Source organism: Podarcis muralis, chromosome 14, assembly GCF_964188315.1.
Source record: "Podarcis muralis chromosome 14, rPodMur119.hap1.1, whole genome shotgun sequence".
In the NCBI taxonomy this organism is placed as follows: Eukaryota; Metazoa; Chordata; class Lepidosauria; order Squamata; family Lacertidae; genus Podarcis; species Podarcis muralis.
In genome coordinates, this window is record NC_135668.1 from 54,022,936 (window position 1) to 54,083,883 (window position 60,948).

General features: G+C 47.7%; 2 long non-coding RNA genes across 2 annotated transcripts; both read right to left on the reverse strand.

Annotated features, from left to right (window-relative positions):
- Positions 1–35,194: 35,194 nt before the first annotated feature.
- LOC114584496 (uncharacterized) lies at positions 35,195–40,510 on the reverse strand. Its single transcript, XR_013390613.1, has 2 exons — positions 39,942–40,510; positions 35,195–35,992 (listed from the first exon to the last, which is right to left on the reverse strand). It is a non-coding gene; the product is annotated as an uncharacterized LOC114584496 (long non-coding RNA).
- Positions 40,511–48,306: 7,796 nt separating this feature from the next.
- LOC114584469 (uncharacterized) lies at positions 48,307–53,466 on the reverse strand. The gene is made up of 2 exons (XR_013390614.1): positions 51,217–53,466; positions 48,307–50,853 (listed from the first exon to the last, which is right to left on the reverse strand). It is a non-coding gene; the product is annotated as an uncharacterized LOC114584469 (long non-coding RNA).
- Positions 53,467–60,948: the final 7,482 nt, after the last annotated feature.

A 60,948-nucleotide genomic window follows, 5' to 3' on the forward strand; every position in this document is an offset into this window, starting at 1 on the left:
TTGTTTACCTTTACCTGGCCAAAAATAGGACACCTTTCTGGCTGGGGTGCTTGAGAGGAGAGGCCCAGCCCAGCCCAGGTACAGAGAGGGAAAACTAAGGAAGCAGAATGCTGGAAGATTCGGGATGGATAAAAGAAGGTACATCTTTGTGTGGTGCTTAGTTAAACCATGGAACTCACTGCCACAGGAAATAGGGATGGCCTACAACTCAGATGGCTTTCAAAGAGGATGGGGTAAATTCATGGAGAAGGATTTCAGTGGCTATGAGCCAGGATGGATGTGTTCTGCCTCCACATTTTTCATCTCCACCAAGCTAAGCAGTTGGCTTCTTACCTCTCTCGCCCTGACCTAGCCACTGTGATCCACACAACGGTCACCTCCAGACTTGATTATTTTAACTCACTCCACGTGGGGCTGCCCTTGAGACTGTCCCAGAAACTCCAGCGAGTGCAGAATGCCCTTACGCGGTCCTCGCTGTGGGATCACATTCATACAGTGCTTTACCAGCTCCACTGGCTCCCGGTGGAGTACAGGGTGAGGTTTAAGGTGCTGGTTTTAACCTTTAAAGCCCTATGTGGCCTAGGATCCTCGTACCTACGGGACCGCCTCTCCTGGTATGCCCCATGGAGGACCTTAAGGTCCACAAATGACAACACTTTGGAGGTCCCAAGTCGCAAGGTAGTTAGATTGGTCTCAACTAGGGCCAGGGCCTTTTCAGTACTAGCCCCGACTTGGTGGAACGCTCTGTCCCAAGAGACCAGGGCCCTGCGGGACTTGACATCTTTCCGCAAGGCCTGCAAGACAGAGCTGTTCCGCCCGGCCTTTGGCCAAGGCACAGTCTGACCCCCTCCTTTGGTAATCCTCACAGAACTCTAGCCCAATGGTTGCCTTTAATTTGATTCTGAATTGATTTTAGAATGTATTTCAATTAATTGATTGTGATTTTATGTACCGTAAACTGTGCTACTTTTATTGTTAGCCGCTCTGAGCCTGGCTTCGGCTGGGGAGGGCGGGATATAAATAAATTATTATTATTATTATTATTATTATTATTATTATTATTATTATTATTATTCAGAAGCAGCCTTGCTTCTGAATACCACTTGCTGGAAGCCACAGGCGGGGAGAGGGCTCTTGTGCTTGAATCCTGATCCCATGAGCGTCTGGTTGGCCACTGTGAGAACAGGATGCTGGACAAGAAGGGCCATTGGCCTGATCCAGCATGCTCATCTTAAGGTTCTTAAGGGACGCAGGTGGCACTGTGGTCTAAACCACTGAGCCTCTTGGGCTTGCCAATCAGAAGGTTGGTGGTTCGAATCCCCGCAGCGGGGTGAGCTCCCGTTGCTCGGTCCCAGCTCCTGCCAACCTAGCAGTTTGAAAGCAGGTCAAAGTGCAAGTAGATGAATAGGTACCGCTCCGGCGGGAAGGTAAATGGCGTTTCCATGCACTCTGGCTTCCGTCAGAGTATCCAGTTGCACCAGAAGCGGTTTAGTCATGCTGGACACATGACTCGGAAAGCTGTCTGTGGACAAACGCCAGCTCCTTTGGCCTGAAAGCGGAGATGAGCACTGCAACCCCATAGTCGCCTAAACCATCCAGGGGTCCTTTACCTTTTTGTTTTATCCATTATGTCAGAACTTCACCATGGAGTGAAAATGTCCATGTGCTATCGGTGCTCATGATCCTGCAGAGAGAACATAATAATAATAATAATAATAATAATAATAATAATAATAATAATGATGATAATTTATTATTTATACCCCGCCCATCTGGCTGGGTTTCCCCAGCTACTCTGGGCTGATTCCAGCAAAATATTAAAATACAATAATTAATCAGATATTAAAAGCTTCCCTAAACAGGGCTGCCTTCAGATGTCATCATCTCTCATCTAAGCAAACACAATCCTTTCTAGGGGGACATGGATCCTGCAGTGGTGAGACTTTGAATCTGGTCCTTCTTCCAAGGAGCTCAGGGTGACGCACAGCAATGGGGGTTCCTACAAGCTTCTGTTTGGCCACTGGCAGAAGAGGGTGCTGGACTGGATGCGGCCCCCTTTGGCCTTATCCAGCAGGCCCTTCTTCTTCTTCCGAGCACAATTCAAAGTGTTGGTGCTGACCTTTAAAGCCCTAAAGGGCCTCGACCCAGTAGACCTGAAGGAGCATCTCCACCCCCTTCGTTCTGCCCAGACACTGAGGTCCTCCTCTGAAGGTCGTCTGGTGGCTCCCTCATTGTGAGAAGTGAGGTTACAGGGAACCAGACAGAGGGCCTTCTCGGTGGTGGCACCCGCCTTGTGGAACGCCGTCCCATCTAATGTCAAGGAAATAAACAACTATCTGACTTTGAGAAGGCATCTGAAGGCAGCCCTATTTAGGGAAGTTTTTAATATTTAATGCTGTATTTTTAACACTCGATTGGGAAACTCAGCCAGATGGGCGGGGTATAAATAATAATTTCTTCTTCTTCTTCTTCTTCTTCTTCTTCTTCTTCTTCTTCTTCATAGCTAGCAGGAGCGAAGAGTTGCTTTCCCCTCTTTGGGTTTCTCCATCCATCCTGTCCCCTCACCCCACCCCAGGAGGATAGGGACCCCCCCCCCCCTTGGCCACAATTGGTGGCTGCCAGGTTTCCATCAGGAAGTGGGACTCGAGGACCTCAAGGACAAGCCGATGTCCCTTTAAGGTAATCTCCCTGCGCACGTGCGCGCTATATTGTTTGGCAGATTGATGCTAATGGAAATGCGCGGTTATGTTATGTAACAGAAAGCCCGCTGGAAGACAGTGATGGATGAGTTATGTGTAAGCAGAGCATTAACATAACTTACATTATTGCTTTCCCATAATCTTGGGTAGTACAGGGAGGACCACACAGCGAGCAGGATTATCGGGGAGGAACCAGCAGGGCGGGGAAAGGGAGGGTTATCTGAAGGGGTGCATTACCGCTGGCTCTGAAACAAGAGATGCGCTGGACCGTCCGGTCGCTTTGCAGGGAAGGAATGTGGGTTCCCAGGTGGGATTTGGGGACGGCCTGGGTCTCTATAAAATTTCATTGGCCCAGTCTTCAAATGTGCACACCGCACTCAGAGATAATAAGTGCTGAAGTGCATCCACAACAGGGTTTCAAATCTACTGGGGATCTGACTCTGCACACCTACGTCTCACATCGGGAGGCGATGGGATGTCCAGATGCTCTGGCACGCAATTGCACTAAAAAGTCACAGAAGATGTGGTGCGGTGTGCCAGATCCTGCTGCCTGGAAATCTCAGGTTTCATTTCCATTTTTAAAAAAACCCCACCAAGTTTCTAGTCCTTTTGGAGAGGTTTGAAAGCGCATGGGAAATACCTGGATGAAATCTCAAATGCCACAGAAGTTGGGGTTAAGGTCAGAGCTTCAGTTCCCTGCACTTCTCCTTGTTTAGCAAAGTCAGATTAATGAGAGCACCCTTACTCAGGAGTACCGTTAAATGGGGCTCGCTCCCAGGTGAACGGGTGCAGGTGTAAGATTCCGCTGCTAATGAACCAAAAATGTGCTTACTCAATTTGTATGTTTTGGGAGGAAAACTAGACAGCAGAGACATCACCTTGCCAACAAAGGTCCGTGTAGTTAAAGCTATGGTTTTCCTAGTAGTGATGTATGGAAGTGAGAGCTGGACCATAAAGAAGGCTGGTCGCCGAAGAATGGATGCTTTTGAATTCTGGTCTGGAGGAGACTCTTGAGAGTCCCATGGACTGCAAGAAGATCAAACTTCTCCATTCTTAAGGAAATCAGCCCTGAGTGCTCACTGGAAGGACAGATCCTGAAGCTGAGGCTCCAAGACTTTGGCCACCTCATGAGAAGAGAAGACTCCCTGGAAAAGACCCTGATGTTGGGAAAGATGGAGGGCACAAGGAGAAGGGGACAACAGAGGACAAGATGGTTGGACAGTGTCATAGAAGCTACGAACATGAGTCTGACCCAACTGCAGGAGGCAGTGGAAGACAGGAGTGCCTGGCGTGCTCTAGTCCATGGGGTCACGAAGAGTCGGACACAACTAAACGACTGAACAACAACAACAACAACAATTCGTATGTGTGTGTTAAGAGTTTAGGAGTGCGAACAGGCCTCTCTTGACAGATCAAGATGCTGTTCTCCTCTCTTGATCAAGGCACTGTGTATTTTGGGGGGGGGGGGGAGAGTTAACTGAGGAAAGAACAGTCCCTCAATGTGTTATGATGCTGCGCATTAGTGTTAAGGTTAACTAGAAAACACTGCCCAGTTGGTGACACCGTGGCATTTATTTTTAAGCTGTTAATTAGGGGAATAAGTTTTAAAGAAAGACAGTTAATCAATTCTTTTTTAAAAAAAAAATGTGGTTGGCAGTCCTAATTATCTGAAAGAAATATAAACAGTGCTCAGATTGCAGGAGTCCTGGGGACATGGTGTTGCGTCCCTCAGCAAAAGTTACAGGTCCCCTCATTTTTGCATTTATCCAAAAACAGTAGAGGGGGGAAATGCATGTATTTTGAAAAAGTGGCATTGGTTATCTGGATTGCTGCCCTTGAATGAATTATATTTATTCAGAATAAAGGAAGGTAAAGGGACCCCTGACCATTAGGTCCTGTCATGGCCGACTCTGGGGTTGCGGCGCTCATCTCGCTTTATTGGCCGAGGGAGCCGGCGTACAACTTCCGGGTCATGTGGCCAGCATGACTAAGTCGCTTCTGGTGAACCAGAGCAGCGCATGGAAACGCCATTTACCTTCCCGCCGGAGCGGTACCTATTTATCTACTTGCACTTTGACATGCTTTCAAACTGCTAGGTTGGCAGGAGCAGGGACCGAGCAACGGGAGCTCACCCCGTTGTGGGGATTCGAACTGCCGACCTTCTGATCGGCAAGTCCTAGGCTCAGTGGTTTAACCCACAGCCCACCCGCATCCCTTTATTCAGAATAAGCCAGGCTTTAACTTGCAATCCTACACACATTGACCTGGGAGTAAATCCAACCGAGTATGGTGTGACTTACTTCTGAGTAAACATGCATAGGATCACACTCCTTCTACTCCCAGTCTAGGAGGGAGAAATCTAATTCAGCCCTCCACATTTGGATGGATTTTACCAGCCCCAGCCAGGGATTCTGGGAATTGGAGTCCTACAACATCTCCAGGTCCTTCAAGACATTTTGCTGCCCAAGGCAGAGAAGCAGATGTTGTCCCTTCCCAAGTAGAGGTGCATCAGAGACCCCAAAGCAAGCCAAGTTATGTTGGGACCCGAGGCAGAAAACCCAGCAAGCTCCTCTTCCCTTCTGAGGCAGTGGGGAAACAATCCCATCAAATTAATTAACTAACAATTTGCTGCCTTTTCGTGACACCCAAATCTGCTGTCTGAGGAAGAGCCTTCACTCTGCCAAATGGCAGGACCGTGTCTGCCGGAATTGACCATGCATATGGACCAAACAAAGCAGGCTTTCCTTCTCCCAGCCTCTCCTCAAGGAACCCAGAGAAGAGGCAGGGGTCTTTGGGGAGATAGTTCAGGCTTCCTGATGGAGAGCAGTTGTATTCCCAGGGTTCCTTTAGGAAGGCAAAGCAATTAAAATTATTTAAGTTTATGGCTATAGCCATACATTGGTCCCTTGTTTCTCCAACGCCTTGATTCTCAAACAACTTGGAACCCAAACACTGCAAACCCGGAAGTAAGTGTTCCGGTTTGCGAACTTTTTTCAGAAGTCGAACGTGCTCCGTTTTGAGTGTTACGGTTCTGATTTGAGAATTATGCTGAGGTCTGTCTGTTTTTGCTAATTATTTTGCTTTTTTCTTACTCTCTTTTTTGGTGTGTGACTGTGTGGAACCCAGTTCACCTACTGATTGTGTGACTGCAGGACATTGTTTATTGATTTCATTTTATGGATCAATGGTCTCATTAGATAGGAAAATCCATGTTAAATTTCTGTTTCAGGGGTTGTTGTTTTTAAGTCTGGAACGGATTAATCCACTTTGCATTGCTTTCTATGGGAAAGCGCACCTTGGTTTTGGAACGCTTTGGTTTTGGAACGGACTTCCGGAACAGATTAAGTTTGAGAACTAGGGGACCACTATATTGCTAGAGGTATACCACACATCTTGATTTACATTGTAAGTTAGCCCGAGAGTAACGTGGGGGCTGCCCTCCAGATGTTCTTGGACTGCCGCCCCATCACCGCTGGCAAGAACATCTGGCAGCCACAAGGTTGGCTTTCCCTGCCTAAGATCATAACATAAGAAGAGGCTGTTGGATCAGGTCAATGGTCCATCTTGTCCAGCATCCTGTTCTCACCAGTGGCCAACAAGATGCCCGTCATGGGAAGAAGCCCACAAGTAGGATCCGAGCACAAGAAACCTTTCCCTCCTGAGCTTTCTAGCAACAGCTGGAGGCAGAGCAGAGCTGGAGGCAGAGCAGAGCTATCCTGGCTCACAGCCATCACCAGCCCTCTCCTACATGAATTTGTAACAAGTGCGCAGTGCAGTCACTTCCAGGTTTTGAGCATAGCTGTCAACTTTCCCCTTTCTTAAAGGGCAATTCCCTTATTCCAAATAGGATTCCTCGCAAGGAAAGGGAAAAGTTGGCAGCTATGGCTTTGAGTTTATTGAGTCCAGCCAAATAGAAGTGAAAATACAGAGGAAATTTGTCTTCTGCCCAAAATGGTAGAATTGACCAGCCAACAAACCTCTCTCTCAAAAGAGAGGGGCAGAGAGAGAGAGAGAGGTGAAAAAAATTGTCCTGTGAAATTTTGGTTTTGGAGGACCAACATTTTAAGAAGGAATGGAGAAAAGTTGTAATTTATCTTAAAAACCATTGTAAACAGTTAAAATCGTTAGTGGGATTGCAAGAACACTTGTACAGTGGTACCTCGGGTTAAGTACTTAATTCGTTCTGGAGGTCCGTTCTTAACCTGAAACTGTTCTTAACCTGAAGCACCACTTTAGCTAATGGGGCCTCCCGCTGCCACCGCGCAATTTCTGTTCTCACCCTGAAGCAAAGTTCTTAACCCACGGTACTATTTCTGGGTTAGCGGAGTCTGCAACCTGAAGTGTCTGTAACCTGAAGCGTATGTAACCTGAGGTACCACTGTAATGTAATGCAGAACTAGGGACATAATGGAGATATAATTGGATTATTATAAAAGATGCAGAAGTAAAAGGACTAACACGAAGACCCACAAAGGGGAACAGGGAAGTCTTGTTTTTATGTACTATGTTGTGGTGTGAATGTAAATTTTAATATAGAAAATCAAATAAATAAATGGGGGGGGGGGGGAGAGAGAGGTTGTCCTGTGAATTCTGCCTGAAATGGTGGAATTGATTGGCCAACTAGCCTTCCAGAGTCCCAATTTGTTTAAGTAAGAGAAAGCAAATGTTGACTTTGGCTCTCAAAGTCCTTGCTATGTCCGGAAAGAACTGGGCACTGAAACCACTGCTCATTTGGAGGGTGACATCACCAGGTGTATATTATCACCAGGTGACATCATTGTGGACCTTGCTCAAAGCCTTGCCCATCAGAAAGATCAAAGTAGGTTTTGAGGGCTGCCAGGTCCCGCCCTGAAGACTCCACCTGGAACTTGGACCACCCAGCAACTGTTCCAAAGTGCCTCCACCCACCACCTCCCCAGTGGCAAAACTAGAGCCCCACAGATGACCACCTCAAATGCCAGGGCTTTGGAGAAGCTGTGAACTTGGCTTCTGCACTAGCCACCCCTCTGCCAGCTCCATTTATAAGGCACCGCTTCTTTGAAGAGCTGCAGCTTTGGCCACCAGAAGCAGGGCCTCTGCAGTGGTGGCCCCAACACCGTTAGGAATTTCCCCCCACTAACACTTGGCTAAAAACTACTTCCTGGCAATCGCCACCCGTCGGTTCTCATCCTGTCCCCTGGAGCCACGGAGTGCAAGATTGTTCCGTTTTCTTGAAGGCCATTGTCACATCCACTCTCATCTTCTCCAGACTAAGATGCCAGCTTCCCAAAGTGGCTCTCTGGGTGGCGGAGGGAGCTGCTATGCCAATTTTAGAACATAAAGAGAGCCTGTGGGATCAGGCCAATGGGCCATAAATCCTGTTCTCGCAGTGGCAAACTGGATGCCTGTGGGAAACCTATGTTACGGAATGACATGGGGGCCCCCCACATCTTTAAAGTTGTTGCAGTGTTACAAATATTATGCCTGAATGTATTCTTTCGACTTGACAGCTCAGGGAAGATACCTAGCTTTATAAATTGGTAGAAAATCCATTATTTAACCGACTCTCCTCATTCCAACGCCATTTAACCCTTAAATAATAATAAATTTTATTTATACCCCACCCTCCCTGGCCAGAGCTGGGCTCAGGGTGGCTAACACCAATAAAATCACAGTAAAAAACATAATAGGGGGGAAAGAAAAAAGGGGGGAGAAAGAAAAACCAATTTAAAATACAGGTTAAAATGCAATTTAAAATGCAGCCTCATTTTAAAAGTAGCCGATAAACCAAGACCATAAGGGGAGGGAAACAGAAGGGTCAGACTGAGTCCAAACAAAAGTCCTGGTGGAACAGCTCTGTCTTGCAGGCCCTGCGGAAAGATGTCAAGTCCCTCAGGGCCCTGGTCTCTTGTGATAGAGTGTTCCACCAAGTCGGGGCCAGTACTGAAAAGGCCCTGGCCCTAGTTGAGACCAATCTAACCACCTTGCGACCTGGGACCTCCAAAGTGGTGTCATTTGTGGACCTTAAGGTCCTTCGCGGGGCATACCAGGAGAGGCGGTCCTGTAGGTACGAGGATCCTTGGCCGCATAGGGCTTTATAGGTCAAAACCAGAAAGGTGAATTTGGGCTCCACCTCCCTCTATGAACCAAGAAGCAGGAAGTCCCGTAGGCAGCAGGAACAGGGCATCCTGCCATAATTCCCCCAGCGTGAGAGCACATTCATGGCCCCCCACCCAGGGAGTGACCAAGGGGGCAACACTAGACATCTGCAGAGGCAGTTGAGCAAGTCAGGTGTTCTGGAAGCCCATCTCCAGGCAAGTCCTGAGGGCAAGGAGGTGTCAAGAGTTTTATTGTTCTTCTGGTGATGGGGACTTAAGAGGTGTTGGGAAAGGGGTCTGATCAAGTGACCTCATGTTGGACTTGTGTAAGCCTTGTATGCCCCTCCCCATTTGTGACATGCTAGTGATGATGTATCAGTGATGCCTCTCAAAGTGTATTCTGGGGGAAAGAGGGAAGTTTTAAAAGAGGACGTCATCCCCTGTTCAGGGTTCTTACTCCTGTGGGGACCTGTTGTTGTTGTTGTTTAGTCGTTTAGTCGTGTCCGACTCTTCGTGACCCCATGGACCAGAGCGCGCCAGGCACTCCTGTCTTCCACTGCCTCCCGCAGTTGGGTCAGACTCATGCTGGTAACCTCGAAAACACTATCCAACCATCTCGTCCTCTGTCGCCCCCTTCTCCTTGTGCCCTCCATCTTTCCCAACATCAGGGTCTTTTCCAGGGAGTCTTCTCTTCTCATGAGGTGGCCAAAGTATTGGAGCCTCAGCTTCAGGATCTGTCCTTCCAGTGAGCACTCAGGGCTGATTTCCTTCAGAATGGAGAGGTTGGATCTTCTTGCAGTCCATGGGACTCTCAAGAGTCTCCTCCAGCACCAGAATTCAAAAGCATCAATTCTTCAGCGATCAGCCTTCTTTATGGTCCAGCTCTCACTTCCATGCATCACTACTGGGAAAACCATGGCTTTAACTATACGGACCTTTGTTGGCAAGGTGATGTCTCTACTGGGCACAACAATAAAGCTCATGGTCTACTGACTGCTATTTGCTCCAAATGACTCGGCTGGAACTTCCTTCTTTTACTGACTGCATGGACCCACAGGGGACTTGCACCCTGAAAGCTGGCCTGTTGAGTAGTCTCTCATCCCAGAATTTTTCCTTATCACCTACAAGCAGGATCCTTTGCACAAGAGCAACTCTCTCCTCCTGGTATTCAGAAGCATCGTTCCCTCCAACCAGAGACAGAGCGTAGCCACAGTGGCTAGGAGCCCATCCACAGCGCTCTCCCCCTCCAGGAATTTGCCTAATTCTCTTTTAAAGCCAAGCCAAGTGGCGGCCATCGCTGCCCCCTGCAGCAGCAAGTTCCGCAGTTTAACTCTTTTGCTGAGCAAAGAAGGGCTTTCTCTTATCTGTCCCGAATCTCTCAAATAATCTCTCCAAGGACCTGTTGATGGCATTTTACCATTGTACTGTTGGGAGTGCATTAACTTATGGTCTGTGTGTGTGGTTTAGGAGCTGCACAGTCAGGGGAAAAACAATGCTGTCCAGGGTTGTAAAGACTGCGGAGAGAATAATTGGGTGCACTCTTCCCACCTTGGATCAAATCTACACTTCCAGGTGCCATAAGAAAGCTGCAGAGATAGTGCAGAATAGTGCGCACCCCGGGAAATGATCTCTTCCAGCTTCTGCCTTCTGGAAGAAGGTATAGGAGTATAAAGAGTACGACTAGCCGCCTGAGAAACAGTTTCTATCCAAATGCGATTTTGGTTTTAAACGCAGTGTAAGGTAGTCTCTATGGGAGTATATTGTATTTAATTATGGGGTATCAGAGTTTTTAGGGGGTCAATCAGGCTGGGATAGCTGGGATAGCAGGCTTGTGGGTTTTTGAATGTCTGATGTAGATTTTTTCAATTTCATTGTTCTGTATGGGACAATGACAATAAAGATTATTGTAATGTATCATATCGTAATCTCCCGACACCCGGCTTCAATGTAGGGGGAGGACCAGGCTGGTGCAAGCATGAAACAGGATCCGGCCTCTAAGCCTCGCCTTGGAGACAGCACAGCCGCCTTGACCCTGCCAGCTTCGAAGGCCGGAGGTGCCTCCCAGCAGGGGCTCAGTGGGTGTCCATATTTACACGTTTGACATTTGGGGTTGTATCAGGTTATGCCTCCGTCCTTCCCTATAAATCACACCCCCGACCTGCCGCCACCTCCAAACGGGTGCTTCTGCTAAGCTGAGTCCAGGTTCAAGCCCCCACCCGGCTCTCGAAGGCTGCAATATGCTGCCACGGTTCCTCAAGGGGACCCACAAAGCAGGCAGTGTGGCCTAGTGTTTAGAGCAACCTGTCTTGGGGCCTGCCAGATGTTTCGGACTACAACTCCCATAAACCCTATCCATGCTGGCAGGGAGTGTGGGGAGAGAAAGAGAGAGAGAGACCTGAATTCGAATCCCTGCTCAGCTCCAAAATTCGCTAGGATGCCTTGGGCTGAGTCGCATTCTCTCTCCCAGTGTAACCTACTTCAAAAGGTTGTTGTTTGCAGTGGGCCAGTGTAATGTAGTAGTCAGGGTGTCAATCTAGGACCCCGGGGACCTGGGTTCGAATCCCCACTCAGCCATGAAGCTCTCACTGGGTGACCTTCAGATCCAGTCTCTGCCTCTCAGCCTAGCCTACCTCACAGGGTCGTCGTGAGGATTCAGTGAGGAGACAGAGAACAATGCAGGCCACCTGGAGCTTCTTAGAGGAAAGGTGGAATAGAAATGCAATAAAGGAATAAAAAATTTAAAAAGTTAAAAGTGGGGTGGTGGGGAGGAAACTTTATTTTTTATTTTATTAAGATGATTAAAGTAAAAAAGGGAGGGAAAGAATATATTAAAGCCTTTAAAAGGCACAGGAAAACAACAATAACAATATGGCAATAAAATGTGATTACAGAACTATATAGCATCTATGTAAATGGATTAATTTTACGAGCAAAGGTCTGAATGCAGTTCAAAGGAGCACATTTATTTATTTTCCACATTTTTAAGCCCCCTTCCTTCACCCAAGGTGGCTGAGATGGAGGCAACTCTTTCTCCCCCGCCCATTTTTAGCCCCACAACAGTCCTGTGAGGTAGGCTAGGCAGAGAGAGAGAGAGAGAGAGAGAGAGAGAGAGAGAGTGTCTGGCCCAAGGTCACCCAGGGAGCTTCATAAAAAATGAGCTGCCTTTTGCGCCCCCCTCTCTGGTTCCTGCCCAGCTTCTTTAAATATTACACCACACTGTCTCTAATAATAATAATAAAACCTTTGAATACGTAATCCACATCTAATAATATCTTTCAAACAGCAACCTTTGCATTGTTTTTCAAAGGGGACGAGGGGCTTTTTGTCCCGTGTTGACAGCATTGCTGTGGCAGCGATGAGATGTCTAAATAAAGGAGCGGTAACAAATCACTTTGAAGAGAACACCTTTTCCTGCAATTGAGCCGTTTGACCTACTCATGGCTTTCTACTCGTGGGTAACACTCACGGCTTTCTGGGAGAGACCAGGTTTGAATGCCTGCTCGGCCTTGCTGAGCTTCTCCCGCCAAAGAATGCTTGCCCCAAACCTGGATCTTGACAACAGGGTTTTATACGTTTCTTTCCTTGCCACCTGTAGGGGACGCGGGTGGTGCTGTGGGTTAAACCACAGAGCCTAGGACTTGCCGATCAGAAGGTCGGCAGTTCGAATCCCCGCAACGCGGTGAGCTCCCGTTGCTCGGTCCCTGTTCCTGCCAACCTAGCAGTTCGAAAGCACCTCAAAGCGCAAGTAGATAAATAGGCACCGCTCCGGCGGGAAGGTAAACGGGATTTCAGTGCGCTGCTCTGGTTTGCCATAAGTGGCTTAGTCATGCTGGCCACATGACCCAGAAAACTGTCTGCGGACAAACGCCGGCTCCCTTGGCCAGTTAAGCGAGATGAGCGCCGCAACCCCAGAGTCGTTCACGACTGGACTTAACTGTCAGGGGTCCTTTACCTTTTTTCCTTGCCACCAGCAGTTCCAAGAGTTGGGGGAGAAGTAGGGTGGGCTCCCCACACCTGTTCCCCCCCACACCTTCTTCATGATAGTGGGGTTCTCACTGGTTCCTCCCAGCCAAACAGGCACCTAAAAACATAAGCAGAACTCACTGGATCAGGCCAGTGCCCCATCTAGTCCAGCGTCATATTCTGACAGTGGTTGAGCAGTTGCCTGTTATGGGAAACTTGCAAGCAGGATTCGAATCCAACTCTCTCCTCCTGTCAGGGCTGTCTTTAGCATATGTGCCAGTGGGGCGCAAAGTTCCACCCAGCACCCCCAAATTAACTTTTATTGAGCTTTTTTGGGGAGGGGGGAAAGCCAAAGTTGTTGACTTCTTTTTAGGGGGGAAATCGCTCACCTGTAACAACGACGCTGCGGGGAAAAACTGCTTTTGTTTCCTGACTCGTTGGGAATATTTGACCCTATGGAGTAACACAGCGATGGAGGTGAGGGGCGGGGACTTTTGCTCCATTGCTTTTCACTGCCGCCGATCGAGAGGGACTGGTATACAGTAGGTATACATTTGGCGCCCCCCAGAATTTGGCGCCCGGGTGCCCTGCACCCATTGCATCCCCAGGTAAAGACGGTCCTGGCTCCTGTGGTTATCAGCAACTGGGATTCAGAATTATTATTATTATTATTATTATTATTATTATTATTATTATTATTATTTATTATTATTTATACCCTGCCCATCTGGCTGGGCTTCCCCAGCCACTCTGGGCGGCTTCCAAGAAAATATTAAAATACTGTAATACATCAAACATTAAAAGCTTCCCTAAACAGGGCTGCCTTCAGATGTCTTCTAAAAGTCTGGTAGTTGTTCTCTTTGATATCTGGTGGGAGGGTGTTCCACATGGCGGGTGCCACTACTGAGAAGGCCCTCTGCCTGGTTCCCTGTAGCTTCACTTCTCGCAGGGAGGGAACCGCCAGAAGGCCCTCGGCGCTGGACCTCAGCGTCCGGGTAGAATGATGGGGGTGGAGACGCTCCTTCAGATCTACTGGGCTGAGGCCGTTTAGGGCTTTAAAGGTCAGCACCAACACTTTGAATTGTGCTCAGAAATGTACTGGAAACCAATGTAGGTCTTTCAGTGTAGGCAGCCGCTCCCAGTCACCAGTCTGGCTGCCGCATTCTGGATTAGTTGTAGTTTCCAGGTCACCTTCAAAGGTAGCCCCACGTAGAGCGCATTGCAGTAGTCCAAGCGGGCGATATCCAGAGCATGCACCACTCTGGCGAGGCAGAAGCATCACTGCCTTCATCTGTGGAGGGCAAAGCATAGCTGCCCTGGCGAGGAGCCATCGATAGTCCTCTCCTCCATGGATCTGTGCAGCTCTCTTAAAGACCCCTTCTTCTTCTTCTTCTTCCTCTTCTTCTTCTCCTCCTCCTCCTCCTCCTCCTCCTCCTCCTCCTCCTCCTCCTCCTCCTTCTCTTTGCACAGTGGCAGGTTCAAAATAGCATTTGATGCAGTGCAGGGGGGTGGGGGGTGGAGCGCATGGTTGGAATGCCAAAAGAGGGAGCCAGCGCCACAAGGCGAAAAATGCATGAATTCGCCATTGAGGGAGGGGAGGGGAGGCAGATGAATCTTCTCAGCTAACAGAGTTTTCTTCTTCTGTGTTAAACCCGGCAGGCCTGGGCATGTTGTGTTTCCAAGGCTAAACACAGCAGCCTTTGAGAGGCAGGTCTGTGGCTTCACGGCTGGGGTGGGGACCGGCTGGGGGATAAATGGAAGGGATTCTTCTTGCAAAAGTCAACTTGGCACAGCCCGCAAGTCGCTTGGCTTTTGCTAAATGTGTGTCCAAGGAACGATATCACAGGGCTGCCTGTGCCGGAGGAGTTCCGCGTCAATTCCGCCTATCAATATCACAATATTACAACATCACAGAATATGAAGTGTCAACATAGGAAGGGGCGTCACATGGAAGATGGAGCAAGCTTGTTTTCTGCTGGTCTGGAAGAGAAGACTGGATTCAAATGACAAGGAAGGAGATTCCAGCTCAACATTAGGAGGGGGGCTGTTAATGGGTTGTTGTTTTTATTATGAATTTTGTGGTTTTACATCTTTGACTTTATTCTGTGAACTGCCCTGTGAACTGTTTTGTGAAGTTGCCTATCTTGGGTTTATGAAGATACACACAGGAAGATGATGGATGGAAGAGGAAGGGCCTTGCCCATAGCAGCCATTCCCTAGGGTCCTGTAGCCAATGAGGCTTAGAATCTAACAGAGGAGCCTATTGCTGAACAATAGTATACCAGTATACCTGAAGGAGCGTCTCCACCCCCATCGTTCTGCCCGGATGCTGAGGTCCAGCGCCGAGGGCCTTCTGGCGGTTCCCTCATTGCAAGAAGCAAAGCTACAGGGAACCAGGCAGAGGGCCTTCTCGGTAGTGGTGCCCGCCCTGTGGAACACCCTCCCATCAGATGTCAAAGCAATAAATAACTACCTGACATTCAGAAGACATCTTAAGGCAGCCCTGTTCAGGGAAGTTTTTAATCTGTGATATTTTACTGCATCTTTGGTTTCTATGGAAGCCGCCCAGAGTGGCTGGGGAAACCCAGCCAGATGGGCGGGATACAAATAATAAATTATTATTATTATTATTATAAGTCGAACAATATGTGAGTGTCCTCACCAGCAACCCCAAAGAATGACCCAGGTTGCAAGAGCTGCAATTGAGCGATGGGACCCTCAAAGCTAAGGGGTGGGCCTTTCCTTCCCCCTCTCACCTAGCTACTAGGTAAGGGAATAATAGCTGGTGTGAAAGCAGCCTGGAAGCTGGAGACACAGAGAGCTGCTTGCTCTGTGCTGGATCCAAAACTGAGACAAATGGAGAAGCAAGATCTGTCAGAGTGTCAATCCTGCAAGCCCCTCCATCGTATGCTCAGGTTGTAAGGTAAAGGTAATGGGACCCCTGACCAATAGGTCCAGTTGTGACCGATTCTGGGGTTGCGGCGCTCATCTCGCTTTATTGGCCGAGGGAATCAGCGTACAGCTTCCGGGTCATGTGGCCAGCATGACTAAGCCGCTTCTGGCAAACCAGAGCAGTGCACGGAAACGCTGTTTACCTTCCCGCCAGAGCGGTACCTATTTATCTACTTGCACTTTGATGTGCTTTCGAACTGCTAGGTTGGCAGGAGCAGGGACTGAGCAACGGGAGCTCACCCCGTCGCGGGGATTTGAACCGCCGACCTTCTGATCAGCAAGTCTTAGGCTCTGTGGTTTAACCCACAGCGCCACCCGCGTCCCTAGGCTCAGATTGTATCTATCTGTAAATAAACCATATATCCTAAAGACACCACAGTCTCCACAGACCTTCCTTCCAAGGAAGGTAAAAAAGGTAAAGGACCCTGGATGGTTATGTCCACTCAAAGGCGACTATGAGGTTGCAGCACTCATCTCGCTTTCAGGCCGAGGGAGCTGGCGTTTGTCCACAGACAGCTTTCTGGGTCATGTGGCCAGCAGGACTAAACCGCTTCTGGCGCAACGGAACACCGTGACAGAAGCCAGAATGCATGGAAACGCTGTTTACCTTCCAGCCACAGTGGTACCTATTTATCTGATTGTACTGGTGTGCTTTCAAACTGCTAGGTAGGCAGGAGCTGGGACAGAGCAAAGGGAGCTCACTCTTTTGCGTGGATTCGAACCGCCAACCTTCTGATCAGCAAGCCCAAGAGGCTCAGCGGTTTAGACCACAGTGCCACCCACGTCCCTTCCAAGGAAACTAAACCCTGAATACATTCCAGAACCCCTGGATTCTCTTGCCGCTCAGTGATTGGGGTGGCGAGGAATGAAATCAACAGTACAAAGAGCATGTTTTCATTTTTCACATAATGTTTGTTCATTTTCAGGAAGAATGTTCTACGCAGTGTTATCAAACAGGATCTGGTGGCGATATACGCAGTCCACATACAATTATAGATCGCTGCCGAACAAAAGCGGGCATGAAATAAAACCAAAGTAAATAAACCTCAGATATGTGAATGGCTGGTAGGTGGAGGCTGGAACTATTCATAGCATAGGCATAACGGTTAAACAAGACGTGGCAACAAAACACAAGCGCTATTGTGCCAAGGGAAAGTAAATAAAGCATTCAAACGCCCCAAGTCCTTGCATCAGCCATTTTCGTTTGTAGGCTGAGGGAAGTTGTTTCTCCTTGCCTGCAAATGAAATAAATTCAGACCAAACAGGTCGCAAATCATCCTTTCTTCTTTGGCCCCTCGTAAGAATGGGGACGCGGGTGGCGCCTAGGACTTGCCGATCGCATGGTCGGCAGTTCAAATCCCCGCGGCGGGGTGCGCTCCTGTCGTTCGGTCCCAGCGCCTGCCGACCTAGCAGTTTGAAAGCACCCTTAGGTGCAAGTAGATAAATAGGGACCGCTTACCAGCGGGAAGGTAAACGGCGTTCCGTGTGCTGCGCTGGCTCGCCAGATGCAGCTTTGTCACGCTGGCCACGTGACCCGGAAGTGTCTCCGGACAGTGCTGGCCCCTGGCCTATAGAGTGAGATGAGCGCACAACCCTAGAGTCTGTCAAGACTGGCCCATACGGGCAGGGGTACCTTTACCTTTACCTTTAAGAACTCTTAGCTTATTAGTTTGTTGTTGTTTAGTTGTTTAGTCGTGTCCGACTCTTCATGACCCCATGGACTACAGCACGCCAGGCCCTCCTGTCTTCCACTGCCTCCTGCAGTTTGGTCAGACTCATGTTGGTAGCTTCAAGAACGCTGTCCAACCATCTCGTCCTCTGTCGTCCCTTTCTCCTTGTGCCTTTCCCAACATCAGGGTCTTTTCCAGGGAGTCTTCTCTTCTCATGAGGTGGCCAAAGTCTTGGAGCCTCAGCTTCAGGATCTGTCCTTCCAGCTTCAGGATCTGTCCAGTGAGCACTCAGGGCTGATTTCCTTAAGAATGGATACGTTTGATCTTCTTGCAGTCCATGGGACTCTCAAGAGTCTCCTCCAGCACCATAATTCAAAATTATTAGTTAGGTAGGTTCTTTCCCCCCAGCAAGGCAACATCCCACACTTTAGTGTACCCAGAATATGATGTTTGACCCCATCAAAACTCTGCTAAAACCGGACCCTGAAACTGAACCCTCCTGCTGAAATCTGAGTGTGTGGAATGGGAGGGGGGCTGCCCAGCGCTTAATCTTGGCTGGATCCTGCACACTCAGTCTGCGTTCCAGCAAACACCCTCCCACGCTGAGCTAAATATTTCACAAATTAGCAAGTGCCACCATTAACTCGTTTTATCCTTCGCATTATTATTTTCCCCCTGCCCTTAAAGCTATTGAATAATCCCGAAGAACAGACCCTATCTTACGACTCCCAATTTTTAATATGGACTTTGTCTAAGGGGTGTCAGCCTGATACCCCAGTATCAAGCTGGCAAAACCCCAAGGAAAATAATTTCCTGTCGACACTTTCTTGCTCATTAAAAAGGACATCTGAGCCGTCGAAAGGAAAACAGCACCCAGGATTTGGAGAGGGGGAGAAGATAGCAACTTTGGGCGGAGGGAATAATAAAACCTTAAAATAAAAACTTGGCTGCTGTTTACTGGTAGAGCAAGCGATGGTCACTGCAGGCTGGCTGGGGAGCCACAGAGACACATCGCAAGAAAGAGAAAGTGCAGCAGGAGGAGAGATTTGCATAACATTTGCAGGTTTATGCAACTTGCTAATTCGTAAGTACAGTCATACCTCGGGTTACAGACGCTTTGGGTTGCGCGATTTCAGGTTGCTCACCACGCCGAACCCGGAAGTACTGGAATGGGTTATTTCTGAGTTTTGCTGCTTGCGCATGTGCAGAAGTGCTAAATCAAGCTTTGTGCATGCATAGAAGCGCTGAATCACAACCCACAAGTGCGCAGATGTGGCACTGTGGGTTGAGGACGCTGTGGGTTGCAAACGTGCTTCCCGCACAGATCACGTTCGCAACCTGAGCGTCCACTGTATTGGTGCAACTTAGGAACAATTGGAAACACAGTACACTGTGCCTGCTCAGGTGCTGTCCAGGTGCTGAGCTGAGGATGGATGAGAAGGTCTCTGCTCACCCTTTCTCTGCTTCTTTTTCTTAGAATAATAATAACAATAATTTATTGAATTGTGCTCGGAAATGTCCTGGGACCCTATATAGGTCTTTCAAGACCGGTGTTATGTGGTCTTGGCGGCCGCTCCTAGTCCCCAGTCTAGCTGCCGCATTCTGGATTAGTTGCAGTTTCCAGGTCGCCTTCAAAGGTAGCCCCACGTAGGGCGCATTGCAGTAGTCCAAGCGAGAGATAACCAGAGCATGCACCACTCTGGCAAGTCAGTCTGTGGGCAGGGAGGGTCTCATCCTGCCTACCAGATGGAGCTTGTAGACAGCAGCCCTGGACACAGAATTGACCTCCATGGACAGCTGTGAGTCCAAAATGACTCCCAGGCTGCGCCCCTGGTCCTACAGGGGCACAGTTACCACTAGATAGCTCTTCAAACCAAAGGTCCTTCCAAACAGATAAGGACAGGGCACTCTGGGGTGCAGGTATTTGATCAGACGGTTTTTGATCCGCAGGACTGGCACTTCTATAGGTGCCACATAATCCCCCTTCCGCATTTGTAAGAACCCGATCAGTTATATTGTGGCACTTTGGAACTCCCCGCCTTTTGATATCCAGCAGGCACCTTCGCTGCACCCTTTCCCCAGCCTGCTGAAAACATCCTTGCTTAGATAAACCTGTCCAGATGTGTAGAAAGTGGAGGTATCTTTCATCCAGCCTTTCTCAAACCTGGTTTCCCAGATGTGGTTGGACTACAATTCCCATCATCCCTAGCTAGCAGGAGCAGCGGCCAGGGATGATGGCAATTGTAGTCCAACCACATCTGGGGACCCCAGCTGGAGAAAGGCTGCTTTAATCATCTGTTTTAGTATTTTAACTTTTAAAGTATTGTGGTCTTTTTTCCCTTTATTGTTCCTTCTTTTTGTAAACCGCTCTGATGGGTTGTTGTTGTTGTTGTTGTTGTTGTTGTTGTTGTTGTTGTTGTTTACAGCCAAGAGGTGTGCAAATGTTATGAAATAAGTGCAACCCTCTATGTCATGGGTAGGCAAACTAAAGGCCGGGGGCCAGATCCGGGCCAATCACCTTCTAAATCCGGCCCGTGGACAGTTCGGGAAATAGCGTGTTTTTACATGACTAGAATGTGTCTTTTTATTTAAAATGCATCTCTGGGTTATTTGTGGGGCCTGCCTGGTGTTTTTACATGAGCAGAATGTGTGCTTTTATTTAAAATGCATCTCTGGGTTATTTGAGGGGCATAGGGTTCATTCCCCCCCTCCAAAAAAAAATATAGTCCAGCCCCCCACAAGGTCTGAGGGACAGTGGACTGGCCCCCTGCTGAAAAAGTTTGCTGACCCCTGCCCTAGGCACTCCCTGCAAGCAGAAACTTCACCTGCTGCAAAATTTAGCTGCCAGAATTCTGGGCGGCTTTAAAAGAAGATAAGGCAAATTCATGGAGCAGAGGGTTGTCACTGGCCACAATTGGAGGCAGCAATTCTTCTGAATGCCCGTTGCTAGAAACCACAGGAAAGAGGGCTCTCGCACCCAGAACCTGCTTGCGGGTTTCCCATGGGGGGCACCTGGTTGACCACTGTGAGAACAGGATGCTGGACAAGATAGTCCACTGGCCTGGTCCATAGCTGTCAACGTTTCCCTTTTTTTAAGGGGAAATTCCCTTATTCCAAATAGGATTCCTCGCAAGAAAAAGGGAAAGTTGACAGCTATGGCCTGGTCCAAAAGGCTCTTCTTATGTTGAGAGAGAGAGAGAGAGAGAGAGAGAGAGAGAGAGAGAGAGAGAGAGAGAGAGAGAGAAGAGAGAATCTTGGCATCCTCCATCTCTCAGCATCATAGAGTTCAGATCAATAACTGATCTTTCCCTCACAGCCTGACATCTTTCATCTTGTCTAGCAGTGGAGTTAATCTCCTGCTATCAGATCGATGTCAAAAAAAAGCAGCATTAAGGCTTCGGGGCCCAATCAAAACTCATCTTCATCATCTTCGCCATCTCTTGTCCTTCGGAGGCAGGAGCGGCCCCATCGCTCCTCGCAGGCAGGTGAGCGTTATCTGCGCCCTGCAGGTGGCCGGGAGGAAGGTGGAAACAGGTGAAAGGATGGCGGCTGCCAACTAACCCAAGGAAGAGATGGGTGATGAACTGTCTTGCCTCTTAACCAAATGAATTAATCGGCAGAATGCCCACGTTTTGCACATTGCCAAAAAAAACCTCGGGGCAGGTCTTCCTTTCTGGCCTCAAGAAAAGGGTGGTGCAATTTGCAGTTTAGTAAAAGTCAAGTCGCTAGTCCTTCGCACAAGGGCAGGGAAGCTTTCTTGGCCTGAGGTTGGCAAGCCCTTTTGGACTACCTTGCAGGGGTGGTGTGTCGGTGGTGGGCGGGGCTAGAGGTAAAAGGTCCCCAGAGGAAAAGGTTACCTGGAAAGAGCAGGTGATGTTCAATGCTGCAAAAGTCAACGGTTGCTAAACACACTCGTTTCATATCCTCCATCTGGGCATCATTACAGATCAAAGGACATTTCGCAGCTAGGTAAAAGCACCTGAGATGAGGCCCGGGGAGTGCTGAGGCGAGATGATTATTATCAGTAATAATAATAATAATTCATAAACATTGTATACCGCTCTATGTCTCAGGGCGAATCCCAACATAAAAGCACAATATAAAAGCACAATAAAAAAGAACTGCACAATAATTCCCCGCTCCACCATCCCCAAGACATTTTAAAAGGGCGTTGGGTGTCAATCAGCCCCACAAAGGCTCTGGGCCCAACTTGGCCTGCCAGGGATTTGAATTTTTCCTGCAAGGTTAGGATCTGGCCCATGGATCAGAAAGTTCCCCTACCCCAATATATAGGGGTTTATCTGCAGATATTTGTGGTGCACACTGCAGAATTCATTTTTCCTTGGTGCAGGATTTTGGTGGGCTTATTGGTGAGCTGGTTTTGTTTTGATTTTACATGTTCGATATTTTATGTGAACCGCCCAGAGACCTTTAGGTATAGGAAAGTATAGAAATTAAATTAAATTAATTAATTGACCATTGGTTGAAGAGGAGAGTTTATGCCTGGTGCCTAAAGGTGTGCAATGAAGGCGCCAGACGAACCTCCCTGGAGAGGGGGAGCACCCCACAAACGGGGTCCGTTCTCATGTTCCAGGGGCCAGAGATAATTTTTTATTAATATTATTATTTGTACCTCGCCCATCTGGCCGGCTTTCCCCAGCCACTCTGGGCGGCTTCCAACAAAGATTAAAAATACATGTCAAACATTAAAAACTTCCCTGAACAGATGTCTTCTAAATGTCAGGTAGTTGTTTATTTCTTTGACATCTGGTGGGATGGCGTTCCACAGGGCGGGTGCCACCACCAACAAGGCCCTCTGCCAGGTTCCCTATAACATCACTTCTCGCAGTCAGAGAACCGCCAGAAGGCCCTCAGAGCTGGACCTCAGTGTCCGGGCAGAATGATGGGGGTGGAGACGCTCCTTCAGGTATACTGAGCCGAGGCCATTGAGGGCTTCCAAGGTCAGCACCAAGACTTTGAATTGTGCTCATAATTGTGCTCGTAAATGTACTGGGAGCCAATGTAGGTCTTTCAGGTCATATGGTCTCGGCGGCCGCTCCCAGTCACCAGTCTAGCTGCCGTGTTCTGGATTAGTTGTAGCTTCCGACTCACCTTCAAAGTAGAGCGCATTGCAGTAGTCCAAGCGGGAGATAACTAGAGCATGTAGCACTCTGGTGAGACAGTCCACGGGCAGGTAGGGTCTCATCCTGCATACCAGATGGAGCTGGGAGACAGCTGCCCTGGATACAAAATTGACCTGTGCCTCCATGGACAGCTGTGAGTCCAAAATGACTCCCAGGCTGCGCACCTGGTCCTTCAGAGGCACAGTTACCCCATTCAGGACCAGGGAGTCCCCCACACCCACCTGCCCCCTGTCCCCTAAAAAGAGTACTTCTGACTTGTCAGGATTCAACCTCAATGCATTAGCCGCCATCCATCCTCCAACCGCCTCCAATGGATTTGAGGGTCACATGCTCCAGCCCAGCCTTAGCAGAAGAAAAGGCCAAGTTATTAATTGATGGCGTTTTTATCTCACCTTTTCTCCAAGGAGATCAAGCAGGGGCTCCTGGTTCCCCCCTCCTCATTCCACCCCCCACCCCACAACAACCCTGCGAGGTCGGTTACGCTGAGAGGCAGCGACTGGTTTCCGAGGTCATAGAATCATAGAGTTGGAGAGGACATCCATTGCAGGAATCTCAGCTCAAGCATCCATGACAGATGGCCATCCATGCTCTGCTTAAAAAGTGAAAGAGAGTCCTCCACCTTCCATTCATTCATTGATTCCATCCCTGCCCTTCCCTCCCTCCAAGAGACCCACACACAGCAAACAACGAGGTCAGTTGAAACAATACGTAGCTGTTTCAAAAGCAATGCCAGGAGCATTAGGTAGGGCTATAGCAAACATAAAACACTAAAACAGCAGAGGGTTGTTGTTGTTTAAATAATGCAGGAGCCATCAAAAATAATTTACGGGCCGCGGCAATTAAAACCACTTCAAAGGGGGAGCCACTCTTTACGATCCCAAAGTTGCCCTAAAGCCCTGAGCAGGTGAGATGGGCCTCTTCGCCTTGGATTATTGCAGAGCCTCCGAAAAGGGAGAGATGTCCCTTGTTGGGCCAGGCAGGCAGGGTCAGCCAAGGATATTTATTTGGCCAATGAGCCAGGGCAGCAAATGGTGCCCCCAAGGCAAGGGGCACCATCAAAGCCCCCCAAGAGGACTCGGGGGCACCAGGTTGGGAAAGGCTGCCCTCAACCACACTGATTCGATTGCAAAAGCTGTTGATTCGCCATCCCGTGAACCATCTTTGTCCACTAGAAGAGCACAAATGAAAAGCAAAGCAGATGTACCTGTATCTCGGGGGGGGGGGGCAGATATTACACACACACACACACACACACACACACACACGGCCGGATTTAGGTTTGATGAGGCCGTAAGCTACTGAAGGTAATGGGGCCCTCTCTATGTCCAGCTGTCCTTTGTCAACAACAAATTGTTGCTGGTTTTTGTGTTGAATATATGCTATACCTGAAGGAGCGTCTCCACCCCCATCGTTCAGCCCGGACCCTGAGGTCCAGCTCCGAGGGCCTTCTGGCGGTTCCCTCATTGCAAGAAGTGGTTACAGGGAACCAGGCAGAGAGCCTTCTTGGTGGTGGCGCCCTCCCTGTGGAACGCCCTCCCACCAGATGTCAAAGAAAAAAATAACTACCAAACTTTTAGAAGACATCTGAAGGCTTTTAATGTTTAATAGGTTATTGTATTTTAGTCTTTTGTTGGAAGCCACCCAGAGTGACTGGGGAAACCCAGCCAGATGGGCAGGGTATAAATAAATTATTATTATTATTATTATTATTATTATTATTATTAGTCATTTATGGACCTCATAGGGACGCGGGTGGCGCTGTGGGTAAAAGCCTCAGCGCCTAGGGCTTGCCGATCGAAAGGTCAGCGGTTCGAATCCCCGCAGCGGGGTGCGCTCCCGTTGTTTGGTCCCAGCGCCTGCCAACCTAGCAGTTAGAAAGCACTCCCGGGTGCAAGTAGATAAATAGGGACCGCTTACTAGCGGGAAGGTAAACGGCGTTTCCGTGTGCAGCTCTGGCTCGCCAGAGCAGCGATGTCACGCTGGCCACGTGACCCGGAAGTGTCTCCGGACAGCGCTGGCACCTGGCCTCTTGAGTGAGATGGGCGCACAACCCTAGAGTCTGTCAAGACTGGCCCGTACGGGCAGGGGTACCTTTACCTTTACCTTTATGGACCTCATAGGTATCTAAAGCCATTTGTGCATGTTGCCATGCAACCAGTCCATGCAGAATGTAGGCACCCTATATATAGAAAGGAGCAAACCAGGGATATTTTAGGGAGCAGGCTAGCAGGCGGGCCCATTACTCACATCATAGGAGCCTACACAACATAAAACACTGTTGCAGTATGTAGGTTTTATTTTATTTGGTTTTTATTTTATATTTTGGAAATGTACATCCAGTTGTTTTTTTTCCTTTAAAAAATTTTGGGGCCCACAAGAGAGTGGGGCCCTAAGCTATAGCTTGTTTAGCTTATACGTAAATCTGGCACTGGCCACACACATATATGTGAGATCTGCAGAGGATATATGTATAGGAGTCGAAAAATAGAAACAGAGCCTGCAAAGCGGGTGGTGTGGTAGAACTCTGGACCACCTCCCCAATATCTCCCTGTACAACCATCCCTCTCCAGAGATCAGGGGAGGGAGGCAAATGCTATTCCGGGAGGGTGAATGAGAAAGAGACCCTCTTGCCCCATGGGTCAGAAAGAGGGTCAGAGGAAGCCACCTTATGCAGATTGTAGGAAGCTGGGCCTCCCCAGCCTGGTGCCTCTCTTTTTCCCTTTTTTAAAAAAAATAAAAATATTCGGTTTTACAAATTCATTCACACACAAAATCACAAATAATAAACATTACCCAATTTTTTTTCAAATCTTTAGACTTCCCTCCTCCCCTCTGTGGGTTCTTTCATTAACCTTTTCAACTGCGTCTTATAAATCCTCCTAATTTTTCCAGTCCCCCACCATATCCATGGTCTCTGTAACATTACAGGAGTTACTGAAAACCTGCCCAAGAGTTCAAGTGTTTACAGGGGTCAGTCAAAGATATAATACAGATTTCTCCCATTCTTTGTTGAAGTTTTGATCCTCCTGGTATCTGATTTCCCTAGTCATTCTTGCCATCTCTGCAACCAGCCTGGTGTCTCCAGATGTTGCCAGACTCCAAATCCCATCAGCCCCGGCCAGCCCGGCCAATGGTCCAGGGTGATGGGAGTTGTAGTCAAAAGCATCTTCACCAACAATAAGGCTGATGTTACATGCTCGGCTAACCATTGCCCAGGGATGGAGGACTAACACAGCTTTTTCCCTTGATACTTGGTTTAAGAAGGTCTTATTTACTGCAATTTCTTTTTAGAAAACTCACCCGTTCTTCACAAATTTCCAGGGGTAAAGCGAAACCTAGGGACGAGCAGCTACCTGGTGGTCACTCGTGGCTTAGGTCAAAAGACACGACTCGTGGCTGGCAGGTTCCTGCAAAGTATGATTTTATCTGGAGTCAATTGTATTCCAGGAATTATTATTGACCTCTCCGCCGTGCTTCCATGGGATCGAAATCTTTTTATTTGCAAGATTGCTTTTAGATCTCTGCAATAACCCTTCCTCTGCTCTGCGTCAGTTTCTTTCTTAAGCTGCGGGCCATTCGATGGCAAGCCGGCAAGCTGTGGTTCGTCTCTGTATCCCTCAAACATCTGTATGGTTCTGTGTAATAAAATAGTTTTTAAAAATTAAAAGGGGGGGATCTGAAGGGGACCAGGTTAAAGGAACCTCACTTACCTTGACAGGCAGCAATGGGACTGCAGGGTTTCAAGCAAGGCTCTCTCCTAGCCATGGGTAGGCAAACTAAGGCACGGGGCAGGATCCGGCCCAATCACCTTCTAAATCCGGCCAGTGAACGGTCCGGGAATCAGTGTGTTTTTACATGAGTAGAATGTGTCCTTTTATTTAAAACGCATCTCTGGGTTATTTGTGGGGCAGAGGAATTCGTTCATGTTTTTTTCTTTCCAAAATATAGTCCGGCCCCCCACAAGGTCTGAGGGACAGTATCTCTATTCAGGGCATTTTTTCAGCCACGCAGTTCCAGCCCCTCTCAGGTGGGCACCATTGCCATTATAAGAGAACAAGGGAGGCGTTCACGGTGACTTCCGGCACCTTCCCCCCGCCCCCCTAGAAAAATAGCATTGTCTCCATCTCACCCCACCGTGGCAAGCAAGCTCAGTTCTCCCCTGGGTCCACCCCACAAAGGCAGTTGCTGCTCTGAGAGGGGGAGACAGTAAAAAAAAAAAACCAAGCCAGAATTAAAAGGGAACTGTTTGATTTACTGTTCTGGAGAAGAATTAGAGAATGCTGAAAGAAAAGCAGAGGAAAGTCTGGGGACCATAAATCTTGCTTCAGGAGCAGATTAAGAAAACATGCTTGTATTCCTGGAGGAAGGCAAAGGAGGACTCTCTCTCTCTCTCTCTTGTGTGTGTGGAGGACGAGAGAGAGAGAGAGAGAGAGAGAGAGAGAGAGAGAGAGAGAGAGAGAGATCCTCTGTTATGTACTGAGTTGAATAGGATCCAAAAGGCAGCAGTCTGATTTGTCCTAGAACAATAGGATCCAGATTGCAGCAGTCTGATTGGTCCGCAGGAGCCACCCAATCCAGCTCCAGGTGGAAGTGAATCCACAACCTGATTGGCCTACAGGTGAATCCCCAAATTAGCCAATCACATGGGGCCCATTGTGTAAATAATTTATATAAAGCAGACGTTTCGGGGGAACTTCCATTCCTCACTACTCTGAGCTGAATAAAGAGCATGAAATCCACACTCGACTCCGAGTATATTTCATCCTCTTTTAAAACCATCCAACTTTTAGACCACACCTGCTTCCTGTGGGAGGGAGTTCCATAGTCTAACAATGTGCCGCATGAAGAGGTCCTTTCTTTTATGCAGCCAGTAGTCAGTTTACATCCGCCTTTCCCAACCTGGGGAGCCTCCAGAAGCTTTAGACTCCAGCTTCCACCAGCCAGGCGCCCCTTTGGAAGACTCAGGACAGAGAAAAGAAAATCCTTCTTTATGCAACGCAAACTGCGGAACTCCCTCCCACATGGAGCGGTGATGGCCTTAAAAGAGGATCTGACATATTCATGGAGAAGGAGAGGGCTATTGATGGCTACTGGACAGAATGGCTATGCTTTTTTAAAGTCCCAATGGACTTCTGTTCCTATAGTTTTGCATTAATAATAATAATAATAAATTTTAATTTATACCCCGAGCTCAGGGCAGTTAACAACAAATTTAAAACACTTAATTATAAAAGCAGCATAAAATACAGTATAAAAACATGAATAAAAATAAAATTAAAAAATCAATTTAGGGGAAATAAGCATTAGATAATCCCCAGGGCTAGCTGGCTGAATTATTAAATGTTAATAGTGTTCAGTTGTGGGTGAACATATCAGACGACACAGCGATTCTTCAAACAGCTCTTTATTCAGAGGCCGGAACAGAACTGAACTGAGGAGCTCAGTCAGCCTGCTTATATAGAGCTCCAGTACCTTGTTACTGTAACAACTTTCTAAAACTATCCAATCACTGAACGTCACTTTCGATCCTTCATTTGCATACAAACTATCCAATCACTGAACGTCATTTTCGATCCTTCATTTGCATAACTATCTACAGTATCCCCCTGCTGGCCCAGGGTGCGAACTTCAGTACATAACAAATAGCATTATTGTTGTTGTTGTTGTTCTGCTGTTAGAATAGAAATAATAATAGAAATACTATGTTGTTAGCCACTTCAAGCTTTCCTGTAAAGGAAATATAAATACATTTTCATTTTAATAAAAGCCACCATTTTGTCTGCTCAACCACTAACATATTATTTCCCCTTTAATCAGAGGTCACGGCGAACCCCCTCGCCAGTCACTCCCTGGGTGGAAAATTGCCCCACCGCCATCGGGCCACGCAAAGCTGCAAGCTGCCCCTGTCCTCATGTCAAAGGTTGACCGGATTTATGGTTTTTAATATTTGCACTATTGATTGTGAGGTTGTCTCAGGGGTTGTCGCAACAAGCACAATTGCTGCTCTTTGGACGGAGGCGGCTGCTTTTGAAGACTCCTGTGCGTGAAAAATGGATATTAACTGAGAGGACGAAATTTAAAAGCATTCATAAACCTGGATGGGTTTGTTTGTGCGGTTTCAACCCCAACTTTTCCCTCCTGTAATCTTTTCCCCCTTATCCCCTTCCTCCCTTCCTTCCAACAGAACACTAAAATACAATAACCTATTAAACATTGGGACGCGGGTGGCGCTGTGGGTAAAACTTCAGTGCCTAGGGCTTGCCGATCGCATGGTCGGCGGTTCGAATCCCTGCGGCGGGGTGAGCTCCCGTCTTTCGGTCCCAGCTCCTGCCCACCTAGCAGTTCAAAAGCACCCTTAAGTGCAAGTAGATAAATAGGTACCGATTTATAGCGGGAAGGTAAACGGCATTTCTGTGTGCTGCGCTGGTGCTGGCTCGCCAGAGCAGCTTCGTCACGCTGGCCACGTGAGCCGGAAGTGTCTCCAGACAGCGCTGGCCCCTGGCCTCTTAAGTGAGATGGGCGCACAACCCCAGAGTCGGACACGACTGGCCCGTACGGGCAGGGGTACCTTTACCTTTATTAAACATTAAAAGCTTCCCTAAACAAGGCTGCCCTCAGATGTCTTCTAAAAGTCTGGTAGTTGTTTTTCTCTTTGACATCTGGTGGGATGGCGTTCCACAGGGCGGGTGACGTCACCAAGAAGGCCCTCTGCCTGGTTCCCTGTAACTTGGCTTCTCGCAGTGAGGGAACCACCAGAAGGCCCTCGGCGCAGGATCTCAGTGTCTGGGCTGAACGATGGGGGTGGAGACGCTCTTTCAGGTATACAGGACCGAGGCCGTTTAGGGCTTTAAAGGTCAGCACCAACACTTTGAATTGTGCTCGGATACGTACTGGGAGCCAATGTAGGTCTTTAAGGACTGGTGTTATGTGGTCTCGGCAGCCATTCCCAGTCACCAGTCTAGCTGCCGCATTCTGTATGAGTTGTAGTTTCCGGGTCACCTTCAAAGTTAGCCCCACATACAGTGCATCGCAGTAGTCCATGCGGGAGATAACCAGAGCATGCACCACTCTGGTGAGACAGTCTGCGGGCAGGGAGGGTCTCATCCTGCGCACCAGATGGAGCTGGTAAACAGCTGCCCTGGACACAGAATTGACCTGCCCCTCCATGGACAGCTGTGGGTCCAAAATGACTCCCAGGCTGCGCACCTGGTCCTTCAGGGGCACAGTTACCCCAGGGAGTCCCCCACACCTGCCTGCCCCCGTCCCCCCAAAACACTACTTCTGTCTTGTCAGGATTCAACCTCAATCTGTTAGCCGCCATCCATCCTCCAACCGCTTCCAGACACACTCACAGGACCTTCACTGGTTCTGATTTGAAAGAGAGGTAGGTAGAGGAGGTGGAAGCTGCCCAGAGGTTCTGGTTGGTCCTAGGGGGCTGGGGTTGGGGTGGCCTCGCAGGGAGGGCAGCATGCCCTGGGAGGCCCCGATTCCAGCGCCTGATTTCTGCTCACATCCATGCAATGCACACATACAAACCACTCTGAGCGGTGGCTGCTCCCTCCATCATCACAGTGCCTCTATTGACAACTGCAGAAGGAAAATTGATAGTCTGGTCAGCATGCATTGCAGTCAGTTGTAGGGGACGATGTCTCTCAGTGGGAGAGCACACTGAGAAAATGCAGGTGTTCCCAAGTTAAAAAACCCATCCCCACCTGCATCTACAGTACAATACAGTCTGGTGGCCCTGCATGAGAGACTGTCCTTCTCTAAGGAAAGCAGCGCTCTGAGCTGGCCAGAGGGTCATGGATGCGATTCCTGAAGCACAAGGGGTTGGGGTGGATGAGTTCTGGGGGTCCCTTACTGTTATTCTATGATTTTCCAACCCTGTCCAAGGCAGCTCTGCCTAGCAGCCAGCCCCAGGGGGAAGTGTGGCTCTCTGGCTTCCGCCTTTGCAGCCCGTTACGACTGGCTCGAGGATCAGCAGAAGACTCAGCTTTGTGGGTTCAATTCCCACGTCGGGCAAAATATTCCCACACCTTGGAGGAAGGGCAGGATTCAAAATACAACAGTGGAGAAGCCATCTTTAAACCTTTAAAGCCCTATACGGCCTAGGATCCTCGTACCTACGGGACCGCCTCTCCTGGTATGTCCCACGGAGGACCTTATGTTCCGCAAATAAAAACATCTTGGAGATCCTGGCCCACAGAATCTCTAGCCTAATAGTTGTCATGAATTTGATTTTGAATTGATTTTAGAATGAATTGATTTGAGAATGTTGTTGTACTTTTATTGTTGTAAGCCGCTCTGAGCCCGGCTTCAGCTGGGGAGGGCAGGATATAAATAAATTATTATTATTATTATTATTATTATTATTATTACCTCCACCTAGACAGGGTTGGGGGATGAGGTGGAAGACGTTCTCTCTGTGAGGTTGTGAGGACTGATAGTGTGTGGACATTTTCACTCCGTGATGCAGGCCTGACACAAGAACACAAGATATGCTTGCCGGATCAGGCCAATGGCCCTTCTTGTCCAGAATCCTGTTCTCACAGTGGCCGACCAGATGCCCCAGCGGGAGACCCACAAGCAGGATTCGAACACAACAACGTTCTCCCCTCCTGTAGCTTCCAGCCACTGGCATTCTAGCCGCAGAGGCAGACCATAGAAATTACAGTTGGTAGCAATTCATAGCCTCCTCCATACATCTGCCTGGCCCTCTTCTGAAGCCTTCCAACTTGGTGGCCGTCACTGCCTGCTGTGGGAGAGAGTTCCACAGGTAAACGGTGCACTGCATGAAGAACATCATCTGCGAACCAGCCTCAGGTGTGGCTCGAAGCCTGCTTTGCCATGGAGGCGCAGGTCAATTCTGTGTCCAGGGCAGCTGTCTACCAGCTCCATCTGGTATGCAGGATGAGACCCTCCCTGCCCACAGACTGTCTCGCCAGAGTGGTGCATGCTCTAGTTATCTCCCGCTTGGACTACCTTGGGGCTACCTTTGAAAGTGACCCGGAAACTACAACTAATCCAGAATGCGGCAGCTAGACTGGTGACTGGGAGCGGCCGCCGAGACCACATAACTTGAAAGACCTACATTAGCTTCCAGTATGTTTCTGAGCACAATTCAAAGTGTTGGTGCTGACCTTGAAAGCCCTAAACTGCCTCAGTCCAGTATACCTGAAGGAGCATCTCCACCCCCATCGTTCAGCCCGGACACTGAGGACCAGCTCTGAGGGCCTTCTGGCGGTTCCCTCATTGCGAGAAGCCAAGTTACAGGGAACCAGGCAGAGGGCCTTCTTGGTGGTGGTGCCTGCCCTGTGGAATGCCCTCCCACCAGATGTCAAAGAGAACAACTACTACCAGACTTTTAGAAGACATCTGAAGACAGCCCTGTTTAAGGAAGCTTTCAATGTTTGATGTATTACTGTATTTTAATATTTTGTTGGAAGCCGCCCAGAGTGGCTGGGGAAGCCCAGCCAGATGGGTGGGGTATAAATAATAAATAATAATAATAATAATAATAATAATAATAATAATAATAATAATTATTATTATTATTATTATTATTATTATTATTTGCATGCAGAAGGTAGCAGGTCCATTCCCTCAGGGGATCTGCAGGTAAAAGGAGGAGGGAAATGAGGTGAGGGCTTTCTCTCTCTCTCTTTTCTTGGACCCTGGAGAGCTCCTGTTTGCTTCCAAGCAAGCGAGCATGTGAGAACTGGTCCCTTGCAAAGCAAAAATAAAGGAGCGAAATAAAGGCACTCTTGCCACCATCATCCACACATCGTGGACAGCCCTTTCAGGAAGGAGGAGGAGGAGGAGGAGGAGGAGGGGAAATGGGCCACCGAAATCTGACCGGCAGCTGCACTGAGGCCGCTCGCCTCTGCAGTGGGACGTGCATCGCGGCACCTTCTCGCTGTTACTAAGCAAGGCTGGCAACAGATGGACACAAAGGAGCTCTGCTCCCTGCTAGTCTATAAGCCACATGCGAAGCAGGCGGCCTCTCCAACCAGCCTGGAAAAGAAGAGGCAGGAGAGGGACTCCCTGAGGTGGAAAAGACTCTTTGGCGCAGAGACCAAGAGTTGGCGCGATGGAAGCGTGCGGAATCACGCATGGCAAGGAGAAAGTGGGTCATCTCCTAACTCATGGAAACCCAACAAAGCTGAATGTTGGAAGAGTTCAGGACAGAGACAAGGAAGCCCTTCTTCATGCAGCACAGAGTTAAACTGTGGAACTCCCTGCCACAAGGATGGTCACTGACCTGGGTGGCTTTCAAAGAAGATTAGACAAATTGGTGGAGGAGAAGAGGGCTATCGATGGCGACTAGACATGGTGGTTACGCTTTGCCCCCGCAGTTGGAGGCAGCAGGGCTTCTGAATCCCAGTGGGTGGAAACCGCAGGAGGGAAGAGGGGCCTCGCACCCAGATCTTGCTTGCGGGTTTCGCACAGGCATCTGGTCCACCTCTGGAATAAGGGGATGCTGGAGTAGGGGAGCCACTGGCCTGATCCAGCAGGATGCTCTTATGGGGATCCCACAAGGAGGACTCGGGAGCAAGAGCCCCCTCTCCTCCTGTGGTTTTAAAGCAACTGGTATCTTCATAGAATCACAAAACAGTAGAGTTTGAAGGGACCCCCAGGATCATCTAGTCCAACCCCCCTGCAATGCAGGAATCTCAGCTAAAGCATGCAAGACAGATGGCCATCCAACCTTTGCTTAAGAACCTCCAAGGAAGGAGAGTCTACCACCTTCTGTGGGAGGCCGTTCCACTGTCCAACAGCTCTTACTGTCAGAAAGTTCTTCCTGGTGTTGATTCGGAATCTCCTTTCTTGTAGCTTGACGCCATGGGTTCGAATCCTACCCTCCAGAGCAGGAGAAAAGAAGCTTGTTCCCTCTTCCATGTAATAGAGAGGATGGCCATCAGTGTTGGGTTGCGTCCGGGGAGACGGGGGCAATTGGCAGGCCCCCAGCTGGCTCCAGCCCTCCGGCCGGCAGTCAGGCAAACTCCGGTTCTCAGAACAGCATCAAAACTGCGACTCAAGCCTCAGAGACCTTTAGGGACTGAGCACGCAAGCCAGCAGAGATAAGAACTCTTTGCAACAGAAGTTGCGGACAGAGGCATATGTAAGCATATTTACAAGCATTTATTCAGCATCAGGACAAAAGAAAAACATGTCTGCTTCCCTTCGTGTCCAAGCAAACAGCAGCATAGGCAAAAGCTATACACAACGGAAGTCCCCAGCAGACTGTGCTGGAAGGAAACAGACATGTGACATACAACAACTCCACATGCCTGTTCTAAAGGTGGAACTATATCCTAACAATCAGATCTCCTCTCAGTCTCCTCTTTTCCTCACTAAACACACCCAGCTCCTTCAACCGTTCCTCATACAGCTCGGTATCCAGACCCTTGATCATCTTGGTTGCCCCTCCTCTGCCCACGTTCCAGATTGCCAATATCTTTCTTAAATTGTGGAGCCCAGAACTGGACACAGGACTCCAGGTGTGGTCTGACCAAGGCAGAATAAGGTAAAGGTAAAGGGACCCCTGACCATTAGGTCCAGTCGTGACCGACTCTAGGGTTGCGGCGCTCATCTCGCTTTATTGGCCGAGGGAGCCGGCGTCCAGCTTCCGGGTCATGTGGCCAGCAGGACTAAGCCGCTTCTGGCGAACCAGAGCAGCGCAGGGAAATGCCATTTACCTTCCCGCCAGAGTGGTACCTATTTATCTACTTGCACTTTGACGTGCTTTCGAACTGCTAGGTTGGCAGGATAAAGGTAAAGGTATAGGTACCCCTGCCCGTACGGGCCAGTCTTGCCAGACTCTAGGGTTGTGCGCCCATCTCACTCAAGAGGCCGGGGGCCAGCGCTGTCCGGAGACACTTCCGGGTCACGTGGCCAGCGTGACATCGCTGCTCTGGCGAGCCGGAGCCGCACACGGAAACGCCGTTTACCTTCCCGCTAGTAAGCGGTCCCTATTTATCTACTTGCACCCGGGGGTGCTTTCGAACTGCTAGGTTGGCAGGCGCTGGGACCGAACAACGGGAGCGCACCCCACCGCGGGGATTCGAACCGCCGACCTTTCGATCGGCAAGCCCTAGGTGCTGAGGCTTTTACCCACAGTGCCACCTGCGTTGGCAGGATAGAGCAGGACTAATAATTCCCTTGATCTGGACACTCGACTCCTGTTGAGGCAGCCTAGAATTGCATTAGCTTTTCCTGCTGCTGCACCACACTGTTGACTCATGTTAAGCTTGTGGTCCACAGAGATCCCCCTAGATCCTTTTCACATGTACTGCTAGTAAGCCAGGGATCCCCCATCTTAATATTTCTGCACCTGGTTCTTCCTGCCTAATTTCAGAGCCCTCCTCATCCTGCACCTTCCAGGCTTCTTGCAATTTTCTCTGCTTGGGACCGACTTAGTCCTTTCCCAAACTCCTCCAGTGAACGAGAAGAACTTTTGGGCTCCACAATTTTTTTCTGCGCCTTCACTTGGGACCCCAGACTCCACAATGGCTGACCTTCCCTCTTTCCACCTGCCAGTCTTTCTTGGCAGGTTTCCGCCAGCTTCGAGAAAGAAGCATTAAAGAAAAACGACCGCAACGCCCACACAGAAAATGCCCGTGACCCTCTTTGATTCTGAGAATCAAGGTAGTGGGGGGGGGGTGGAAGAACACGCTTCGAAACGATGATTTCAATCTCACATTTTTTAATTAATGCTGCAATAAGGCTAAAACACTCGTTTTTGTATCTTCTGATATGGCACGAGATCACAGACTTTAATTAACATATCTGGAGGGGTAAACAAGCAAGGCTTAAAATTGTGCCAAAAGCAGGGCGGGGGCGGGGGGAGAGTCCCAAACAGAAATGTAGAGCTCGTTTCTTTTACTTTCAACTAAATTCTCCAAAGCTTGGGGTCAGGACACCTTCTCGGAGTGAAAAAGGCCCCAGGTTCAGTCCTGCCATCTACAGATCTGAGGTCCCACAGCTGGGAAGATGTCTCTGACTGCCGCAGCTCCTGGAGAGATGCTTCTGAGCCGACTGCACAGTGCTAAGCTAGAAAGGGACCGGTGGCCTCAAACGGGCACAAGGCAGCTTCCAACATTGTTGATCATGACCGCTCCCTGCCAGGGTAAATCCTCCAAGCATTGTTCTGGTCGCCACTGGAGTGCCACTGGTAAAAATCATCATGCCAAGGCTATGCCAGTTAACTAAATCTTGACTGTGGAATTGTGTTGTTGTCGGCATCTGCCTGTCTCAAGAGACAATGGAGTAAAAGGTAAAGGACCCCTGGGCGGTTAAGTCCAGTCAAAGGTGACTCTGGGGTTGTGGCGCACATCTCACTTTCAGGCCGAGGGAGCCGGCGTTTGTCCACAGACAGCTGTCCGGGTCATGTGGCCAGCAGGACTATACTGCTTCCGGCGCAACGGGACACTGTGACGGAAACCAGAGGGCACGGAAACATCGTTTACCTTCCTGCCACAGTGTACCTTTAAAAAAAAAATAATTAACTTAATTGTTACAAAATATAAGCAAAATATTGCAAATACATATATATATTTCAAATAAGCACATATATATGAAAAAGGAACAAAAGAGAAAAAGAAGAAAAGAGAAGAAAAGAGAAGAAAAAAATAAAGAGGAAAAAAGAAGAAAAATTGGAAGAATTTCTTCCAAGGTTATTCTACAAATATCTCAATATGAATATGAAAATAATAATAAAATTTCATTGACTGACTTCCATCACTTACACTGCACTTCCTATATACATTTTAAGCAAGATTGTATCTTTAAGCAGTACCTATTTCTCTACTTGCAATTTGATGTGCTTTCGAACTGCTGGGTTGGCAGAAGCTGAGACAGAGTAATGGGAGCTCACCCCGTCATTGCGGGGATTCGAACCACCGACCTTCTGATCGGCAAGCCCAAGAGGCTCAGTGGTTTAGACCACAGTGCCACCCACGACCTCCCTGGAGCACAGGCCTGGGCCGTTTGTCTGCAGGTCCTGGGCTGCCCAGATGACAAGACCCCACTCTCAGCCTCTCCAATGGGGTCCAAAGGAAAGCAGGGCAAGATGTTGGGCACCAGTTGCTGGAGTTGCTGGAAGGAGGCATACAAGGGTCCACCCAACCATCTTAGGGACTCTACTCTGGATTTGTGTAGGGTTCCCTCCGGAGCCTTTTCTTCTTATAAATGAAGCAAGCTGATCTGCGGTGTAAGACAACTCTGACTTATACGTCTTTGTGAGATACTGGTAAGCTCTCCTCGCTGCTCAGACATGCCACGTCAAATACGGTCAGTGGTGGTGCAGTGGTTAGAGTGCTGGTCTATGACCTGGGAGACCTGGGTTCAAAGCCCCTCTCTGCCATGAACTGTGTGACTGCAGTAGTAAAAGGGATTGAGGGGGCACCCAGCTGCAACCCTGGGATCTCAAGGAATCTATGCCTCTGGATCTCTCTCTCTCTCTGCCTTTCCTATAAGGAATGGGACTTTTTAGCTTAGAGAACAGGCGAATAAGAGGCGGCATGAAAGCAGTGTATAAAATGATTCGTGACGGGGAGAAAATGCATATAGGGAACTGTTTCTTCCTCTCTACAAACACTAGAACTACTGGGCAGCCAGTGAATGGAAGAGTCAGGACAGAGGGAAGTCCTTCTCCAGGCAGCACATGGTTAATCTATGGAACTCACTTCCACAGGAGGCAGTGATACCCACCAACCTGGATGTTTTAAAAGAGGATGAGAGGAATTCACGGAGGCTGTCTATGGCTCCTAGCCGCAAGGACTGACATTCGGCTTCATCCCAAAGTGCTCGTGTCGTCAGAGAGGGAGAAAAACATTTCTCTGTCCACTTTTCCCAAGCCAGGCATGATTTCATAAATTTCTATCATGCCACCTCTTCCTAGGCTTTTCTCTACGTCCCAAATGCTACAACCTTCCTCCACAAGGGAGTGTCTCCACCCCATTGATCATTTGGGCTGCCCTTTTCTGAACCTTCTCCAGCTCCACGATATCCTCTCTCTTTTTGCACAAAATGCTTCCGTGCTAGGAAAACAAAGAGCGCCCTTAAACCCAGGGTGGGATGGGGGGATTTTATCAGCCCTGGGGGCTGCATCCCCTCTCATCGTGGGCTAACAGGTGGGCAAAGAGGTGGGCGGCATTCCAGCCATGCAAAAGTCAGTGGTTTCTAAACGGGCACCCCCACCCCAACCACAGTTTAGAGGTCCTGGGCCCCAAGGAAGTCAGACTATCCTCCACCAGGGCCAGGGCCTTCTCAGTGATGCCTCCGAGCTGATGGAATGCTCTGTCCCAGGAGACCAGGGCCCTGCAGGATTTAACCTCCTTCCGTCAGGCCTGTAAGACAGAGCTATTCCGCCTGGCCTTTAATTTGAATTCAGCCTGTTCTTTTATTTCCCTTCCCTTCCTTCCCCCTCCCCTTCTATGAGACCCCACAGCTAATTCTCCCCTGGTTTCCTCGCTTGCCCAAGTAGGACCAGTTCAGCCAGCTAGCCCTGGGGATTATCTAATGCTTATTTCCCCTAAATTGATTTTGAATTTTATTGTTATTCATGTTTTTATACTGTATTTTATGCTGCTTTTATAATTAAATGTCTTAAATTTGTTGCTAGCTGCCCTGAGCCTGGTTTTTGAACCGGGAAGGGTGGGGTATAAATAAAAATTTATTTATTATTATTATTAATCTCTCTGTCCTCCCATTCGGGTAAGCAAGAGGCAGGGTTGCATTGTGAGGATGTACTCTAGGCCGGCTGGGTGGGGAGCAGGAGGGGCTTAAGGAGAAGGGGTGTGCCTTGGGGAGGGTCCCAAGCAGGGCTGGATAGGGACCGCATCAGAGTGGCTTGTAGGTCACTCCAAATCTTCTCTTCCATCAATTGAGGAGGTCACAAGTGTAGGAATGTTCAGGGAGGCAGGAGAGGATATATTGTTTATTAATATCCTTCCTAATTTGCGCTAGCAAGTTCCTTCACTTAGCAGAGTTTCACATTCCCCTGTTAAACACACAGCAGATAGCTGGTTGCAGGCTTGTGTAAGCCTCTCAATATTACATTCCTGGCAAGTCCCCTTATATCCCTCTTGAAAGAATGAACATGCCACAATCTTGTGTAAAGTATATAAAAGAAGTTTACTCACATCATCAGTTCACAGTTGGTTCCCTGAAGGCAGACTTAGTTACAAAGTATATACATGTGGATCTATCCCATATGGGGATAATCCCAGTGTCCTCTGGAAGCCAACAGAGCATCTCTAGCTAAAAAGCTGCTCCAACGACGGAGGAAGTCAAAAGAGAGAGAGTGTGCAGTGTGTCTTGTCCTTTTGTTACCTGGACAGGTAAGGTCACACCCACCTCTGGTCACATGCAAGGGGAAGGGTGCTCCAAGCCAGGAGGAAACAGGAAGTTTTTGACTAGCTGGACCAAACATCCCCCTGCATGTCCACTCTAGGAAATCCCACAACAAGCACATGGGAGGAAGGAGATCTCTGCTCTTCCAGTATTTTCAAATCAGCACTGCAACCTCCTCTCTGATTCAAATATATGTGGGGAAGTCAGGAAAGAGAACAAATGGGAAATTCTATTTATTTCCCGTTTGGATAAAGGCATTATCACAAGATTTTGTAATCTTGGATCATACATGCATGAGAATTTGATATAATTGCAGCAGACCTAAAGCAGAACTGTTTGAAAGCCTTCCATGAATGGTATTTAATGCCTTGAACTTGATATCTAAGTTAGGGTTTGATAAATGTTGGCAAAGTGAATGAAACAAGGCAGATTGCATACACATCTCCTGGAATTGTTCTCAAATAGAAGCACTCCGTTCAGGCTAATATCTCTGATATGGAACCTAAAGTATTTCTGCTTGGTTATCTAAAAGATGTTATTCTGGAAAATGATCAAGAAATAAGATTATTATAGTCAAAAATGTGGGGGGTTGGGGAGTTTATCTTCTACTATATCTGAATGGACTGAGAAAATTTGGTCTATAGTAAATGATGATTAAGCTAGCTTATTACAAAGGAATACATATAAACCAATCTACAGGTTTATGGGGGGAAATGGGTATTTTCTGTAATGTTTTAGAACAACAACTTCAGTGATAATATCCAACCTGATGCTGCTTTCAACCTGCTGTGTCTGTATTTCTTTATTCTCTGTATCTTTGCTTTATTTTGTTTCATAGGGGTATAACTCTTTTTAATTGTCTTACTCCAGCTCAAACAACGGAGTGTGCAAGTTTTTCGTCTTTCTCTGGAAGGTCTGATCCTTCCCCAGCTGCTTGCAAAAAAGAAATCCCCCTTTGTTTACTAGAACTGGGAGGAAAAGAAGCTGGAGATTCTTCCAACGCAAAGCCCCTCCTTTGAAACTGACATTTCCAGAACAAATCAAAACTGCAACGCCCACCTTCTGCTGCAGCAAACCTACCCGGGAAAGGAGCATGGCAGGAGCAGGACTGGAATGTCATTTGTCAAAGCCTGGAGCTGCTTTTGAGGCCTGCCTCTCTCTCAGGCCCAGGTCCTCCCTGCAGGGTTGGTGTTAAAAAAGACATTGGTCCACATCATACTGTGTCAGAGGTTTTCAAAGTTTTCCATATCCGCTTGCCTGCCCGCACAGGTTGTCTTGTCACCGATGCCCAGGGCAATTGCAGGGGATTCTGGGATAAAGTGGTGCCTTGGTTCTCAAACGCCAAAAACCTGGAAGTAAGTGTTCCGGTTTTCAAACATTTTTCGGAAGCCGAACGTCCGATGCGGCTGTCAGCTATTGTTTCCGGGCGCCTGCCCCAATCAAAAGCTGCGCCTTGGTTTTTGAACATTTCCAAAGTGAAACGGACTTCCAGAATGGATTAAGTTTGGCACTTTTGTTTTTGCTGTTTATTTTGCGTTTTTGTTTTTGAGGCTTTTTCGGTTCATTTGTTTTTATAACTGTGTGGAGCCCAGTTCAGCTACTGATTGATTGATTGATTGATTGATTGTGTGACTGTGGAAATGGATAAAAGCCCCCCCATCCAAACAATGACTGTCATCAGTGCAGGTAAGGAAAAAATAATAATTTTAAGTTTTATCATCTACAGTACTGTCTTATTTATTTTATAGTACAGCACATTGTTGATTGCTTTCATTTTATGGATCAATGGCCTCGTTAGACAGTAAAATTCACATTCAATTGCTGTTTTAGGGGTTGGTTTTAAAAGTCTGGAACGGATTAATCTATTTTGCATTCCTTTCTATGGGAAAGTGCACCTTGGTTTTGGAACGCTTTGGTTTTGGAATGGATTTCTGGAACGGATTAAGTTTGAGAACCAAGGTGCCGCTGTATGTGGCCATTGGTGGCACACTCCTCGGCAGTATCCAGACCCCTGCTGGGTTGTGACTCTGCCCCAAATGATCTGGTAGAGCATGCCAGGAATTCCCCGTGGCTTTTCGCTATAGGGAAAAATCAGCAGTGGTGGGTGAGATGTCTTCTCAAGGGATCTGGACCCCAGCCTTTTCCAAGTGCAGTCATACCTCGGGTTACAGATGCTTCAGGTTGTGTTTTTTCGGGTCACGGACGCACTGAAACCCAGAAGTACTGGAATTGATTACTTCCAGGTTTTGGCAGTCACACATGCACAGAAGTGCTAAATTGTGCCTTGCGCATGCGCAGAAGCGCTGAATCACAATCCGCGTATGCGCACACACGGCGCTGTGGGTTGCAAACGCTGTGGATTACAAACGTGCTTCCCGCACGGATCACGTTCGCAACCCGAGCGTCCACTGTATGTCCAGTGGGGGGAAACTAAGCATTTGAAAGGGTTTGGCAAGTGATGCAAACTGTAAGTCAAGAAAACAGAAAAGCAAATCTTTATTTTTTAACATATGGCAATGGAGGGTTACACATATCCTGGGCAAGTACAGTGGTAGTGCCGTTCACTGCTGCTTCTGACGGCAAAATATCTTGAGCCAGCCAGGGCTGCAGGGACCTAAATTTCTCAGGAATATTCCAGGGGGAGACCTTGCATTTTCAGCTTCCACTTTACAAAGAGCCTCAGAATTTTAGTGGTAGTGCTATAAGGTAAAAAGGAAAAAAAATGTAGGCAGACCCAGTTGCTAAAGGCTCCCTAAGAAATAAACCTGTTCCCGGCTTCAAACATTTCAGCTTTTAGGAATGTTCTAGGATAGCTGACAAGCACTTAAGTTTCATTTTCTCAATACTGAATAAGATTTAAACATTTTGGAAATGAAAGCACAACTATGAAATAGCAGTTCCATTGCGCCAAGCACATTGCGGAAAGTTTTCTGTTTGTTGCCCTGAAAATGCAAACATTGCTGATGAGAATTTGAAAGGCTATTTCCACATATGCCTCACGAGTTCCGTTCTGGCAACAGCCAAGAAAAGGCAACAAGCTTCCGTCTTAAAGCATAATGGGAGCAATTCCATCTGAGAAAATTATTGATTCTCTCGACAGGTTTCACACTGAAAGGGATTGGCACATTTCAGCGTCCTTCAGCCAAGTCGGGCAAGACCTGGCTTGCATATTCCTCAGATTAAATACTCACCAGAGCTGCTGATGTAGGTGCAAAATTTCTCAGGCTCCTGACATGCGAAGCTGCCATAAAGCTTTGATGTTCACTGTCAAACATTTTCGACTTACGCTCACTCGGGGCCTTCTGCACCGCAAAGTTTTGCTCCAGTTTCCCCCACAAAACATCCTGGGAGTTGCAGTTTGATGAAGGCTCTGAGAATTTCCCTCTTTGCAGAACTACAACTCCCAGGGCACCCCAGGAGACAGAATGGTGCTCATTCAACTGGCTTAGGTCTGTGGTGTAGACCGATTTCATTTAATTGTGGCCGTCTAGGAGTTTTGGTCCCATCACCTCCTGGCAAATAGAAGGGGAAGAAATGGAGGCAGTGAGAGATTTTACTTTCTTGGGCTCCATGATCACTGCAGATGGTGACAGCAGCCACAAAATTAAAAGACGCCTGCTTCTTGGGAGAAAAGCAATGACAAACCTTGACAGCATCTTAAAAAGCAGAGACATCACCTTGCCAACAAAGGTCCGTATAGTTAAAGCTATGGTTTTACCAGTAGTGATGTATGGAAGTAAAAGCTGGACCATAAAGAAGGCCGATGGCCGAAGAATGGATGCTTTTGAATTATGGTGCTGGAGGAGACTCTTGAGAGTCCCACAGACTGCAAGAAGATCAAACCTCTCCATTCTGAAGGAAATCAGCCCTGAGTGCTCACTGGAAGGACAGATCCTGAAGCTGAGGCTCCAATACTTTGGCTACCTCATGAGAAGAGAAGACTCCTTGGGAAAGACCCTGATGTTGGGAAAGATGGAGGGCACAAGGAGAAGGGGACGACAGAGGATGAGATGGTTGGATAGTGTTCTCGAAGCTACAAACATGAGTTTGACCAAACTGCGGGAGGCAGTGGAAGACAGGAGTGCCTGGTGTGCTCTGGTCCAGGGGGTCATGAAGAGGCGGACACGACTAAATGACTAAACAACAAAGGAGTTTTGGATTACAGTTCACCTCAGCCCCAGCCAGAGGAGAACTTGCTGAGCAGCAAATCGACCTGCCTCCTTCGCTGAAAACGCCAAGATCTTATCCGGCTTTTCGGATAGATCAGCCTTGCAAATAATTCCACCAAAGTTGCACACAAACTTTTTGCCATCTCACCTGTCCAGACATGTATGTGAGTCAGGCATAGCAGTTGCCTGAAAGAGGAGTTGAACTTGCATCCAGTGTACCACACACACAAAACAAGCCCCTGGAGGCTAATTGCCAACGTCGGTTGACGACTTTATGATACTTGGGCGTTTCCTGGCTAGCAATAATTGAGCTATGTAAAAATAATCAAATGACATTTGCTCCAGAGGCTGCTGCCAACATCTGATTTATTTCTACCCTGACAGGTAAGCAAGCAAGGAACGTGGCAGAGGGGTGATTCTGACACATTTTTCATTATTCTTCTCACAGGTCTCTTATTTCCTGAAGTCAGTGTTTCTCTAAAATACTGAAACAGGGCGGTCCCAGGCAATAGTTTGGGGGGGACCAACTTCCAGGTGTTTTAGGATTACAGCCTCAAAACGCAAACCTTGACTCAGAAGGAAGCCCCCCCCCCTTGGGTTCAAAGGCACTTGATCCTGGGTATATATAATATTTCAGCCTTCAAGAACAATTATAATCTGTGGCTGTGATCTAACCAAGGACTGAACAAGGGGCAGAGATGACCTTCTGCCACAGATCCCAGGGGACACTTTTAACTGCACCCACAAGACGGTGTGTTTCCTGGTCGCCTCACCTGGGAAAGGTTCAGAAAAGGGTGGCCAAAATTATCCAGTGAAGGAAGCAACTCTTCTATGAAGAACAGTTGCAGCGTTTGGGACTTCTTAGAGTAGATCAAACCTCTCCATTCTGAAGAAAATCAGCCCTGAGTGCTCACTGGAAGGACAGATCCTGAAGCTGAGGCTCCAAGACTTTGGCCACCTCATGAGAAGAGAAGACTCCCTGGAAAAGACCCTGATGCTGGGAAAGATGGAGGGCACAAGGAGAAGGGGACGACAGAGGATGAGATGGTGGGACAGTGTCCTCAAAGCTACCAGCATGAGTTTGACCAAACTGCGGGAGGCAGTGGAAGACAGGAGTGCCTGAGTGTGCTCTGGTCCAGGGGGTCACGAAGAGTCGGACATGACTAAACAACAACAAAGATTAGAGAAAAGGCAAGGAAGAGGCATGCGATGGAAGTTCATGAAACTACGCCTGGCATTGAGAAAGAGGCCAGAGAAAAGTTTTTCTCCCTCTCTCCTACGCAGGAACCCGTGGACATCCAAGGAAGATGAAATGGAAGATTGAAGACAGATAAAAGAAATTACTTCTTCACGCAGCACAGAGTTAAACTCTGGAACTCCCTCCCACATGAGGCCACCAATTTGGATGGCTTTAAAAGAGGATCTGACGAATTCGTGAAGGAGGAGAGGGTTGTTGCCTCCACGGCTGGAGGGCAGCAATGCTTCTGAATGCCAGTTGCTGGAGAGTTGCTCTTGTGCAAAGGATCCTGTGTGTATTTGGTTGGCACAAAATGGGCCTGATCCAGAAAGGATCTTTTCTCATTCTTACGTTTTTGGATGCTTTTTTTCTTCTAAGCACAGCATTCTTGCATCCCATCTCACAAGCCGCTTCTGAAACGCCTCTCGTTTTTCCCCCAGACCTGTTTTAGCCTGCAGGATGCAGAGATGGAATCTGAGGGGGGGGGGGGGGCGAAATGCAAAGCGGTTTTGGGAATGCGGAACTGGCATCCCAGTTCTTTAGAATTGAGGGGGGTGGGGGAATTGTGGGTGCAAATGGTAGCACCCGAAACAAAACCACCAAGGAATGTGGGCATTTGAAAACAGAAATAAATGCAACTTGTCACGATGCACGAAGAGGAGAGGCAACGCCCAGAGGCGCAAATGCAGCCACGAAAAAAGGCTACTAATTTATGGGTGAAATAGATGTGTGTTTGTGGAGGGGCGGGGGGAGCGCTGCAACATTAATCCTGACGGCTGTATTGGGCACCATCTGGGCAGAAACATTTCTCCCCCCCCCCCCGAAACAACCCACCAAGATTGCAGTTTTGCTGAAATCCAGCTGGGATTAGGATGTGATTCCAGCTAATCCAAGGGCGTTTTAAAACACCCTGAATGTTACACCCCTCCCCTCGCTCCTCTTTCCCTTTCTTTCTTTCTTTCCTTCCTTCCTTCCTTTCTCCTCTGCAACAGTTGTCCTTTCAAAGCAACGCCTTCTCTCCATCTCCCCTTTAAAATTTCATTTGGAGGAAAATAATTATCCCCCCCCTCTTTGCATGGTCGCTGCAGCGTGCAGATTAGGATTTTATATATGACAAATTAACATTTATAAACACAGCCCCCCAACATTTTAGGGGGGCTCCCTATGGCGTCTTGGGGGTGCCTGTCCGACGTTACCTGCCCCGCTCTCCTCTCCCTCCCCCCTCGCATTTTGCGTTCAGTGCCATCTATTCAAATTAATTCTGCTAATGGAGCTGCTGGTGGCGTGTGGCGCATTTCAATTAAACGGGGTTCGTAATACCGTACAGTACTTTATAAAGCGACCTGCTGCTCTGCAGGTGGGGGCAGGGAAGAGATTGCTTTTGCTGGAGGGAGGGGAGAGGCTTAAGAGTGTGTGTGTGTGTGTGTGTGTGTGTGTGTGTGTGTGTGTGTGTGTGTGTTGTTTTTTTAAAAGCTGCAACAAAAGAGGGAGGGTAAGAGACCTCTAACCCCTAAGAAATTAGGAATGCAAAGGTATGCAAGAAGCTTTATCCTCCATGCAAATAGGAAAAGGTGCAATGAAGCAAAAGCAACAGGGGGGTTATTTCCCCCGCCCCCCTGCGCTCAAAAAAATGAATTTTAAGTCCCCTAAATATGTTGGCAATAGATTGAAAGAGAGGGGGGGGGGAGAGCTGCAGGCAATCTTGTTTTTCTAAGGAGAACCCTTAAGAAACCTCCTTTTTTAATAGGCAATATTGATTGCATTTGGTCGGGAGATGCTTTGCACTGGAACAAAAAAAAATATATTGATGGCAAAATTTGGTGTTTCTGAATGCCGTTTTCTTCTTTTTGAGCAGAGCTGCACACAGCCGGTCGAAGAGCTGCACACAGCCCCCAATTGCCCCCTTCTCATGCCTCTCTGAGCCCAGACGCCCCCACCGAAAGGGGGACCCAAAAACCCCACCCATTTCTCTTGGGTGTAAAGAAAACATGAGTGGGCAGTCATCGCCCTTCACTGACTTTTGGGTGGGGTCAGATTTTGCCCTCATCCTGAACCCCAGGGGCCAAATTAGCATAATCTGCACTCACTGGCGACAAACCTAGACAGCATCTTAAAAAGCAGAGACTTTACCTTGCCGGCAAAGGTCCGTATAGTTAAAGCCATGGTTTACCCAGCAGTGATGTATGGAAGTGAGAGCTGGACCATCAAGAAGGCTGATCGCTGAAGAATTGATGCTTTTGAATTATGGTGCTGGAGGAGACTCTTGAGAGTCCCATGGACTGCGAGACGTTCAAACGTATCCATTCTGAAGGAAATCAGCCCTGAGTGCTCACTGGAAGGACAGATCGTGAAGCTGAGACACCAATACTTTGGCCACCTCATGAGAAGAGAAGACTCCCTGGAAAAGACCCTGATGTTGGGAAAGATGGAGGGCACAAGGAGAAAGGGACAACAGAGGACGAGATGGTGGGACAGTGTTCTCGAAGCTACTAGCATGAATTTGACTAAACTGCAGGAGGCAGTGGAAGACAGGAGTGCCTGGCGTGCTCTGGTCCGTGGGGTCACAAAGAGGTGGACATGACTAAATGACTCAACAACAACAACAAGCACTGATTGGCAGCCGCAAATCTCCAGGGGTTCAGGCACAGGACCTTGCCAGCCCCCCCCCCCCAGAGATGCTGCCAGAGGACGATGGAACCTGGGAACCTCTGCCTGCCAAGGAGGTGCTCTAACCACTGAGCTACGTTGCCCCTTCCCAGGAGATCGCCACCCTGAGCTCGTGCTGGAAGCCAGTGCTGGGATTCCAGTGGGCCTCACTGGTTCTACTGGTCCCGGCGGTGCTCGGGGAACCTGGCACCACAACCCAGCCCAGTCCGAAATATCCTTGTAAGCAGAGATGGCGAAAGTTGAAAGGAGAAGCTGAAGGTATGTACAGGAAAGAGACATTGAAATGATAGAGAAAAGGCGAGGAAGAAGCAACATGACCAAAGTGTGTAAAATCATAGAATGGTGGAGTTGGAAGGGACCACCCAAGGTCATCTAGTCCAACCCCCTGAAATCCAGGAATCTCAGCTAAAACATCCAGGACAGATAGCAATTCAGCCTCTGCTTAAAGACCTCCAAGGAAGGAGAGCTCCCCATCTCCCGAAGGAGACCATTTCAAGGTCGAACAGCCCTTACTGTCAGAAAGTTCTTCTTGAGGTTAGTCGGAATCTCCTTTCTCGTAACTTGGATCCACGGTTTCGAGTCCTGCCGTCCCGAGCAGGAGAAAAGAAGCTTGTTCCCTTTTACCTCTTCCACGTGACAGCCCTTCAGATGCTATCATATGTCTACTATGTAGACAAAGATTAAATGTAAAGTATTGGTTGTGTTTAGAATAGATTTATGAAAGATTTAGAAAAAAATCTATTGATTAGAATATTTGAGATTGTGTGGGGAAAATAGGGAATAACAGATACAATCTTGCTTAAAAGGTATATAGGAAGTGCAGTGTAAGCGATGGAAGTCAATCAATGAAATTTTATTAATATTTCATATTGAGATATTTGTAGAATAAATTTGGAAGAAATTCTTCCAAATTTTCTTCTTCTTTTCTCTCTCTATTTTTTCTTCTTTTTTCTTTTTTCTTTTCTTCTTTTCTTCTCTTTTGATCTTTTTTTATAAATGTGTGCTTATCTGAAATATATATGTATGTATGTATTTGCAATATTTTGTTTATATTTTGTAATAATTGTGTTAAATTAATTAATTAAATTTAAAAAAACACACAGAAAAAACAGATACTATCATATCTCCTCTCAGTCTCCTCTTTCCTGGACTAAACATACTCAACTCCTTCAACCGTTCCTCATCTGGCTTGGTTTCCATGCATTAGCAAAACAACAACAAATCTATGGTTACGTGAAACATACTCAATAAACACACAAGACGTAACCGGCTGTATTTTTGAATAAATAAGCTATACCATTCATTGTATCAAATTGTAGATTTCAATGGAAGTCTCATAAAGTTCAACGAAAAAAGCAGAAGACCCAGTGGATCAGTTCATTCTATATTCCGTTCATGCATAAGGTCCATACATGTATAAGTTTCTATTCCACCTGTCTGTTCACAGAGTCCAATAATCCACATGAAGAGTTGTTACAGTTCCACAGAATCCTTTCACAGAGTCTAAGACAAGGATTTCTGGAATATTAGCCTTGTTTCGCCATCTAGGCTTCATCAGAAGTACAGGTAAGGCAAACAAATACAATATGGTAATCTCACACATTTTCCAGCAAAAATAATATAAAAAAGCCTTCAACTACTGTACATACCATATGTAATGTTCCAGGATAGTGGATCTTATAGCATCCTAGTGGTTGCAGTAAGCAACAAAGCAGGATTATATGGACAAGCACAATATTGGTTTGGTTTGATTGGTGGACAAGCACAATAATCTGGCTTGGTTTCCATGCCTGACATGGAGAAAGCGGATAGACGGAACGTTTCCTCCCTCTCTCCTAACTCGTGAACAGCCAACGAAGCCAGAATGCCAGAAGATTCAGGACAGAGGAAAGGAAGGACTTCTTCACGCAGCGCAGAATTACCGTATTTTTCGCTCCATAAGGCGCACCTAGTTTTTAGAGGAAGAAAGGGGGAAAGCCCCGTTTTTGGGCGGATCAGCTCTCAGTTGTGCAGCTTCTTTTGCAAAGGGGGAAAGCCCCTTTTTTTTTGAGGATCAGCTCAAAGTTGTTGAGCTTACCTTGCAAAGGGGGGAAATCCTGTTTTTATGGGGTTCAACTCACAGTTACCTGCAGCTTCTTTAGAAAAGGAAAGGGAGCCGTTTCTACAGTTTCCAGACAGATAATCTAATCAGCCAGTCACATGTCGCTGGGGAAACAAACAGCCTCCATCTGCAGAACATTCAACAATGGAAGCCTGGGTAAGGAGCTGGAAAGGGAGCCAGTGATCGACCACACATTTGCTCCATAAGACGCACAGGCATTTCCCCTTACTTTTTAGGAGGAAAAAAGTGTGTCTTATGGAGCGAAAAATACGGTAAACTTCGGAACTCCCTCCCACAGGAGGCAGGGATGGCCAACTTGGATGGCTTTACAAGAGGATTGGGCAAATGCATGGAGGAGGAGAAGGCTATGGAGGGCGACTAGACATGGTGGCTATGCTTTGCCTCCACCGTTCGAGACAGCAATGTTCCTGGATCCCAGTTGCTGGAAAGCACAAGAGGGGAGAGTTGCTCTTGTGCTCACAACCTGCTTCCTGATTTCCCACAAGGATCTGGCTGGCTCCTGTGAGAACAGAATGCTGGACCAGATCTTTTTAAACTGCAGCTGGGCCCCACTCCCTCAATGGTTGGGGCCCCAGACAGCAAAGCCAATTGAAATCAGGGCTGTCAACTGATTATCCCTTTTCCCCCGCAGCAGATTAATCGCCTGCCTTTCAGCTGATCAATTAAACTGAAACACATTTTGCATCTCGCCCAGCCCCGCCTATGGGTGCCTCTCTGAGAAGTGTGCTATCGCTTGCAATTTAATAAACAGAGCTATCACTCAGAGCTGAAGGCAAAGGTCATCTTTCATATTATGTTTCATCGCTTACCAAGGGAGAAACATGCAGAAACCAAAGCAGGGAGGCAGGGAGGTACCTTGGACTGAGACCAACCATTGGTTGTCCACCTGCCTCAGGACCGTCTCCATCTGGGGGTCCCAAACTCCCCCTCCCTCCCACAGACCTCCAGAAAATTGCCAAGAACCTTTGCGGACCATTTAATGGTTTTTCTGCCTGTAGCTGCCGTAATGCACTGTGCTAGGTGCTGCATCATTCTTCCCATAAATTGCATTTGTTCTTTCTTTCTTTCTTTACAGCATTTATGTTCCACCTTTCCTCCGAGGAGCTCAAAGGGGCATGCGTGCTTCTCGCTTCGCCCGTTTTCTCCTCACAAGAGCCCTGTGAGGGAGGCCAGGCTGAGAGGCAGTGACTGGCTCAAGGCCACCCAGAGAGCTTCATGGGGGGGAAGGGATTTGGCCTCCCAGGTCATAGACTAGCGCTCTAACCAGTAAACCACACCGGCTCTCAAACTTTGGAGGTGGGAGCTAAATTGTGTGTTTTTTACGGAAAACACATATACAACTTAGAATGGATTTGAGGCAAATTGTGCCACAGAGGTTGAGTTTCACAGAGTTGTAATCATCTATCATCTATCTATCTATCTATCTATCTATCTATCTATCTATCATCTATTTATCATCTATCTATTTATCATCTATCTATCATTAAGTTCTCAAACTTAATCCGTTCCAGAAGTCCATTCCAAAACCAAAGCGTTCCAAAACCAAGGCGCGCTTTCCCATAGAAAGCAATGCAAAACGAATTAATCCATTCCAGACTTTTAAAATCAACCCGTAAAACAGCAATTTAGCATGAATTTTACTATCTAACGAGACCAATGATCCATAAAATGAAAGCAATAATCAATGCACTGTACTATAAAATAAATAAGACAGTACTGTAGATGATAAAAATTTAAATTAAATATTTTTCATACCTGCACTGATGACATCTGGAGGGCTGAGTTTGGGGGCGCCTGCTAAATAAACCATATAATTCCAAGAAATGAGAAACATCTAAAGAAGGCAGTTAATTAAAGAATGACTCGTATTGAGGTGGACTGAAGTCATCTCAAAAGATTAGTATGTTAATGATTGATAATTCAGAATATTAATTATGGTGGAGGGAAAATGTTTATTTAGTTCATATGTATTGTAATGTTTTTGTTTATATTTATTTTTGGTTTGAACGTTGGGCTCTTTTTTTTTCTTTTGGATTTATGTAAGACACAAAATGCAATAAAAACTATTAATAAATAAAAAAGATGCTCAAACCGTCTTGCCCCAGGGAGCAACCTGGCTGCCGAATTCTGCACCAGCTGAATGGAAGGAAGAAGACTCACCCATTCCTCTCCATCCTTCATGTCCCTTGCTGGCCCCCACCAACATTTAATGCCTCCCCCTTCCAGCTTCTCAAGGCAGGAAGGAGAAATGGGCGAGAACTCAGCCCAGCACACTTATTTCCCCTTTTCTGCGCAGACAAGTTTTTCAAGAGGCCTTTCTGACCAGGCGGCCTCCTTGGAATGCTGACTGGCCCAAACAAGTTCTGCAGGATTCTTCTTCTTCACCCTGAAGAGAATGAAGGGGGCAAACGCCGCCTGCTTCCTCTCTCATCCCCAGCACCCCCCCCCCTGCCAAGCCTCAGTTGGCGGCAGAAAGGGCCTCTTTCCAGGGGCTTCCATCAAGGATCACAAAAGCTCCTTGGTTTTCAGGAAACAATAAGACATAGCATTACTGATAAACGGAGCAGATTTTTAAAAAATGATAATAATAATATTTTTATTGGTTTTCCATATCTTCTTTCTTCTTCTGTTCCACCTGGCCTTTGGTTTGGACTCAGTCTGACCCTTATGTTTCCCTCCCCTTACGGTTTTGATCTATGGGCTACTTTGAAAATGAGGCTGCATTTTAAATTGCATTTTAACCTGTATTTTAAATTGGTGGTTTTTTCCCCTATTATGTTTTTACTGTAATTTTGCTGGTGTTAGCCGCCCTGAGCCCGGCTCTGGCAGGGGAGGGTTGGGTATAAATAAAATTTATTATTATTATTTATTATTATTCTTTGGCAATCCCTCGTAGCCGAGTAAAATTGTCTTCCATAAACACGGTTTTAACAATGAGTCCGTAAGTGACTGTGGAGGCCAATTCTGGATCCACACATCCTTCCACAGTGGGGACATTGGTTTCCGGGTGGGAGTTGATCACGGTGTGGATTTGGCAAGCATGGCTTCCTCTTAGCACGTTTCTCCCTTGCGTCCTGAGTTCGAGTGTCTTCAAAGCCCACGACACCTTTGGTCAAGGCTGTTCTCCAACTGGAGCGCTCGCAGGCCAGTGTTTCCCAGTTGTCAGTGTTTATACTACTTTTTTTAGATTTGCTTTGAGAGATTCTTTAAACCTCTTTTGTTGACCACCAGCATTACACTTTCCATTTTTAAGTTCAGAATAGAGTAGTTGCTTTGGAAGACAATAATCAGGCATCCGCACAACATGACCAGTCCAACGAAGTTGATGTTGAAGAACATTGCTTCAACACTGGTGATCTTTGCTTCTTCCAGTACACTGGCATTAGTTCTCCTGTCTTCCCAAGTGATGTGTAGAATTTTTCGGAGACATCATTGATGGAATCTTTCAAGGAGTTGAAGATGTATCCAAAAACAAAACTAGCAAACACTGGTTACAAACAGACCACCTTTGACCAGGGGAGTGCATAACTGAGTGCAGAAGCCAAAGGATGCTTTTGCAAAAATAGGTGCAAGTTGCTCAGCTAGATCTAAGGAGCGTTTCACCTGAGCTTGCCCCAAACTCTGGCACCTGTGTGCCCTCCTTTCACAGAAGACAGACTTCTTCTTTTTCCCTTTTTTGCTGAAAGAGTGCCTGGCCCAAGTTCAGCTTAAAGATAAAGAACCAGCAAAAAACCACTTTGAAGTCTCTTTGGTTTCAATTAAGTGGCTTGTTAATTTTTCGAAGCGAAGGAGGTTCCACACCCTGCGCTCAGAAATCTGTTCAGGCTGCCAGCTTGTTCCTGGGACCTGCTTAGGGCTTTACTTTTTAGTAAACGAAAGCCCTAATATCTGTGGACTGTCTTGCCACCACCACCCCTATTCCACCAGTCTGAGATGCTGGAAGTGGCCCTGCCACAAATGCCGTGGGACATCCACTCTGCCGGCCGCCAGAAAATCCCCCGCTCGCTGCCATGAGCCAGGCCCCCTCACGGACACGGCTTCAGATGCCACCTAAAAACCTTTTATTGCAGCCAGCATATCCAGGCGTGTTTGAGAGCCTCCCTCCACTGCCTCTTGGAATACTTGTCTGAGCACAAACGTTTATGCCACATTTCTAAAGGCTTGCCGAGGCAGGCTCAAGAAGACCTCCGCGACAGGCAAGGCAACCTCGGTTTTTGGTTTTTTTAAATAGATTTTTATTAGTTTTACATAAAGTTATACACAAAAGCTGAAGGCTGAGTGCCGAAGAATGGATGCTTTTGAATTCTGGTGCTGGAGGAGACTCTTGAGAGTCCCATGGACTGCAGGAAGATCAAACCCCTCCATTCTGAAGGAAATCAGCCCTGAGTGCTCACTGGAAGGACAGATCCTGAAGCTTGGACAGATCCAAGACTTTGGCCACCTCATGAGAAGAGAAGACTCCCTGGAAAAGTCCCTGATGTTGGGAAAGATGGAGGGCACAAGGAGAAGGGGACGACAGAGGACGAGATGGTTGGATAGTGTTCTCGAAGCTACTAACGTGAGTTTGACCAAACTGCGGGAGGCAATGGAAGACAGGAGTGCCTGGCGTGCTCTGGTCCATGGAGTCACAAAGAGTCAGACACGACTAAACGACTAAACAACAACAACAACATACGCAATAACCATTACCATTCCAAAACATAAAAATAAAAAATGTTCTTTTGAACCTTCAGACCTTCTCCCCTCCCTCCATGGTTCCATTTCTAAAGATTTATTCTCCGCCCCCCCCCCCCTGCATCTTTTACCATTATCCATCTATTACGTAATCATAGTAACCAAAGTTCATTTCACTTTACAAGTGTCATTGTATTCCTGCCAATGATTTCAACCAGGCATAGGCAAACTCAGCCCTCCAGATGTTTTGGGACTACAATTCCCATCATCCCTGACCACTGGTCCTGTTAGCTAGGGATGATGGGAATTGTAGTCCCAAAACATCTGGAGGGCCGAGTTTGCCTATGCCTGAAATTTTCAACTGTCTACAGTGGTCTTATAACTATATTTAAAAGTTATTCCATTTTTTTAAAAAAAATACTTGGTCTTGCTGGTTTCCCATCAGTCTCGCCATTTCTGCATATTCCATCAGTTTGGTCTGCCATTCTTCTCTGGTCAGTACTTCTCCTTCTTTCCATGTCTGGCCTAGAAGCATCCCTGCTGCCATCGTTGCATACATAAACAGTCTTTTATTTTCTTTTGGCAGTTCCTCACCTGCCAAAAGCCTCTGGTTTTTTAACAAAAGTTTTCTTAAACATTTTCTTCAACTCATTATATATCATTTCCCAGAAAGCTTTTACCACCCCACAGGACCACCACATATGATAAAAGGTACCCTCTTTCCAGCACAGATTTGAGATTTGAGATCCATATTGTTGCAGCATCGGTCCCTTAAGAGCCCAATGAGTCCCTAATAGCTGTGCTGCTGTGAATAGTCTTGCTGCCTCCCTGAGGGCTGATTAGGAAAATAATGGGCATGTTTTTAATTTGGTGAGTCCCAAGGGCTAACACCTAATCGCCGTGTCTGGTGGGGAAAGAGCTATTTTGCCTTCTGTCCCGAGCCACTCTTCGTCCTCAAGAGCATCTTTTGTTTTCTACGGAATCTCGACAATATTGCGTGCAATTTTGCACATGCGATTCGTGCAAATTGCACAGCAGGGAAGATTGTGTGCTTGCCCTGCTGTGAAGGTAACAGCTGCAACCGCTCCTTCAGGGTGCCACTTGCCTTCCTGGGTAAACAGTCTGGAGTGTTCACAGACAAAACATGAGGCCTTTTGAGAGCCCTGGGAGAAGGCAGCCGCAAGCCACAGGTCCTCTGTGCACCCTCTTAGCCAGCTCATATCTCAATGTCCAGCCGGCTCCAGCCCAGCCGCCTCCTTTGACCCTCCTTCCCTTCCCTCTTGTGGGACAATCTGTTCTGTGCTAGGGCTAAGCTCCCAAAAATACGAAGCCTTGACCACACGCAGAAGCACAACTTCCAGCTCTTTCCGGAGTCCTCCGTCAGGAATGCGCTGGGAGCCTGGCAAAGGTTTCTTCCCCTGAGAAACGGTTAGCGAGGATTCCTGCTGCGTTGGGCCGGCTGCTTTGGAGATCTGTTCCTCTGCTACTGATATGTTCATTTTCCACTTGGTTTGTGAAATCCTATAAGCTCCAGTAACACAGGCTCAGTTTGTTTTGAACGTTCGGTTTCTTAAATAGGAGAAGCCTGTTCCTCAGAGGAAGCGTTGAAACGCAGACGCGACTGAGGGAGCCCACGAAAACTCTCTTCCTGGGCCATGTCCTCGCCTCGGATACACGCCTTAATCCTCCAGCAGGTCTGTCTATCTGCTGTGGGTTTCAGACATCACTCCTGTCCTGCATAATCCTTCATGATTGCAGAAAGTCAGTGGGGAGAAAACCGCTTTAACTTCGGGTCAGCTGCTGGAACAGCCTTCGCCATCTCCTCTCCTCCAAATTGTCAATTCAGCTGCTATTTTCTTGAGCTTAGCATCCTTTTAAATGCAGGGACCAGGGAAGCTCTGTCTGACATTTCCAATTAATCTCCCGAGCCTATTAAATTTATGGTGCGATGGCGTTAAACATCCCTGCCTCTTTCCTCGCCAAATGCTTCTCAACGCGGCTTCGTCTCCTGCGAGGACTTTCTGCCTGGGTGGAGAGCCCTTTAGGCAGGGCACTTTTCCCACAGGGGAAGTTTTGAAATCATAAGCAAACCACCCCAAGGGTCATCTAGTCCAACCCCCTGACAGATTTTCTCTTGGTGGGCCGGGACAATCTGGCGAGGGCAAAGGCCACAGAATTTCTAGCACCCTGGGGAGGCTCTCCGAGTCGAGTCTCGGCTCAAATGTGAAAACTCGGCTGCTCAGTCGTGTTTTCACATTTGACGTCCTCTGTAGAAACCCGAGGGCTTTATTCATTTAATTAAACACTTTTAATCCCATCTTTCCAATGGTTGCTTGGATTGACAGCAGCTCAGAGAAGCAAAACGTAGAGCAATAAATTGCGAGCCGAAAACAAGCTCTGGGGGTCTTCTGGTCCTCGCCTCTCGCACACCTGAGTCTCCGGTAGCCTCTTGACTAAGACGGCCTTTTACCAACTGTGGCTGCATTGCCAGCTACGCCCCTCCTTGGACAGAGATAGGCTGAGCACAGAAAACTCAATACTTTATTCTAGCCATACCTTCTAGATGGCTCATGCAACACGGTGGTGACTAATATACACACAATAATTACCAAAATAATTATCCATTCTTTATCAATCTTCTGAGAAAAATACAAAGTCTTGTGCAAGTCCACAGAAACTTGCGAACTACCCAGTCTAAGATGAACTTATAACGTCTGGTTTCAATAGATTTTTCAAATACAGAGGTACCTCAGGTTACATACGCTTCAGGTTACATACGCTTCAGGTTACAGACTCCGCTAACCCAGAAATAGTGCTTCAGGTTAAGAACTTTGCTTCAGGAGGAGAACAGAAATCGTGCTCTGGCGGCGCGGCGGCAGCAGGAGGCCCCATTAGCTAAAGTGGTGCTTCAGGTTAAGAACAGTTTCAGGTTAAGTATGGACCTCTGGAACGAAGTAAGTACTTAACCCGAGGTCCCACTTAATTCAGTCTTTTGTTTTCTTTATCTTTTTAGGTAAGTTCATGAAGATACCAACGAAAGGTAAGTTTGGTGTTGTTCACAATACCGAGAGACGCAAGTGAAGATAAAGAAAACGAAAGACTGAGTTAAGCATTTGAAAAATCTATAAGTTCATCTTAGACTGGGTAGTTCGCAAGTCTCTGTGGCTTTGCACAAGACTTTGTATTTTTCTCAGAAGATTGATAAAGAATGGATAATTATTTTGGTAATTATTGGGTGTATATTACGTAGTTGCCACCGTGTTGCATGAGTCGTAGTACTTCTTTCAGCAGCACAGGTTGCATTTTTCTAGCATGCCTTCTAGATGGGGCTATCAAGAGTCCTGGTCTGGAAGCTCAAGTTGTTACAAAATGCTGCAGTTAACACTGTCGGTGGTGGATCCTGGGAGTGGGGCTATTCCCAGCATCTAACTCCAGCGCTTCGCAGCCTTGCACTGACTGCTAATGCAGAAAGCCTCTTTGAGAGTCCCTGGAGAGATGCTCCTACTCTGAGCAGGAATTGTTGGACTAGGACCTGGGAGACCAGGGTTCGAATCCTCACTCATTGGGCAACCTTGGACCAGTCACTGCCTCTCAGCTTAACCCACCTTGCAGGGTTGTTGCAAGAATAAAAGGGGGTATTGGAGAACCATGTGCGCCACCTTGATATCTTGGGAGGGAAAGGTGGCATGCTGGGAGGTCTGCCCCCCCTCCCAATTAACCTCCATCTCCAGGAGCCACCCCTAGGACTCAGGTTTGGGCCCTGAAATCTCAGGATCTGGGATGCTCTTGACCTGGCCATCCCATAATCATACCACCATCACAACTGTCATTTAATGGTTGCGGGGAGTGGGAGACACCCCCAAAACTCTGAAGGGGGAGGGGGAATTTAGCGTTCTCCAATATGCTGTTCAGCCTCAAATTAGTGCAATGGAAAGATCAGAAAGCCTATCTGCTTATTTTTAGCCGTGATTCCTACATTGCTGGGAGTTGGACTAGATGATCCTTGGGGTCTCTTCTAACTCTACAGTTCTTTGATTCTATGATCTATTCTCGGCATACAGATGAGCATATGCAAATATTATGCAAATCTGTGTTATCTTTTGCTCTCTCTTTTATGGCCACCCTGTTGTAGCTGGTTAAGGGCCCTGGGGGGAACGTCTACAATCTCCCAGCGCTAGGAAATTGAAGGCTGCAGTATAACTATATACTGTCCTCTGGGGGTGGTATTATATTGTCAGGGGCTCAGGAGCAGAGGCACAGGAAAGGGAGGAAATAGAGAGCGAGGGGGAGGAATCCGAAGGAAATGTTAGCGATGACAGCGGCCCGAGGTCTCTGAGTCTTTCCAGCGAATCAGAAGATTCACAGAAAGGGGCTCCCATGGTCAGAGCAAGGGGGGTGCCTAGGGGGACACCCCAGGAAGAAGGGGCCAGAGGGGACTCAGAGAGCAGCAGTTGGAAATCAGGACCAGCTTCCCCACCAGAGCGCAGTAGGGGGGAGGAGTCCCAGGTATCGGGATCAGGAAGCTCACCACCAGCGGGAGGAGAGGAGTCAGGATTGGCCACGCCTCCATCGGAGAGCGAGGAAACGGTCAAGAGGAAGGTTGGAGGCTGGGCGCGCGCGCCAAGTTCAAATGTACAGGAGGGCGGCGCAGTTGGTAGCCCGGATAGGGAGCCAGGTCCTAAAGCCCGCCGAAAGGAGGGAGAGGAGTCAGGGGGGGTCAGCGTCAGAAGAGTCCAGAAAGGAGGGGACCCCGGGGGGCAGAAGGACCCAGAGGAGAAAGGAGAGACGGAAGAGGTGGAGTAAGGTTAGAGTCTTAAACTGGTGTACAGGGGGTGGAGACTCAGATGGAGCTTCGCCGGTCTAGCTTCTAAGACGTAGAGCTGCGCGCTGCGGCTTGAAAATGGAAACTGTACTTCAATAAAGACTTTTGTACATTACTACCGGCTAGCGTTGGTCCTCTGTGAGCTGGGACCTGGAGGCAGCTCTGACATATATATATAATTTTATTAGTTTTACATAAAAGTTGTACACCATGAACATAACATTTCCACACATTAAAAAAGGGGGTTCTTTTGAACCTTGAGGCCTCCTTCCTTCCCTTCAGGGGTTCCAATTCTAAATTTTATTCCTGCATCTTTGACTGCAATCTATCTGTTATATAATCATAGTATCCAAAATCCATGTTACATTACAAGTGTCATTGTATTCCTGCCAATGATTTCAACTGTTTACAGTGGTGTCTCAAATATGTTAGAAAGTTGTTCCAGTCTCATAAGAATACTTGATCTTCCTGGTTTCTGATCTTTCCCATCAGTCTCGCCATTTCTGCGTATTCCATCAGTTTGGTCTTCCACTCTTCTCTGGTCGCTACTTCATCTTTCCATCTCTGGCCAAGAAGCATCTTTGCTGCTGTTGTTGCATACATAAAGAGTCTTTTATTTTCTTTTGGTAGTTCCGCACCTATTACGCCTAACAAAAATGCCTCTGGTTTTTTGACCAAAGTGATCTTAAACATTTTTTTTCAGCTCATTGTATATCATTTCCCAGAAAGCTTTTACAGGACCACCACATATGATAAAACGTACCCTCTTTCCTTTTACATTTCCAGCACACATTTGAACTGGTTCTATACATTTTCGCAATTTTACTAGGTGTCAAATACCAATGGCACATCATTTTCATGTCGTTTTCTTTCAACGAACAGCAAGCCGTAAACATCAAATCCTCTTCCCATAACTTTTACCATGAAGAAAACTGTATATTATAACCCAAAACAGGGGGGGGGGGTGTTTTCATCCCCAATTTTTGCATACGAAAACATGTAGGGACCGAAAAAGCAGCCGAGGGAAAAGAGGGAAAAGTAAAACCGAGTTGAAGAACGGAATAAAAACAGCCAAGTAGGATGCCAAATCACAATCATACTTCGCTGAACATCATATGGTATTTAAATACCCAAACCATAATGAAGAATGAGAAGCTGGAGGGATCTGTTGATAATATATTCAAAGAAAGGGAAAACCAATCTGCATCAAAATTGCCAGGTTTAGCCTCTCTCCATGCAGCTCTGTGGCAACGACTCCTTGTACTTCTGGCTTCCTGCATTTCCTTGTACTCTGTTCAAAAAGCAAAAAAAACAACAACCCAGGATTAAGATTTGGGGATCTCTACTCGCCCCCACCATTGAAGAGGAGATGGGTGGGAATTGGAGCTGCAGGCAAGTCAAACTCTTGGCTATTGTCTGGGTGTGTTTGCTAGCAGATCTTGGTTCTGGGTGCAATTGTAATGTGGGGACCCCCCCCCAGCAGCCCCAGAAAACCCTTCGCACTCACAGCTCTGGTGTTTTGTGCTATTGGCACATGCAGACACAGCTCTGTCTGGTTTGGGGCCTGGCAGACTGGGGGCCTCCTTTGCTTCCCTGCCCTTCCCAGAAACAATTTTTGACAACTGTTAACAGACACGCAGGCCTGGACAGAGCCACAATCGCCTTTCTCCTGTGATTTGCATTCTTCGGAGAGGTTCCATCTGTTTCTTATATATGCGGTTTTTTAAAAACTGCCGTACGATCGCGTCTCACCCGTGAGCTCAGCCCCAAAAGTTCCTCATATATGCAAAAATGCGTACTGCGTATTCAAACCGTCCCTGAGAGGGCAGCCCTAGCCTTCTGGAGGTGGGGGCCTTGCCCACCCCCAAGCAAGACAGAAAGCTGAAAAGCTCTACTTGCACTGGGTTTTCCCAGTATGAAAAGAGGTTCCAGGGCAGGGGTCAGAAAACTTTTTCAGCAGGGAGCCGGCCCACTGTACCTCAGACATTGTGGGGGGCCGGACTATATTTTGAAGGGGGGGAGTCTACAAATGCCTATGACCCACAAATAACTTGGAGATGCATTTTAAATAAAAGCACACATTCTGCTCATGTAAAAACACGCTGACTCCCGGACAGTCCACAAGCTGGATTTAGAAGGCGATTGGGCCGGATCCAGCCCCTGGGCCTTAGTATGCCTACCCATGTTCTAGGGTCTCTGCCTTACTTGCATTTAACCTGCAGAATTTCAACCAGGCAGCCTTCAGCTGTGTATAGTTGAAATTGTGCAGAGAGGCAATGGAGTTCGCCTCCAGGGGTGAAGCCAAACCACTGTGTTAGCAGCACTGAAGTGATATTCAGGGGCGCAAGCCTGGGCAGTGTGTCTGGAGGTCCTGGGCTGCCCACACAACAGGACAC